Here is a 72,089-nt window from a genome sequence, read left to right on the forward strand (position 1 = left end):
GTCGTCCTCGTCTACTCTTCGTTCCTCCGATTTTGTCGAGGCTGGTATCGGTGATTGCTATTTGGCCCCATCTTTGACCATCTGATTCGGATCCTCAGATATCGAGAGCGTGGATACCGGGATCACCTCATTGACTACGGATATCTCCTTGGTGGCCGGTTCTTCCCCATAAACTGTTTGGACTCCTCCGGGTGTTGGGAATTTCAGCACCTGGTGTAGCGTTCAAGGGTACTGCTCTCATGTTGTGAATCCATGGCTTTTCAAGCAAAGCGTTGTATCTCATATCCCCTTCGATTACATATAACTTGGCTTCCTACATGGTTCCGGCGATGTTTATCAGTAATATTATTTCCCCTTTAGTGGTCTTGCATGCCATGTTGAACCCGTTCAGGACTCGGACCGCAGGTACGATCTGATCTTGTAGGCTGAGTTGTTGCATGACCCTTGATCTGACGATGTTGGCTGAGCTACCTGGATCAATTAACACACACTTAATTCAAGATTTATTTACGAGTACCAATATTACCAGTGCGTTGTTGGGGGGTTGCACGATTCCTTTAGCGTCTTCGTCGTTGAAAGACAAGGTTCCTTCTGGCACGTAATCCCGAGTCCATTTTTCCCTTGTGATGGATACTTTGGTGCGTTTCAGTATCGGACCCTGGGGAATGTCGACTCCATCTATGATCATGTTAATGACGTGTTGTGGTCCTTCCTGCTCGGTCTGCTTATAAGAATCCCTGTTCCTGAAGTGGTTCTTGGCTTGATCATTTAGGAACTCTCGGAGATACCCATTGTTGAACAACCGGGCCACCTCTTCTCTTAGTTGCCGACAGTCTTCCATTCTGTGTCTATGAGTACCGTGATATTTGCATATTAGGTTGGGATCCTTTTGGGATGGATCAGACTGTAAAGTCTAGGCCATTTGGTATCTTTGATGCATCCGATGGCAGATACAATAGCGGTGGCATCGACGTTGAAATTGTACTCCGATAATCTCGGTGCTTCTTTAGGCCCGGCGGGCCTGTCGAAGTTGTTTTTGCTCATTAGTCCCCGGTTTCTCTAACCTCGATCGCTTCTCCTTTCATTTCTCAAAGATTTCCGCCTCGGCACACTGCTTCTTCGGTCTCCATTGTACGACTGATATCGATCCCTGTTTGATCTTGGTTCGCGATCGATGTCTCTCTTAACTCTGTCGATGGTTGGTTCTGACGGGATATACGGACCTGGAAGGGTCCCCAAGCTGATCATCTTCGACCTTGATTTTCGATTGATATCGGTTATGGACATCGGCCCAAGTGACGGCTGGATATTCCACCAGGTTTTGTTTTAACAGTTGTGAAGCCAACGAGCTCCAAATGTTGAGTCCTTGGGTGAAAGCCTGAATGGCCCAATCATCAGCAACCAGTGGTAGGTCCATCTGTTCCATTTGAAAGCAGGACACAAACTCTCTGAGCATCTGGGATTTGGTCGACCCTCGAATTGTAGGTTTCAATATCGGCGGTGCTCCTGGGATTTGGTCGACCCTCGAATTGTAGGTTTCCACCTTTTCGTCATTAGCTTCGATTTTCTTCTCCCCTGATTCTACCCGTTTTGTCAGTTTCTCGAGCATCTTTATAATCTCGGGGTTAGTTCCCGATTCATTTTCATTCGACCTCTCTGCGACTGGTTCATCCCTGCAGGTGACTTCCTGGGGTGGATCGGGTTCAACTCTGCTCAGTGCGCAACTTTGGTTATGTAACTGAGCTATCGCCGCCTGTTGAGCCTGCAATATTTCGAAGATCACCCGTAAATTGATCCCGTCTCCTCCAATATTTTGTGTATTTTGAGCCGCTGATCGGGCTCTACTACAGACGCTATTCTCGGGGTCGGTAGGCAGGTTTGTGTTGATAGCCACATGCGAATGAACATCAATCGGGTCCGAGGTCGGATTTTCGATGGGATCAACGGGCAGTATCTCATCACCGGGCGATACGTTGTTATTTTCACCGTGATGACCAGACTATTGTCAACATGTAGGGGTGCTGATTGAGAGTTTGACATTTTGTGTTTTAACCTGAAATTAGAGACACTTCAAAGAACTAGAGTAAAGTAGTGTGTTATGGAGATTTGTATCAAATAATCACTATTATCCTTAGTCCCACGGTGGGCGCCAAACTGTTTACTCTCAAAATCGGATAACAATTGAATTTGTAAGTAGTTTTAAGGATACATGGATTAACTTGACACACAATGATAAATTAGATTGCAATTGAAATAAATAACGATAAAATAAATGCAAAGCACACGAATTGGACAATTTCAGCCTTGGAGGGTTAGCCACCCTCGAGCCGAATGCACTTCGATCGGTATCAAGACACAGAAGAATAAGAGCTTAAGAAAAATAATAATAATGTATTGCTTTGGAATGTATATTACAATGTGTTGAATGAATTATTAGACCCCCTTTATATAGTAGATGAGTCCTACTTTAGGTACAATTCTATAAAAGGTAAAAATCCCTTGATTTGCTGATTGCCGGTTCCTTACTGATACGCGTCGAGATTCCCTCCGTAATATCTGACCGGTCACGGATGTTTCGGTCTTCTATTGGTTATGCTAACAATGTTTCTTCGAGCTCGTTCGGGGCTAGGGTCGATTCCGGGATCACATACTCAATATTCTCGAAGGCAGGCGTTCTGACCCCGGGTTCTAGTTCGGTGGGACTTGGGGTCAATTTTTAACCCTTGATTATCATGTTCCGAGCCTAACCTACCATGTCGTAGGCGAGCTCGATTTCGACTGTATACACTTGTTTTTCTGGATGTGAAGTATAATGTGTCCTTTTAGCTGAAGAGATAATGGTAATGGCTCGTTTAACTTTAATTCATTACTAAATGGTGGCTTGATCTCTTTGGTTTCATTTTTACTTTTAATTGATTTTACATCCAACGAGAACTATTCATTTTTTAACGACGTGCAATATTCGTTTACTTGAGCTAAACACTTGTTCAGTCGTTCCATTTCTACACTATATGGGGTGTTTATGTTATAAAGTAAAGTGGGTAAAATACTTATCACTTTACATCAAATTAAATAATTTAATCTTTGCAAAAAATAAAAATAAAAAGAGAATGCATGGTTAAGTGATAAAAATGTGTGCGTAAGACACATCTGTTGTATTTATTTATTAGTTTGATTAAATGTTAGGTTAGGTGTAAATAATTTTTTACTCCTAGAGTGACTTCTATCTTGAAGCTTCTCCCCCTCCCAATGTTGATGTATACTTTTTTTTTGATACATTGAAAAAGATTTAGTAAATTATTAAAATCTTTTATAAGCTACGACTTATATCTGCTATGAGAAAAAACTCTATTTCCGTGAGTCCACCTTCCCACATTAGTATATCTTCTTTATGTTTGTGACCTTTATTTGCCAGAAATCAACACATTAGTTTGTCTCTCTCCAAATATATTTAGTAGGTGGTCTTTAATAAGCTTGACAACAATTAGGTAGTCTCCCTCTATTTCCAATTCTTTTTTCTTTTGCTAATTTTAACCCTTATTTGATGCTCCATTATTTTATAATGAGGCTCCAAAAATTAATAGCCAGTAAAATATATTTTTTTTGTATATATATATATATATATATATATATACAAAAAAATATATTTTACTGGCTATTAATTTTTGGAGCCTCATTATAAAATATATATTGTACATAATTAGTATATATTTTTTTATATATATTTGGCTAGCAAATATAATTAGTTTTCTCGACCGGCCAAATTTATAACTTGCCCAATCAAGAATCCACTTATTGTATTTTACAAATTGGATTAAGGGTGGCCCATAAAAATTGTAGTACATAATATTATGAAGTGGGCTAGTGTTAATGGGCTCGAAATAAGTTTCGCAATGTAAATTTTATCGGGAACTTTACATAACTGTCACAGTTTAAAAGAAATATTATAAATTCTTAGAATGAAATCTAATATTACAGTTCTGACAGGAAAAAATTTATATTTATAGCACACAGTTCCATTAAAATAGGAATATTAATTATTAATCCCTAAACATAAGCAATTTGAATGGAAAGTCAATAATTCTTTGTACAAAAATCATGCCTTTTTTTCTCTTTATCTATTAGCTTTCCTTCTTTTTCTTCATCTTCGTAATTTTGTTTTCTGCCGAAGTCAATATATTTTCTAAATTTGTTCCATTTGTTTTCTTTTTAATTATCTTTCTTAAGTTTTTTTCTTCCTTCTTCCTTCCTTTCTTTACATAAAGATCTTACTTCGATAATAATATATATTAATATATACAAAATACATATATAAAAAATATACATTGAATTAAAACATATAAAATATATTAAAAAATATACATAAAAAATACATCTTCAATTAAGATGACACTTGAAAATGTGAAATATACATAAAAAAATATATATCTTAAATTTAATTAAGATGGCATATAAATATACAAAAAAATATACATAAAAAATACATCCTGAATTAAAATGGCACTTGACATATAAAATATATTTGAAATATACATCTTAAAATAAGATATTACTTCACAAATAAATATACAATAATTATATACATAAAAATACATTTTTGAATTAAAGTAATACTTGATATACAAAGTATAAAAGACGTATAAATCAATACATCTTGAATTTAGGTGGCATTCACATATGCATCAGATTTTCAAAAAATGGAGTGAAGAAGATGAATGTTGGAAAGGGAGAATGAAAATAGATAAAAAAAGTACTTCCTGTGATTAGTGAGTCAGTTAACTTATTAAATGTTGACCTTAATTTTTATAATATGCTAATAATGAAAAAAATGCTCTTTATAGAATAAACAATAAATAATACTATTTTTTTTAAATAATAGTTAAAAAAGGATCAAGCATGTAAAAAAAAAAAAAGCCCCAAATTCAACTATCAAAACTGGAGTTTGAATTTCTATGACCATTAGTACCATTTCTTGTTGCGTTAGTAAATGCTTTGACTAGATAAACGGTGAAATTCAGCGACAGTCAAACATAATTTGATTTCGAAAATAATTGCGTTGAACATGATAAAGTAAGAGCTACATATAATTAATCGTAAAAACTGTCATAAATTATTGGAACATAAAGTATTATCTATAATCACATTCAACTATGAGTAAATGTGAATAAAAAATCTATGAGTTAAAGACTCAAGTGAAGAGGCATTGAGAGGATGATTCAGTTACGCCAGCCTCATTGGGAAATCCTCATTTTCCTACAAGTCTAAAAATCTAATCCCAACTAAGCCTGTATTGATTCCAAGAATTTCTAGGTCTTTCGAGACGACTTCCTATCATGCAATTTTATGTCTATTCTATCTCTTTTTAATACCTTCTCACCATAGTTTCACACTTGTCGACCGGTACATAGATAGGAAAAAAAGGGTAGCTCATACAGAGCTAGACATTCTGTTTATTAAGTAGACAACAACTAATATGCAGTGACCCCAAAACTTAATAGGTATTTGAGCTTGAAATCTGATAGCCCTTGTGACTTCTAATATGTGCCTGTGTTTCCTCTCAGCTACCCCATTATGCTGAAGAGTATATGCACAAGTTCTTTGATATATGACTCCCAAGTTTTTGAATAATTATTCACACACAGAGTTCACAAACTCTGTACCATTATCAGTTCTAATTGCCTTTACTGTTATATCAAACTAAGTTCTGACATAATTGAAGAAATGTTGAATTGAAACACATGCATCAGACTTTTGCTTTAGTAGAAACACCCAAGTCATTCTTGAAAAATCATCTACAATAGTCAAAAAATACTTGTTTTCATCCAATGTAGCAATTTTATAAGGCCCCCACAAGTCTACATATATTAGATCCAAACACATACTACTTTGAATACTGCTCGTAGGAAATGACAATCTAGCCTGTTTGGCACAAGGACACACTGTGCACTTATTTATTCTATTCTTATAGTATCACTATCTATAAGTAGTAACTTCCTAAGAGTCTGTGTAGACACATGACCACATCTTCCATGCCAGAGAATTACATCTGATTTGTCAGCTTCAATTGTGTCATTTCCTTTTGTAGTTAAAACAACCATTCTGTTCCTTTCAGCTGTGCTAGTATATAGTAGGTATAGGCCACCATGCTCTTTACCAATCCTCTTCACCTTCCCAGTGAAGAGCTCCTAAAATACACAAAAATCAGGAAAGAATATTGCTGAGCATCACAACTCTTTGGTTAGCTTAGAAACTGACAGTAGATTGTACTTGAATTGAGAAACATAAAACACAGTTGTTATTGTGTTATTCTCTAATATAGAGCTTGATCCTGTATGAGTAACAGTTGTAATGTCACCATTTGGTAATAATACTTTCTTTGGATTGCTTGTTTCAGTTACTGTTCCCTCATCAGTAAATTTTTGTCAGACATCATATTGTTTGTCGCTCCTGTTTCTATAATCCACTGACTAAGACAATTAGAAACTAATAGAGTTGTATCAATACCTGCCACATTAGCTACTAAAGTGAAATTTGGTACACTGGTTTTGTTCAACATTTGAAGAATCTGTTCATACTGTATTTTTGTGAGAGCATAGTTCTCAAGGCTTGTGTTTTCTATGTTCAGATTAGAGCTTTGAGAACTACCTCCAGTTTTGACATAATCCTGCACATTTGTATTTTGTCCATAATTGAACACATGTAGTTGCTGATGATCTTGAGTAGTAGAGTGATTATTTTCTGGCATTAAATTAACATTGTATGTTGCATTTGTGCCAGCATTCCCTCTTCTTTTGTTCTTTAAATCTGCAGGATACCCCACAATCTTATAACAATTTTCTTTGCTATGCCCCTTCATCTTGCAAAATTCACAGTACAAATTATAATTTCTTTTGAACCCTTGATTCTGATTTTGATTTCCTTCAACTTTCGAGTACATAGCAACCTCATAATTTTTCATCTGACTTGTAGGATTAGAGCCCAAGATTCCCGAGGTTGCAACAACAAATTTCTGCCCCCCATCACTTACAATTAATGCATATGCCTGATTTACTGTGGGAATAGGACTTCTCATCAAGATCTGGCTTCTAGCTTGAGAGTATGAATCGTTTAAGCCCATCAAGAATTGGTATAACTTCAACTTCTATAAATACACCACAAATTCTCTTGATTTTAGACAGTCACACCCAGGTGCAGGCACTAAAGCCTCAAATTCTTCCCATAAGTCCTTCAGCCTTGAGAAGTAAACTGATACAAAAGTTGTTCCTTGTGGCAGAGTTGCTATTTCCTTATGTAAATTATAAGTTCTTGATCCATCAACCTTGTTGAAACTCTCTAAAAGATATTCCCAAACCACCTGAGCACTCGATGCATACTTAATTCCTTCAAGAAGTCCTTTTGCCATTGAATTCATAATCCAAGATAGCACAATTGCATTGATATTTTCCCAGTGATTCCACATTGATTCTGAGAATTTCTCCTTCTTGCATGTACCATCAACCATACCCAACATATTTCTTCCTAGCAAGGCTACTCGCATAGACCTAAACCAGATGGAACAGTTCTCAATTCCAGTCAATTGAAACGAAATAATTTGAATATCACTTACATCAACTTGGGATAAGAAGGGTGGATGATTATAGTCAATCCAATTGTTGATTTCCAGCATTTTGATTCACTTGGTCACCAGTGATTTGAATTCCTGGTGTTTGGCCCAATTGTTCATCCAAAATCGCCATTTTCTTGCTGACTCAAAATTTCATGAATTTGGTAATTGCAGTTTTGACAGAAGACAGCAATGAACAAGAAGAAAGCAGAATCTGCAATTAAGATCGGGACGTAAACTAGTTTTCTGAGCTTAGAAGCTCTGATACCATGTTGTGATTTATGGAGAGTTTACAGAGAAGATGTTAGGAAGAAAAAGACATAGTCACTGAGAGAGAGAAAGAGAGAGAGACGCAGAGAGCTAAATTTCTGTATATTATCTTTTCTAGTGGAGGCTAATTACATATATTTGTATACTACTCTTGATTGTGTATATTTTACTTATTAACTAACTCTCTAACAACTATTAACGGTTAATAACCACTTTAGCTACAAAGACTAAAATACCCTCACATTATTTAACAATTTTGCATATGCAAATGAAAATATTGTAAACATTTATGATAACTAAAATTCAAGACTTTCCAAGGTGGACAAAGCGCCAAGGGGAAACCTTTGGGTCGACCCTCAAGACAGGGAGTCAGTTAGGGACCAATTCTCAAGAGAGACTTAGACACCTGTTTGATATCTTTTGTTTTTTTCGGCCTCTTCTTGATATATTATCTACAAGACCATTCCCCACTCTTTAGACCTGTAGCCTGTTTGACCAAGTATCTCCAAGCCAAAATTATTTATTTTTTCAAAACAAATATATATTTTTTTCAAAGTTGAAGTGTTTGGCTAAGCTTTTAGAGGGAAAAAAATATACTTTTGAGTAGAAGCAAAAGCAGTTTTGGAGAAGCAAAAAAAGTAGCTTCTCTCTACAAATACTTTTTTGAAAAGCACTTTCGAGAAAAATACACTTAGAAGCAGTTTTTAAAAGCTTGGTCAAACACAAATTGTTGCTCAGAAGTCCTTTTCAAATAAATTAGCCAAACACAAACTGCTTTTCACGAAAAAAGTACTTTTGAGAAAAAACACTTCTCAAAATAATCTGTTTTTTGAGCTTGGCTAAACAAGCTATAAATTTAGCAATGGCAAAAAGTGTTTCTATAGGCTATAGTGCTATACCCTATCTTTTCATCTCCCCTCCACCCAACCCAACCCCACCACCGTCTTTTCCACCTTAGTCTTTAGGCATATGATAAAGGCAGTTTGGTGCATAAAGAGTGTGCTATCTATAAGGCTCGAAAAAGGGTCGAACCTAATTAAATTAATAGTATTTACTCCGTTTTAATTTATATGATTGTACCTAATTTGATTTAGTATGAAATTTAAGAAAAAAGAAAACTTTTAAAATTTCTAGTCTTAAAGCTTAAAGGGTAATACAAGTTTAGTGGGTTTGTAACATTTGTGTGGCTATAAAAACTTCTCGTTAAGGTTAAAATGAGTAAAAAAAAAATTAAAATTAAATTACTTTCAAAAATACCATTCTTTTTAAAATGAACTAATAAGAAAAGTATATCAGATAAATTTAAACGAAAGGAGTGCTTGGTTTTATCATGTGTTTCTACTAGAGATTATGAGTTTGGTAAAAGGTTAGACCACAATAAATTCATAATGAAAAAGAAGTATTTTTATATTTCTATAAGAGATTGTTTCTGCGATTTGAAGTTGTGATCTCCTCATTATACGATAATTGTTGGGTGTATAAGAATAAAGTCCCACAAGAATAGTGAAAAAGAAATAAAAGTTACTTATAAGGAGTTGGATAGTCTTAATGGTGTGAGGCCTTTTGGGGAAAACCATGCGGACTTGACCTAAAACGGACAATATCACACCATATTAAGAGTATCTTTACACCGTTTTATCCAAATATTTTCAAAGACATTAATAATGTCTGAATCACTCCAACCTTTCTCCTAAATTATTGAGTTAGATACTTAGCAAGCATTTAGACATAGATTTAATTGAAATTTAAAAAAATAGTTTTTGAACCTTGGGCTTCGTTGACGGTAAATACTCAAGATCATGTGGGTGCTACATAGTTAATCTCTAAATTAACTATGAATGGTGATGAGTCATGTAAAATTTAGTTCATGGGGAGATTGTTAGGTGTGTGTGAACAAAGTCCTAGATGGAAAGTAGAAAATAAAAAGAATCAACTTATAATTAGGAGTTGGATACTCTTAATAATTTGAGGCCTTTTGGGAAAATCGTGTAGATTTGGACTAAACCGGACAACATCACATCATGTTAAGAATATCTTTGGTCTGTTTTAACCCAACAACAACAACTCACATTGTTCTAGCAAGATTTTTCTTCAATTTTATTTTAAAGGAGAATCAATCCTTCGAGAGAGTGCTTCTTGCATCTCTTTGTCTGCGCTCCAAGACAATATACCTTAAGTGAGATGGGACTTTCTTCTATCGTAGAATGTGTTTTCAGTTTCTCTATTGTTTAATTACCAAAGAGATAAAGTTTTCTTTGTTATCCACAGTCAACAAATGGATTGCATGATTTGTCGAACCAAAAAAAGGATTATTGAGAGCCATCAGATGGTGTACTATTACGTTGTTTCTGTTCCCAATAGTATGGGAGCATAACAATTCACATGTATCTCTAAAAAAGACGTTTGTCTTGATTAAGGAATGGTCGGAGAGTATTGGATTTAATCGAGACAAGATCGACTCAAAGATTGTATGGTAGGGTGCACATTATATTAATGGACATGGTAAGTTCACAATTTGACTAGAATTTAGGATCTAAATATGGCCATCATTTACCTTTTCAAAAATAAGTTGGAACAAAGAAAATATAGCTTCTTCAGAAAACCTCTCCTCTAAGAAACCTATTCTACCAATAATTGAAGCTTAAAAAGATTTTAGTCTATTTCAGTTAAGACAACAATGATGGGTGGTAGGGTGAACCTAATGGGGGATAGTGAAGTGATGAGGATGTAGTGTTACCGCATCAGGTTCATTTAAATCCAATATTTGAGTATAAATTTATGAGGGGAGCCTTGGAGCAACGGTAAAGTTATCTCCGTGTGACTTATAAGTCACGAGTTCGAGTTGTGAAAGCAGTCACTAATGTTTGCAATAGATTAGACTGTCCACATCACACCCTTTGTAGTGCGGCCCTTCTCCGAGCTCTGCGTGATTGTGAGATACCTTATGTACTGGTTTCCCTTACTTGAGTATAAATTTATATGAAAAGATCTATAAAAATTGCAAGAAAATAACAAGTTTGAAATTAAACCATAATTTTAAACTACGATAAGTCTAATACTAAAATCTTAATAATTGTATCCATAGAACTTAAATCATGAATCTGATTTAAGTAATGTTTCAAAGTGTCCATCTTTCCACGTCCAAAAGAACATATGTTCTCAAAGCTTTGGAAGCATGTTATAGTGTCCCCTATTTAGAAATCCATGTGTTTTCTTCAAATTAAAAATTAAAGACTACTCCCTTTTAAGTGGATTCCAATTCCTCATGTAAAGCATAGATTCCATACATCCTTGGGGTGAGTTTCCCTTTCACAAACCTAACGAAGAAAGAAAAAAAATATTCTATTAATGCTTACAACGTCTATCACTATGCCTTAATTCCAATCAAATTGGGTTCATTTTTGTGAATCTTTATAGTGTGGATGTCGTTTCATTTAAGCTTGTTACAATCCCGTGTGCCATTGTGTTAGGATCAAGCACTTACTATCATGTCAAAAGCTATAGTTGATAGCAGAAGCGTAATTTTATTTCTTAACCAAGCCCATCAATCAAGCGCCATGTTCAACCATGACTTCGACCAAGGCCATCCTAGCCCCCTCGTGGGCCTTACCATAGGCAGGATTTTGGCGTTACCCAACAATTTTCACTCCCAACACCTGCCTCATGCATCATGTTGCTATTGGAAATCTAACCCGTGATTTTGGCCATGATACCACTTGTTAGGATCAAGTACTTATCATCATGCCAAAAGCTATAGCTGATAGCAAGGGCACAACTTTATTTTTAACCAAGTCTACCAAGCAAGCGCCATATTCAACTATGACTCCGACCCGGGCTACCTCAGCTCCGTTGTGGGCCTTGCCATAAGTGGAATGTTGGCATTAACCAACACATTGTAACATGTGCGTAAATGGGTACGTCTTAACATATTTTTATTGTATTAATTAATAAGGATTTATCATAAATTGATTAGTTTTACGTTGGCTATTAACCTACTACAACCCTCCACATTTATTTGATTCCTCTAATATAAGCATGCTAGGCTGAATTATTTTAATATTTACAAAGGTTCATAATTCAACCAGTTAAAATCTCTACCAAAGCAATGGGCTATGCTTCCTCAAACATAGCTTGTTTTAAAATTACTATTTTCTGCTTACCAACATTCAACGGCAAATTAATAGATGTTAGACTAGTTAATTAGAAGATGTTTCTTGTTTTCTTATGTGCGTGAAGATATCTTTCTATAGATAATGGTTACACCATATTGTTTTTCTCTCTCTCTCTCTTAAAAGAACTCTCTCTACAACGTTTCTCTAACGACTCTCTCTGCTGCGCGTCCTGACCCTGCTCCACTAGATGGAGCCACCAGGAGGCCTCCGACCGGCGCATATGGAAGAACAAAATCAACCTAAGGGTGAGACTACTCATATGAATGAGAATTCCTAGGGAAATATTACTATGCTAAGATGATTACATCTCCGTCAAGTTCTTCTCCGAATACCTTCCGTCAAGAGAAAGAGAATGTGATAGCAAGACAGAGAACCCATAACGGTATGCCTGATGTTATTTTCAAAGCTTTAGATTACTATGGTATTACGGCAGAATTATGTAAGTACTCTATTGTGGGAAAGTTTCTTAGACCTTGCCCCCAAATTGACCAAATTAGGTCTAGATTCAAAGAAATAATCTCTCTAAAGGGTTTAGTTAGAATTGGAGTTTTTGATAACCACCATATTTTTATTGATTTGTTTAACGAGGATGATCTGTTTGGTTCTGATGGGTTATTAAAATCGATGGAATGCAGATGTGGTTGCAAAAATGGTCTCTGGACTTCAAACAAGAGGAGATTTTACCTGTTGCACCTGCATTGGTGCTCCTGCCAGGTTTACCCTTCAATATGCATGATTGACACTACATTAAGTAACTACTAAGCTCTGTAGGTACTCCTTTAACTCTAGATGCTGCTATAATTGGGAGAACACGACCTAGCATGACCAAAATTCGAGTTGAAGTTGATCTACTTAAACCTCTGCCACAAAGTGTTTTTGTTGGTCAAGAGTATGAGAAATCTCCACTCAAGAGTTACACTCAAATATTGGAGTACGAGGGGGTTACTAAATATTGTAAGCACTGTAGAAAGATAGGCCACTATATGATCAGTTGCAGGGTTCTTGAAAAGAAAAAAGCTAAACACAAGGAGGAAGGTGAACGATTAGAGTTGGAAAAGGAAACACAATTGGACAATGGGATGGAAGCTAGCAAACAATCTCCTACTGATGACAGGAAGAAACAAAACTCTCCAAGCTTGGAGAGTTCTTAAAACCAGCATAAGGAGAATAGTGAGGAAACAAAAACTGTTAATACCAATGAAAAGAAAGTTATCAAGAAGAAGAAGACTAAACAAATGCCAAAAAAGAAAAGCAAAGTGCTCTTCAAACATATTCAAAGAAGTTGCAAAAAGAAACCAATAACTACCTCTATTGCAAAGCAGAATGAACACTCTAAGCATGATATAGGAAAAAATATTCTTAGCCCTGTTAATGATGGCAGAGAACATCACCTTGATCAAAGCAATGAGATTGAACTCAATAATGATAGCATAACCAAGGAGAAGGCTTCTAATCTAAACAAGGAGCATCCAGACCAGATTAACTCCAGACATGATACCAATCAGGAAGGCAAGATCACGGAGAAAAATAATATTAAACAATACTGTTGTGATTCAAACTCATTAATTGTTCCTACTAAAATAAGGAATCAGCCTGGATTGCAGTTGGTTATGGACCTATACAGGAGCAAGGAGAATGGAGACAACAATAATATTGTAGAAGACAATAATGACAATCTTCTGATGGTTGAACATACTGACAGTCAAAATGAGGTGAGATATGAGAAGACTGACTAGCAAAATCAAAATGAAAAATACCAACACATGACAAAAAGAGGAAGAAGTGAAACCAGAAAAAGTGGTAGAAGGCATAGAAACAAAACCCAACCTTTTCTGAGAAGGAGCCAAAAGGAGGATACCACCCCAAAATGTTCTAATGATTAGTGATATTTTCTGGAATATTAGGGGGGTTAGATCCAAAATATCCATTCACATGCTGAAGAAATTGATCGACATTAACAATACTCAATTTGTGGCTATCTTCGAACCTTTTAGTACTAAGGTAAAGGTTGATGGCTACAGAAAATTCCTTGGTTACCAACATTGTTGTTTCAACAGAAATGATCAAATTTGGTATTTTGGAATGCTTACAATTCCACAAAGATCATTACTGATAGTGATCAACATATTACTATCAAGATGTATAAAGCTATTGGCAATTAAGACATTTGCATTACTCTAGTATATGCTAAATGCAAGTCTTATGATAGAAAGGACCTTTGGTCTGCTCTAGAATACTAAAAGACAAATCAGATCTCCCATGGTGTATTGGGGGTGATTTTAATGATATGCTTGATTACAAAACTTGGGGTAAGCCTCACAGAATGTATAGAAGCTTGGAGTTTCAAACATGTATGACAACTGTGGGGTTACTGATATTGGGTATAGTGGTTCTAACTATACTTGGTGTAACAACAGAAAGCCAGGCAAAAGAATCTGGAAAAGGCTAGACAGAGTTTTAGTTAATAACTTGTGTGATCAACCTTTTCAAAAATGCTCCATTAGGCACCTAGCTAGGACTGATTCTGATCGTAGGCCTCTACATATGAAGAATCTGAATGGCAACCAACATCATATTAAGTACTTCTGATTTCTTAACTGTTGGGTGAACCAAGAATGTTTCTTTGACATTGTCAAGTAAGTTTGAGGTATGAATGTGATGGGAAATCCTATGTGGATCCTTCAATCTAAGCTTAAGGCACTCAGTAAGAGATTGAGTCAATGGTCTCGGAATGATGTATGGGATATAATTGAAGCACTCATTAGTTGGGAAGAAAGACTCCAAGATTTGGAGGACATTGATATTGAGAATAACTCTGAAAAGAGTAGAGAGGATGTCAACAAAGCTCATGCTCAGTATATCAGATGGCTAAGTTTTCAAGATTATCTACTCAAACAAAAATCTCAGAAAAAATGGTTGAAGAGGGAGATAATAATACCAAATATTTCCACTCCATTTTAAGGGAAAGAAGGAGAAGGAAACAGATTGTAGAATCAAAACTAAACAATGGTAAATGGATCAAGGGGATGAAGAGATAGCCAGAAAAGTTGTTAACTACTTTCAATCCTTATTCAACCTTACTCTTCCGGCCATCAATCTTTCTACTCTGGATTGCATCCCATTTTATATCTCTGAGAAAAAAAATGCTACGCTAAGCAGAATGTCAGATGATAAAGAAATCAAAGAAGCGGTCTTTAGCTTGAGTGCACATAGTATTGTAGGTCCGGATGGCTTCAATGGTACATTTTTCAGAGTTGTTGGGACATCATCCATAAGGAGGTAACTGCCTTTGTGATGGAATTCTTCAGGGGAAATATTTGACTAAATTCTACTCTCATACATGTCTTGTTTTAATTCCTAAAGTTGATAACCCAGTACATTTGCTGACTTTAGACCAATTAGTCTTTCCAACTTTACTAGTAAGATTATTTCTAAAACTATTTCTATTAGATTAAATACCCTTATATACAAATTAGTTTTACCTAATCAAAGTGGATTTGTTAAGGATAGATTGATTTCTGAGAATGTCTTGCTTGCTCAGGAAATTATTCATAATATTGTAGATATTAACAGAGGTGGTAATGTTGTGATTAAGCTTGATATGGCTAAAGCATATGATAAAATATCCTGGAATTTCATCTATCACTACTAGAAATTCAGCCAAAATCGATCGTACTCGATCGACCGACTTCGATAGGTCAAAACACCGTCCGAAAAACCGACTGAAGTCGGTCGATTTTTTAAAATATTTTATTTTTCAATTTTTTTACGAAACCGACCAACTTTGGTTGGTTTGTTTTGGCACATAAATGTGAAAAACTATTTTTGTGTCCCGCAAAATTATTTTTCAATAAACTGATCAACTTTGGTCGGTCTTTTATAGTTTGTCATTTTTTTGGCGCAAAAATACAAAAAACTATTTTTGCGTCCCGTAAAATTTATTTTTCAATAAATCGACCAGCTTTGGTCGGTTTTTTATTTAAAATAAATTAAAATTAATATTCAAAAAACTGACCGAAGTCGGTCGGTTATTTAGGCCAGTCATTTTAAAAAACCAATCAATTTCGATCGGTAATTTTACTTTTTAATAAAACCGACCGACATCGGTCGGTTATTTTCGCGCGAAAATATAATGAAAGAGTATAAATAAAATAAAAGACATTCTTAAAATAAAATACATCAATGGTCTAGTAGTAGAATAGTATCATGCCATAGTACTGATCCCGATTCGATTTTCAGATGGTGTATTTTTTTAATTACATAATTAAAAATACCGCCCGACTTCGGTCGTAAAATACTGACCAACTTTAGTCGGTTTTTCGGTAATTGTTTCGTTTTTGGAATTTAATTGACCGATCGAAATCGGTCAGAAAATACCGACCAACTTAAGTACCGAGCGAAATCGGTTGGTTGGCTCTACCGACCATACGATTACCTACCGCCATGAATCGGTCAATTTTCAGTCAATTTTTGCCAATTACCGACCAATATGGTCGGTTTTGATAGTATGTTTTCCCCCGTTTTTAGTAGTGTATGCTTTTTTAAGGAAGTTTGGTTTCTCTGATATATGGATTTATATGATTCACAATCTTATCTCTAATATATGGTACTCTATCATTTTTAAGGGTACTAAACATGGTTTCTTTTCATCTTCTCAAGGCCTCAAATAAGGGGATTCCCTATCTCATTCTTTATTCATAATAGTTGCTGAGGTCTTGTTTAGATCTCTTAATTCTTTGTATATGTATCCTAATTACACCCCCTTCTCCATGCCTGCTAATATCCTAAAGATTAAACATTTAGCCTATGCTGATGATATAGTTATTTTTTGTAGTGATAATTCTACCTCTATTAAACTAATCGTGAAATCAATCTCTCAATATGAGAGGAGTTTTGGTCTACTAGTAAATAGAGACAAAAGTTTTTTCTTAACTGCCCCTAACATTGTTGCTATCAGAATCAACATGATTAGAAATCGCTCTAGTTTTATGGATAAATTTTTTTCTCTTACCTATCTAGGGTCCCCTCTTTACGTGGGGAGGAAAAAGATAGAATATTTTGACAATATGCTTACCAAAATTGTTAAAAGGCTCAATGACTGGCAGGATAAGTTTTTATCTCATGGTGGCAAAGTTGTATTGATCAAAAGCCTAGAGATGTTACCTTAACCTAGGTGTTCACCTAATGGGTTAAATACATTAATATTATTTTATTGATCGGGGTGTATTATAGCTCTCAACTCTAAGTTACCCACTCAAGCCCAAATGGGTATCAAGCTAAATAGTTGATATGAGTTTAAGTTGGGTTCTCACTATCTCTAGTTCAAACCCTTTAATTAGACTAATTAAACTCTTAATTAGCCCAATTTCTTGTTAGCCAAGTTTTCCTAGACTAGGTACCTCTTTCTCAAGTAAGAACCAAGTCAAATAGGCATGAATCAATGTTTGCAACCATCAATTCTAAAATTAAAGCATAAACAAGGCTAAATAATCAACACCCAATCATAAACAAGCATTAAATTAAATACCCATAAGGTTTACACACTAGGGTTGGGTTACAACCCTAGTAAGAGTCTAGCTACTCATAGTGAAAAATGAAGAAAACAAAGAAGAAATACTAATTAAACACATAATCTAAGATTAAAATGATAAAATATGATGTTTAAATCCCAAATTAGTCACAAACTTCCTAAAATAACAAAATACAACAGCTACATCAGCTCAAACTTCGAAACTTGACCTAAAAATGTGATTCTCGTCTATTTATAGTGACCCAAAATTCGCTGACGAAAATGCCCATCGGGAGGTTCTGCGGCCGTATAATCCCATGTGCGGTCCATAGATTGCTTCAACTTGCAAGGACTTGGATTCTGCAGCCGCACAATTTTGTCTGCGGCTGCAATGCATCTTCTGCGGCCGCGTAATTCTTGTGCGGTCCGCACTTCAGGCAAGGCTTCAAGTCTTGATCATTTGCACACTCTCTGAACTTTGAATCCTTTATCAGTGCAGACCTTGTTCTGCGGCCGCACAATTCATGTGCGATCCGCACATCAGCTAAAACTCTGCTGGGCTTCTTCACTTGTTCGGTCGTCGCAGATGGAATTCTGCGATCCGCACTTTCTTTTATGGCCGCAGAAATACCTCTGCAGACCGCACATCTTATGTTATGCGACCCTTCTTGCCTTGTGAGTCTGAACACTCCTTTTTTGAGTCGGATTTCATCATGGGAGCCCAAATTTCCAACATTCCTGCAATTTGCACACTTTCATTAGTTTTGGGAACATAAGTCAATACTTTCGGATGAAAACAGAAGCAAAAATATGCTAATAAGTGGTCAAAATCCACACTTATCAACTCCCGCAAACTTAAGTCTTTGCTTGTCCTAGAGCAAATAAATTAGTTCCCACCTCCTCATTGTTTAAGGTCATTTCAGCGAGTCAATGGTGAGCCATACATACATTAGTTGGGACCAACAATTACCCACACTACTCATGCATTATCAACAAGGCGACAAGTCATATATTCATGCACATATAATTCTAATGTGACATTTGAGCTTCAAGAATTGACTTTACTCATCAAGGACTCTTGTTCTATCATGTAGGTCATAGTGGGCTTCAAACTCTTACTCTTCTACCTTCCATTTGCCAGGCTCACTTAAAAAGTTAGCACCAGTTAGCACCCAATCTTAAGATTCATGAAAGGTTCACTCTTCTCTCATAAGAGAATATCACAAGTACGACTTCAAGTACTATAGGCTTGCCCTCATGTAGATCACCACTAATGTAAGTTCACTCAGTTTGAAATCAAGTAGGACTTCTTTTGAGTTATAATGAAGGCTTTTAGATTAGGCTAGGATACCATATGGGTAAGTGGTTACACATTTCCTTAAGCACTCCACATTTTCATTTTTCGGCTCACAATTTCCAATTCTTAGAGGCATTTTCTTTTCATTGAGGGTTAGAGAAACTTGACATCACTCTTTCTTGTTCATTTCATTCTTTTTCTCCCTTTTTCAATGCTCATTTTAGGGATCATTACCTCTTTTTTAATCCATCAACCCTTCCACTTATTCTCTTTGTTTTTTGAATTTTTCCTTTTGTTCTTTTCTTTTCTTGCCTTCTCTTTTCATAAAGATAATTTCTTTTCTCTTTTTGTGCCTTGATACCTTTTTCAAATTCCTCATATATCCCCCAAACTTATGCGTTAAGCCACTTATTTTACTAGAGTGTTAAGGAAAATCGGGGTGCCAAGAGAGGGTCACAACAAAACGGGTAAAGGCTTATAACATGGTTATCAAATGAGAAAGGCCAGAGGCTAAAAGGGGGTTGACTTGGGATAACGACATTGGTTGGCAATAGAAAGCTCAAACGGGCCAAGGAAAGCCTACAATCTCTTCTCAAATCAAGCAAAACTTAGGATTTTGCCTTGAAACACATTCGGGGTAAGTTCTAGACCATTCACACGGATACTTGGACTAGCAACAATTCATCTCACCCCTCACGCAACTAGATTGTAAAAGAGTATAGAGTCGAGAGCCCACAATGACCACATTCAAGTTTAAAGATCACATGGTCCAATAAACCACTCGATGATCACTAAAGTCAACTCAAGAGTCACAAAGTCACTAACTAGAGTTATTTATTTCAAAAACCTTATCTCTAATAATAAGCACGTAGTTAAGTGTGTTGGTACCAAATGAAGCATGATTAACTCTTTGAGAATGACTTGATTAGGTCTTTTTATTCATTACTACTGCTACTATTATTACCTAAATACAAAAATAGACTCATTCCCTTAAGAAGATTGTCACGTCATCCATCGTTGGGATGAGTCACCCGGTTCACACACAAACTACCTTCGGAAAGAAGCGTGGCGTTAAGAAAACCAAAGGCTTAAAAGAAGCTAATTAACAAAACAAGAACTAATATGGAAAAATATAAAGAAGCTAAAGACACTAATGAGCAATAACTACTAAAGATAGATAGATAAATACAAATAAGAAAAGAAAGAGTATCAACAAATTATTACAGACAAAATATATCCAAAGTGTACCAATGTAAAAGAAGAGAGAGTGAAGAAAACTCCCTAAGCATCCTTGGACATCTCAGTATCCCCGACAATATCATCTCCCTCACGGTCAGCCAAATGTATCTCATCAACATTTTCGTGTCCCCAACAATATCATCTCTCTCAGGGTCAGCCAACTGAATCTCATCATCATCAAATCTAGGTGTGGCTGGGTTATCGAACATTGCACGCACTGCCTCAGCAGTGTTGGCAACAAGGTCTGGCTTGTCAGATTGGCCAGCTGGTGCTACCGATGCAGATGGTTCTGAAGGATCTGGGACGGACTGGTGCGGGTCAAGCAGCATATCAAAAGGCAGGTCTCCATCTGCGGCAAGTCTAATCACCTCCTTTTGGAGCTTGTCCATTGATTTCTTACTTGCATGGGACTTCCTCATCTTCTTCACTTCCTTTCCTAGCTCCTCAATAACAGACTCGTATTGTACCAAGATGTCCATGATCGTCTTCTGATTCTCTAGAATCTTCTTCAGTATCTCATCAATGTCAGAAGGAGCCTGTGGTGCCTGAGAAGTGGACTGCACTGCAACAGTACTAGACAAGTCAGACAACTTAGAAGTAGCTATTTGCATCCAGTTATTGAGACTCGCCAATGTCTGGGAGACTCGTAGAGCAGATAATGGAACTGTGGGCATGGGCACTGGCTTCAGAGCTGCTCTAGAGGTTGTGGTAGGAGTTGAGGATGATGGCGGAGGCATAGAAGCGACACAGGTACAAGGCTCAGCAGAGGTGGATGGAAGATCAATGGTCTCAGAAGCTACCACTGTTGGCTCATCAGACTGACCTGTGGTGGTAGAAGGCTGCACTTTCTTCTTTGGGTTGCTCGCATCCATCAGTGAATACCGGTCAAATAGATTCTCCGGCTTCACATTGGTGTCAAAATCTCTCGGCTCTACCTTTGCATCAATGAGGTACTCTGTGATAGTATTGGGATAAGGGTAGGCCGAGCTATCCTGCCGTGCAATTACTGAAATATTGGCCGATATTACAACACCCATATTGATTGGGTACCCGACCATGATAGAAGCCACAAGAACTTCCCGAGGAATAGGAAGGTGAGTCTTGTTCTGGCATGGTTCCAATCTCCTACAATCAAAGGTCTACCACCCCTTTGCCTCAAAACTCAAAGTGCTCCGCTGAATGGGAACCCCAATGGTAATCCATAGTGGTGGTAGCCCTGGTGATGCTAAGATCTCAGCCAGCCAAGTTCGTACTTCTTCCTTCATTGCGCACTTCTCCAGATACTCCTTTGGCTAACATCCTCGAAGCCCAAGTATGCTGATCAAACCTCACCTTGAGGTTGCGCACTTTGATCACCTTTGTCCCTTTCTTTATATGAGCAACATTGGCATAGAACTCCCGGAAGAGGTATTCTTTGGAATCCTCCACTCTCTCGGTGAACCACATCCAACCCTTTCGTGCTCTGAATTGCCTCAAGATTACCGGGTTGTATGTTTCCAAATCCTTCAATAAGAACTGTTGCTCAAGAGTCAACGACCTCACTGGCTACCACATACGAAAGCTAGTGAAAGAATACAAGCTGACAAATTGATCCTCCCAGACCTTCTTCTTTTTTGATCTCTCTAGACCTGTAGCAATACCATCTCCCACTCTACCATCATCGGGGATCTCATGTATAGGTTGTGCCTCTAGGACTGGTGTAGCTGATGGCTCAGAAGCCTGACTAGCTCTCTCCGACCCCTCGTATGTGCTGTGAGATGAAGAAGGCTCATCCCTGAGCTGGTATCTCCCTTGTAGACTTGACTGTCTAGCCGTCTGCCCCTCCTGAACAGAGGATGAGTTGCCTTTTGACACCTCCCTAGATGGGGCATAGGAGCTAGATTCGGAGAGGTCTGTACCTCTCCCTCTGCCGGCTGTGGTTTTCTTCCTGATTATCTTAGGCTGGCCAAGGGTCAAGGTACCTCTACCTCGACCCCGAGAAAATTCACCTCTTCTCTTTGAAGTGTCACTGCGGCCTCTTGATCGAACCATTGTCTGTATCAAAGCAGAAAAGATTGTTAGTTGCAATTCATTGGTCAACACATTCAGGACTCATGTAGGTATGTGAGAAATAATTGGACACAATGGGGTGATGCGGTCCCGAACTATCTGGTGTGCGGCCGTAGAATAGAAGTGCGGTCCGCACATTTTCACTTGCGACTGCACTTTAAACTCTTGAAAATAGTGAGTTTCTGATGACAGAGAAATGACCTAACTGCGGCCGCATAGGGAAATCTGCGGACCACATATTTTACTTTGCGGTCGCAGATTCCTTCTTCACTGCGTTGCCCAATTTCAAAATCTGTGGACTGCACATATTCAAGTACGACATCAGATTTCAAAAATTTACAAGCAGACTATTTTGTCTACTTAGGTTTTTCAATTTCTTGCACAAATAGGCATGGCAACATGGTAAAAATATAAAATTACACTAACCCAACCCCATTAGAGCATGTATCAAGTTTACCCAGTTCAGATTTACCCCACATGGACACATAATTGAACTCTAATAACATATGGCCTAAAAAAGAACTAAAAATCTAAAAATTAAACTAACACAAAAAATTTAACATGAAATTGAAGCATAGCAGATAAAGTGAGTGCAATGAGTTGAAAATCTCCAACAAAATCCAATAGAGCATTAGTGTTTTGTTCAGAGAGGGAAAAGTGTTCAATGAGACCTATTGTTCTATTTATACAAACTATTTTGAGAAGGGAAAATAGGCGAGTGCGGTCCACACTCTTTTACCTGGGTGGACATTTTCAGAATTTCAATGTGCGGTATGCACATTTTCAGGTAAGGCCGCAGATTTTCTATGCGGTCGCAAATCGACCTCCGCACCGACAAACTCAAACCTCAAAGAGTTGGTATTTTTGACATTTCCAATGTGCGGTCCACAAGAGAAATGTGCAGCCGCAATGCTCTTCTGCTATGGCACATAGAAATGTGCGGTCTACACAATTTTGAGCACTTAGCCATATTTTTGTCCACTGTTCTTGTAAGTCACACTCATCCCTGTAGCAAACTTCAAATCAAGTTAGAACACAAATAAAATCTAACTACAAAAGAAAAAGAAAAAGAACATGGGTTGCCTCCCAAGAATCGCTTGATTTAACACCACGACACGACACAAAATACCCTTAAGTGAAATGAATGACCGCTACCACGTGGCTATCTCCAACCTTTCCCAAATAATGCTTCACCAGGTGACCATTGCCTCAGAATACTTCATTGTTTTTGGTCTTCAAGTCTAATGCACCAAATCTTGAGTTAAAGAACAATACAAGATCGCCCACCTTGAACTCTTTGTTCCAAATGTATTTGTCATGAAGATATTTCATCTTTTATTTGACAAGAGGGGTTGCTCTGATGGTAAGCAACCTCCACTTCCAACCAAGAGGTTGTGAGTTCGAGTCACCCCAAGATCAAGGTGGGGAGTTCTTGAAGGGAAGGATGCCGATGGTCTATTGGAAACAGCCTCTATACCTCATGGTAGGGGTAAGGTCTGCGTACACACTACCCTCCCCAGACCCCACTAGTGAGATTATACTGGGTTGTTGTTGTTGTTGTTTGTACAAGGACTAACCCGCATAAGCATGGTACCAGAACTCATCCAATTCATTCAAATGTGCAATCCTTAAGTTAGCGGCTATATCCCAATCAAGATTCAACTTCTTTAGAGCCTGCATTCCCTTGTGCTCTAGTTCCACCGGAAGATGACAAGCTTTTCTGAACACCAACCGATATGGTGACATTCCAATAGGTGTTTTGTAAGCCGTCCGATAAGCACATAATGTATCATCAAGCTTCTTGGACCAATCCGTCTGATTATCATTCATCATTTTAGACAAGATACTCTTTATCTCCCGATTGGAGACTTTCACTTGCCCACTAGCTTGTGGGGGAAAGGGAGTTGTGACTTTGTGAGTAACATCATACTTGCTAAGTAAAGTGTCAAATCCTTGTTACAAAAATGTGACCCCCCATCGCTTATAATTGCACGTGGAGTACCAAACCTTATGAAAATATTCTTCTTCAGGAAAGCCACTATGCTTCTCGCCTCATTGTTGGGTAAAGCAACGTCCTCCACATTTGGACACATAATCCACTGCGACCAGGATGTAGGTGTTTCCACAAGAATTCACAAAAGGGCCCATGAAATCAATGCCCCACATATCGAAAATATCAATCTCCAAAATGGTTGTAAGAGGCATTTCATTTTTCTTTGAGATTTCACCGGCCCGTTGACATTCATCACATATTTTCACTAACTCACTAGTATCTTTGTAAAGAGTAGGCCAATAAAAACCATAACTAAGCACTTTGGTCGGCGTTCTTGCTCCACCATGATAACCACCATATGGCGAAGAATGACAAGCCCCAAGAATATCACCTTGCTTTTCTTTCGGTACACACCTCTTAATCACCCCATCCGTACAAATCCGGAAAAGGTATGGTTTATTCCAATAATAATCTTGACAATCCCTTTTTAGATTCTTCCTTTGGCTTGAAGAGAACTCATCCGGAATGATTCCACACACAAGAAAATGTTCTAAGTCTGCGAACCATGGCACTTCTTTCATTGAAATTGCCAAAAGTTTCTCATTGGGGAAAGAGTCATTGATTTCAAGGCCATCATATGGCCTCCCCTCCTCCTCCAAACAAGATAAATGGTCTGCTACTTGGTTTTCACTAAGTTTCCTATCTTGGATGTCAATATCAAATTCTTGTAATAAGAGTACCTATCTCATCAACTGAGCTTTGGAGTTCTTTTGCTCATACGATAATGAAGCGCCGCATGATCCGTGTGGACAATAACTTTTGCACCCATCAAGTACGAGCGAAACTTCTCAATTGCAAATACAATAGTAAGGAGCTCTTTCTATGTGATAGTATAGTTGACTTGGGAACTATTCATGGTCTTGCTAGCATAGTAAACTGGATGGAAAATATTGTTGATACGTTGTCCCAAAACAGCCCCAACCGCTACGTCACTTGCATCACACATGAGTTCAAAAGGCACACTCCAATTTGGAGCGGTGATGATGGGAGTAGTTGTGAACTTAAGCTTCAACAATTCAAAAACTCTCATGCAATCATCATTGAAATTAAACTTGGCATCCTTCTCAAGAAGCTTGCACAACGGGTTCACCACCTTAGAGAAATCTTTGATAAAGTGCAGGTAAAAACTCGCATGGCCTAAGAAACTCCGCACACCCTTCACTGAAGTTGGGGGTGGAAGCTTAGAAATCACCTCAATATTTGCCTTGTCAACTTCAATTCCATTCCTTGAGATTTTATGGCCAAGGACAATACCTTTCTCGACCATGAAATGACATTTCTGTCAATTGAGCACCAAATTGGTTGCTTCATATCTAGCTAACACTTTGTCCAAGTTTGCAAGACAATCATCAAAAGAATTTCCAATCACCGAGAAGTCATACATGAAAACTTCAAGGTAGTCCTCCACCATGTCCGTGAAAATAGCCATCATACACCTTGGAAAAATTGCCGGTGCATTGCACAAACCAAATGGCATCCGTATGAAAGAAAATGTACCTTAGGGACATGTAAATATTGTTTTCTCTTGATCTTCCGGAGCAATTAGAATTTGGTTGTAGCCCGAGTACCCATCAAGAAAGCAATAGAAAGCACGACCGGTCAATCTATCGAGCATTTGATCTAAGAATGGAAGTAGAAAGTGATCATTCCTTGTGATTTTATTGATATTGTGATAGTCCATACACACCCTTCAATCGACCACCGTTCTTGTAGGAATCAACTCTTTCTTGTCATTGGTGACCACCGTCATGCCCCCTTCTTTGGGATACATTGAACTGGAGAAGTCCATGAACTATCGGAAATGGGGTAGACAACCCCAGCATCCAACCACTTGATAATCTCTTTCTTGACAACTTCTTGCATAGCCTCTTTGAGTCTCCTTTGATATTTAATAGATGGTTTTGTGCCATCCTCCAACTTGATTTTATGTATGAAAAAGGCAAAGCTTATACCCTGAATATCCGCCAAGGTTCATCCAATAGCCTTATTCCTCTTTTGTAGCACCGCCAATGTGGAATCTAGATGCACGTTAGTCAAACAAGAGGAAAGAATAACCAGTAAAGTTGAACAAGAGCCAAGAAATTCTTACCGAAGATTTGAAGGCAATGGCTTCAACTCCAAGATAGGAGGATTTGTCCTATTTTTAAGATCCAAGGACAATTTCCGGGGTGCATAGCTGTACAACCCCATTCCTTGCAAAGAGTTCACACATTCCATGAAGCCATCCATCTCGTCATCATCAAAGTTGAGCAAGACGACCTCTAACATATCACCAACATTGATTGTAGCTCTTGTATCATCAATAATGACATAGGTCACTAAGTCCACAAAAGAACACACCTTATTGCTATTTGGTTGCCGCATGGACTTACACACATGGAATACCACCTTTTCATCACTAACCTAGAAAGTGAGTTCTCCGGCTTCAACATCACAAAGAGCCTTAACCGTAGCAAGGAAAGGTCTCCCAAGAATAATTGGCACTTCATAATCAACTTCACAATCTATAATGATAAAATCCTCCGGAAGAATGAATTTATCAACACGAACCAAAACATCTTTAATCACACCCAACGGCCTTTTCATGGTACGATCGGCCATTTGCAATCTCAAAGAGGTAGGTCTTGGTTTTCCAATTCCCAAAGTATTGAAAACCAAATAGGGCATCAAATTTATACTTTTCCCAAGATCACAAAGAGCTTTAGCAAACTCGACACTTCCAATTGTAAAAGGAATCGTGAAAGCACCGGGATCCTCCAACTTAGGAGCCATTGAATGCACAATTGCACTCACTTGATGAGTGACTTTGATGGTCTCAGAATTCATTGACCATTTCTTTTTTATAAGATCCTTCATAAACTTCGTATAACCGGGCATTTGTTCCAAAGTTTCGACCAATGGCACATTGATTGAAAGACTCTTTATCATTTGAATGAACTTCTTGAATTGATTCTCACCATTATTCTTGGCAAGTCTTTGAGGGTATGGAGGTGGAGTCTTAGGCAATGGTGCCTTAGTATTTTGCACTACCGGCTCCGGTATGTCAATAATATATTCCCTAGACGGGTTCACCTCCTCTTGAGTCTCTACCACACTCTCATCAATATCAATCCAAACTTCCTCATTGGGTTGAATAACATTGTTTGGTATCTCTTCTTCTTGCATCACTTGATCATCATCAACAAGTCGCCTTCAACTTGAGGTGGGTGCATTACCTCATCTTCTACTTCTTGTGATAACCGCCATGGCATGCCTCGTATTGTTACCGCCCTTTGGATTTACCACTGTGTCACTTGGTAGTGCCCCCTTAGGACGAGAATTTAGAGCTTGAGAGATTTGCCCTATTTGAATTTCTAAGTTGCAGATTGATGTGTTGTGTGAGGAAAGTTGGGCATCCAAATCGGCATTCTTTTCCATCATTTCCTTGAACATACTTTCAATACATCTCATCTCATTGTTTGAAGAACTTGAACTATGGGAAGGATAAGGATGTGGGTTTCTCGGTTGTTGGTATATCGGGGGCCTTTGAAAACCCGACCCCCATTGCCTTGATTGTTACTCCATCTACCTTGATTGTTGCCTCCCCAATTTCCTTGGTTGTTTTCACTCCAATTTTCTTGATTGTTGTTGTTATGCCAATTTCTTTGATTGTTAGAATTCCAATTGACATGATTGTTCTGTTGTCACCATTGTTGATGGTTTGGGCCTTGGAAGTTATTTCTTTTACCTTGAAAATTATTCTTATATTGCACTTCCTCTTCTTGTTCATTATAGGAATCATCTTGCTCAAAACCACCACCATTGCACCTAGTTCTCCACTCGAGTTTGCACTTATGGACCCTTGGTCCTCCTCTTGTTCACCATCATATTCACTCTCTCCATAGCATTGACTTGCTTAGGAGCTTGCACTTGATTTAGTTGGGCCTTAGCTAGTTGAGTCATGGTAGTGGTCAGTTTGACAATGGCTTGCCCATGGTATTGCAATTCTTTGTGAAGGTGGATCATATTCTGATCACCTTGTGGAATATTGGCCCGAGATTGCCAAGCCGACTACATTTCCGCCATCTCATACAAGATTTCACACGCCTCCGCATAAGGCATAGTCATAAAGTTCCCACCGGCTAGTTGATTCACTACACATTGGTTGGTTGTGTTAATCCCTCGATAGAAGGTTTGTTTAATCACGTTTTCCGTCATATCGTTGTTGGGACATTCCTTAATTATTTTTATATAGCGCTCCCATATTTCATGTAGTGGTTCATTCGGCTCTTGCTTGAATGCCAAGTTCTCATCTCGAAGTGTAGCGATGTGCCCGGGAGAGAAAAACTTAGCAATGAACTTTTCCGCCAACTCATCCGAAGTGTGAATTGAATGGTTCGACAATCGTTCCAACCAATCTAAAGCTTTCCCCCGTAGATAGAAGGGAAAAATCCTTAACCTTAATGCATCCTCGGAAACATTAGTTTGCTTGCTCCCCCAACATGTATCTACAAAGCCCTTCAAATGCTTATAAGCAGTTTGAGTTGGAGAACCGGTGAAGAAACCCCGTTGCTCAAGAAAAGTGAGCATCACATTGGTGATTCGGAAGTTGCCCGCCCTAATACGGGGAGAGACTATTGCACTAGAGTAACCTTCATTTGGGAAATATGTGGTGTGGAGGTGGGGGTGGAACGGGCACATTGTCATGAGGAACTCGGCCTCTCCGGTTGGCTTGAGGCTCAAGAGGTACCTCCTCTACTTATTCTTCCTCGGCATCCAATTCCCCCAAAGGCAAATTTTCAAGCTCATTGTTCGCCATGGTTGTACCTAAAATTTCTCACATAAGTTAGTAACACGGAAGGGAAAGAAGATATTCCAAAAACAAACTCAAATATATAGCCAACACTCCATGTCCAATTCGCACTCAATAATGAGTGAAAACGGTCGTTGGAAGAATAGTACCCAACAAAAGTCGGGGTCGATTTTCACAGGGAGTTTAATATGGGTGTTTGGGGGGATACACTTGACGAAAGAAAAAGGAACAACTAGATTGCACTTCCAAACACAGGGTTTTGATTTATAATTCTAATTTTAACTCTAACAATTATAAGCTAAAGAGAAGAAACTAGAAAGCGAATGATTGTTTTTGTTATTTTTTCCAAATAGTTAAAAAACCTAGGGATGTGACCTTAACCTAGGTGTTTACCTAATGGGTTAAATACGTTAATATTATTTTATTGATCGGGGTGTATTATTGCTCTCAACTCTAAGTTACCCACTCAATACCTATTGGTCATAGAGTGATTTTGCCCAATTTGGCTTTCTCAAGCCCAAATGGGTGTCAAGCTAAATAGTTGATATGAGTTTAAGTTGGGTTCTCACTATATCTAGTTCAAACCCTTTAATTAGGCTAATTAAACTCTTAATTATCTCAATTTCTTGTTAGCCAAGTTTTCCTAGACTAGGTACCTCTTTCTCAAGTAAGAACCAAGTCAAATAGGCATAAATCAATGTTTGCAACCATTAATTCTAAAATTAAAGCATAAACAAAGCTAAATAATCAACACACAATCATAAACAGGCATTAAATTAAATACCCATAAGGTTTACACACTAGGGTTGGGTCACAACCCTAGTAAGAGTCTAGCTACTCATAGTGAAAAATGAAGAAAACAAAGAAGAAATACTAATTAAACTCATAATCTAAGATTAAAATGATAAAATATGATGTTTAAATCCCAAAATAGTCACAAACTTCCTAAAACAGCAAAATACAACGGCTATAGCAGCTCAAACTTCGAAACTTGACCTAAACATGTGATTCTTGTCTATTTATAGTGACCCAAAATTCGCTGACGAAAATGCCCCTCGGGAGGTTTTGCGGCCGCACAATTCCATGTGCGATCCGCAGATTGCTTCAGCTTGCAAGGACTTGGATTCTGCAGCCGCACAACTTGGTCTGCGACTGCAATGTATCTTTTGCGGCCGCATAATTCTTGTGTGGTCCGCACTTCAGGCAAGGCTTCAAGTCTTGGTCATTTGCACACTCTTTGAACTTTGAATCCTTTATGAGTGCAGACCTTGTTCTACGGCCGCACATCAACTAAAACTCTGTCGGGCTTCTTCACTTGTTTTGCGGCCACAAAGAGAATTCTGTGGTCCACATTTTCTTCTGCGGCCGCAGAAATACCTCTGCGAACTGCACATCTTATGTTCTGTGCCCCTTCTTGCCTTGTGAGTAGGAACACTCCTTTTTGAGTCAGATTTCATCATGGGATCCCAAACTTCCAATATTCCTGTAATTTTTACACTTTATTTGCTTTGGGAACATAAGTCAATACTTTCGGACTTAAAACAAAAGCAAAAAGTTGCTAATAAGTGGTCAAAATCCATACTTATCAAGGTATGAAGATCAAAAAAAGTTCAACATGTATAGATTGAACCATCAAATCTCTTGGAGTGTGAAGCAACAATCAACAAGGCATGTCCTAAATGAAATCTCAGAATGCCTTGGATTAGCTTCTGTGACATATTGATAAGATTACAACCTGTTCACAAATGCATTGTGGTTCATTGGATTAAACCAGACATGGACAATGTCAAGATTAACACTGATGGAAGCTATCTCAAAGTTGAAGGAAAGGCAGGGCTAGGAGGAGCTCTTAGAGATGAGAATGAAGACAGCATCATGGCTTTCTCACTACCCTACAGTTGCGAAAATCACAACCTTGCTGAAGCATATGCAGCATGGACTGGTATCAATTGGTGTGTGCAAAATGGCTTCACAATAGTCACTCTAGAGTTGGACTCTCTTTATATTGTAGATATCCTTCGTCACGAGAATACAACTAACTACAGGCTTAGTCAGATCACAGACATGATATGATAAATCCTAAACATCTCAAAAATCCAGATTACGCACTGTTACAAGGAGGCTAACCAACTTGCAGATTGCTTAGCAAAAATGGCAGCAAAATCTCAAAAGGCTGCTTTCGTCTATTCTAACCATCAACTGCCCAAGGAAGCTAAGGGCCCCTTTCACCTGGATAAAAACCAGATTCCAAACATCATGAACAAATATGATAAGGCCAATTTTTTTGTTAGCTAGGCTCTTTTGTATTAGGAGGCGGGTGAACTAGTTATAATCGCCTATGCCTCATCTTTTGAAGGGTACGCTCTACCCTTGTGTTGTGATAATGAAACTCTGTTTTGATTAATACAACACCCCCAGAATATACTGGGAAAATTTATATTAAAAAAAATAGATCATGGTTACACTTAATTTCCACACTTGGGGAATCTTATATAAAGATAGTTGATGTTCATATTGTGCAAGCTAGTGTCATATTGTCAATAAGTCTTTTACTTTGCTTTAGCTTTTACCAAGTAGAAAAAGGGTTTCCAAAGTTACATTAGAAAGTTTGTTTCTGTTAGAAGAAAAGGATGGTTGCAGATCTGCAGTATGCAACAGATGAGGCAACAATGAGGACTGACTAAAAGTTAATAGCTAATAAAACCATTGGTATAGAAGAGCTAAAACAAGGAGATTCTTCTGATCTTGATACCCAAGGCCAATGGTTAGCCTAATCTTCTGCTTAATTCATTGGAAATTTGGAATAATAAAATATTTTAGTTATGTATTGTCACTCTATAAAAGTTAATATTTGTATTTATCGCGTGTTCTAGTGAGGGTTAGGGTATTCCCTATTATGAACCTACTCAAATTAGAACTAAGTTAGTTGATTCTCTTTGACCGGCCGGCCTTAAACAACCTTCACATATCTTGGTGAGATCCCAAGCATCCAAGAGGGGCCACTATTGATGCGAGTTGTAAGGAGTTTTGATCTCGAGTTAAGTTGGGATATCATTTCATACTTATAGATAGAAAGAGATCCACTGCATGAGTAACTCGGTTGTGCCTTAATTACATGTGCTCTACAGGCCACACTCCAAATTTTTTGCCAACGAGCCCTTTTTTAATTTGGAAGTAATAATTAACAAGTTAACTTGATACCATTAATATTTCTTTTTCTAAATTTTCAGTGCGTATAAGTTCTACCCATATGAAAAAAGTTCAAATATGTTGATCGTCCTCTTAGACAATAACAAGTTTCTATCAATTACCCAAAAAAAAGTTAAAATTTTGCTGTCCGATAAGACAAATGCAATTCAAAAAGTCAACTCGAATAATGCCTTTTGTCAAGATAAGCCAGAACCATAATATGAAGCAAACAATTATGGCGGATTTCCATTATATGCATTTAGCCAAGATACAAAAGCTAGTTACAAATTAAAGATGTACGAGGCCTTAAAGCTAATGAGAAAAGACGCACCTCTTTTCTATCCCATCTATTTTTCTTCTTCTAACCTTTTTAGTTATTTATAAACAAAACAAAAAAGGCATATTATGTGTACTACTAATTCGACAATTCTCAGTTCTTTAGAGATGCTTTTATCTCCTCAAGTTGCTTTTGAATCTTAGACTGTCTCCTTAAAGACAACCTTTTCCACTCTACTAACCGTCGTAGAAAAATCATAACCTGCCAAAGCAATTTTAACAAAAAAGTCACTGAATTTCTACAATATAAACACAACAAATGGAAATAAGTGAGAAAATAACAAAACATGTCTGATCTAACACGTTTTTTATTCGCAAGAAAATACAATTTTATGGTCAAATGAGAGCTTAATATTATAAGATTCTGACCTCGGATGGTTCTAGTAAAGAATACGATGCATATGTATCTTTTGGAGTTTTGGAGACAAGAATGCCAAAACCTTGCCCTCTTTCTCTTAATACCTATCACAACAGATAATCATATAATTAGTAATAAAAACAGTATTTAATTTTTACATATGACAGTATAAAATACTCTTTTTGTTCCACCTTATGCGACAACTTTCTAACTTTGAAAATATTTTAACTATAAACTTCTCATTTTACCCTTAATAAAATGATTATAGCCACACAAATATCTATGACTTGTTTTAGACCACAAGTTTTAATAGTATTTCTTTCTTTCATAAGTTTCGTGTTAATCCAAACTTTACCACATAAAGTGAAACAAAGGGAGTAATTTTTACGCTATCAAGTCACTTAAAGGACGATTTGCAAGTAATAATTCAAAAAAGTAGTATCATAACCTAGAAAATAAGGTAGATAACCATCTAAAATAAGTTAAAATACACTGTATTTTTATAAATTAAAAAAAAATAAGGAAGGAGAACATAGGAAACCTTGAAAGCATCTTCATCAGTTCGATCATCTCCAATATATACAGGAAAGACATCAGTACAATTAGCGTAACCTGTTGAAGAAAGAATAATTCTCAAAATAATTAGCATTAAATAGTTGATTTTTTCAATATTTTATTTTGGTGATAATAAAAAATAAAAATAGTTATTATTCGAAAAATAGATACTTACCAAGGGATTCAAGCAAAAATTCAAGAGCTTTTCCTTTGTCCCATTTAATAGTTGGCCGAATCTCTAATACTTTTCTCCCTTGGCTTAATCGAAGCTTTGGATATTCTTTTAGCACTGACTTTACTTGTTGTGCTAGTTCACCCCATTTCTGTAACATATATAAAATCAGATATTTTCTTAAACTTTTTTAAAGTTGGGAGTCTTTAATAAATTACCTTAACATTATTTGTGCTTTTAACACATGCTTTGTCTAACTTAAAAAGATGCTTCTCTTTTTCTTCTTTTATTTCAACTTTCAAATGGGTCATGTATATGGATAATGTATAATACTTCCTTCATCCACAAAAGAGGTAGCCGGTTACACGAAACATCTCACATTCTAGGAAAGGGCCGCATGTGTGATGTAGACAGTCTACCCTGATGTAACTATAAATAGTTGATTCCACGACTCGAACCTACGACCCATAGGCCACACAAAGACAACTCTACCGTTTGCTCTAAGGCTTCATTTGTGTTCTAAAATATGCTATAAATATTTTTATAGTTAAAAAATAATGTTATTAAGGATAAAATGAGCTAAAGGCCGGTAAATTACTTCTGAATAAAAAAATTATCATTCCTTTTTAAAAAACAAAAAGGTAAAATATGTCACATTATTTTATGGGATGGAAGAGTAGCATGCATTCAATCTTGTCAAAATTGAAAGAGGAATAAGTATGTGGAACTTTTACATACCTTTTCATCAACACAGCGGAAATGTACAGAGACACAAAACTTGTTATTCTCCACTCTAACACCATTAATAGAATTTGTTTTATCCAACAGTTCTTTGTAAACCTATAATTTCCATATCAGGTAAACTATCAAATAAACATTGTTATTTTATTTATCAACAGTAATTTACTTTCTACTTTATTTATGAATATGATGGATAATGACCTCAACAATCATTGGAAGAAATTCACTTGCTGGTTGGAAAAGAGCAGCTTGAGCTCCCTGGAATTTTAAGAATGGAAATGGTAATGTTAACGAGAGTTTAATAGGCACTGATAGCGTTAAAAAAATGTATACTATTGAGTAATCGCTTATTATAAGTGAGATTAAGAACCTGAACAAATAAGACAACTAATATGCTACCACACACTAAAATACACTGATACTATAAAGTTTTATTTATTGTATAAAAGTTAGATCATTTAAGATTTAACAAAAAGAGAAAAGGAAAAGAATATAAACTCAAGTTCACTTACTTTCTTGTATTTGGAATCTTTTGAAGGCCCTTCTATATCCATGCCATGGCTTCCAGCATAGTACAACTCTGCCAATTGTACAAAACTATATACCTATAATTATGCAAACCCAAAAAGATAAAATAAATAAAAATCAGTTTATAAACCTCAAAAACAAAAAAAACAAAAAAAAAACAGAAAAAGAAGAAATCTTGAAAAAACACAAACTTAAAAGGACTTAAGAAGAAGACAGAAAAATAAATAGATGTACCTTATCTCTGCACCTCCCACTAACAATAGCAGTTGGGAAATATCTAGCAAGCTTTCTCACTGTTCCTCTCATCTGATACACAGAAAGAAAGGGTTGACGACGTTGGAATAAATAGTAAAAACACTTTGAAAATATATGAAGACTTTCAAAATGTGTGCAGCAATCTATGACAAATAACTATATAAAAAGAGGCAGCAGCCCGTGCACAAGACACCCCGCTTTCATGTAAGATTTTGAAAAGGATCGCACCCTAAGTGGTCTAGTGCAGGGGCGGCTCCAGGGCATTTGAGGCCTAAGGCTAAAATGTGAGACCTAAGTATTTAAATTTTTTTTAAAAACTTAAATGATATGTATGGAGTAAAATTAATGAAATACCAAATACCAAAAAAAATAATACTAGAAAGATATTACCCGATTACTGATTTAGGAAGTTTGAAGAATGAAAATTTTGAGTCCAAAATATCTAGTTGTTTCTTGTCTACTTCAAAATTCTTGGTGTAAATCTTGAAAACTATACTATATTTTTTATAAAGTAATAGAAGTATAAAACTATTGGAATCTTAAAAATATTATAGGTGAACAAGAATAAAGAGAAAAGAAGAAGATATGTAGGTTCTGGAATATGAAGAGTAAGATTGAAACATTAGAAAAGAAGGAGTAAAAAATAAAATTATTAAATCAACTCAAATTGAAAATTATTCATCTATGTCAAATTTTTATTTTATTTACTCAAAAAGGTTTTTTTTCCCATTTATATGAAAAACACAAAAGTACTACTACATATTATTTTTAAAATATCTATAAAATATAAGTATATTATTTCAAAAAAATGGGGCCCCTCAAAATTGGGGGCCTAAGGCACATGCCTTACCCACCATACTGTTAGAGCCGGCCTTGGTCTAGTGTAAACAATTTATCCTAATGCAAATATTAGTGACTGCTTCCATAGCTCGAATCCGTGACCGTGATCTATAGGTGACGCGGAAATAACTTTATTGTTGTTTCAAGGCTCTCTCTCGAATAAAAGGCTCTCCGTTGTTAAACTGCACTGATGATGTACAAAATTTTACCTATATATATATATATAAAAACTGTAATTCAAAGAAGGAGTTTGAAGTGTTGAAAACACTTACAGCATCAGACATGAAAGCTTGATCAGGGTCATCAACAATGGGGGAAAGGGTGCCATCATAGTCTAAAAACATCACCATTTTCTTTCCTTTAGAAGCACTGATTATCTGCTCAAACATGTCTAGTGCTGATGGATGGTGCACCTGTTTCATTAAGCAACATAAGAATTTTTTTCATCTTTTTTTGTTCCTGATCTCAAATGGTGTCATCTATATTACGTAACTATAAAAAAAACAAAAATAATTATCTGTTTGTTCCATTTTACGTGACAATTTCCTTATTAGTTCGTTCTAAGAAATAACATATTTTTATCTATAAAAATAATTTAACTTTAAACTTTTTTTAAAACGATAAACTTTTATAACCACACAAATGTTATGAGTTACTACATGTCTTAATTACTTCCTTATTACGTGCAGGCTCCATGCAAGAAGGGCTAATAATGAGGAAGTTTTCAGCTTTTATTCTTTTCTTCTTGTTATTTTTTTCCTCTTATTATTGGTGAGAGTAAGTTTGTTAAGATTGAACTCACCATCCAAGAAGTATTGTCTTCAGAAAGAGAAGTACACTTGTGATGAGTTGGAGATGAAGCTCTCATTGAATCAACCCAAGAATTGATTCTTGGACCACTATTTATTTCAACAAGTGTCTTTCTTGAAATGTTGATGCAACTTCCCGGCGCCGGTGGCGGTTTCTGCACCGCTGCCGCCGTGAACGTGGCGGTGTTGATACCGGAATTAGGATCGGAAACCACCACATTCTGTTTAGTCATTTTAGCTACCTAGATTGAAAAACACACTTCTAGTGCCCAAAAAAACAAAGAGTTGAGAGAAAGTGTGTTTAACTTGGGGTGCTTTGGTTATTTTATACAGTTATAAGTAGACACTAGTGGACAAGGGCAAAAGGCAACGCACCTTTCAATGGACCCCTCGTTTGGCCCCAACCCCACAAAAATGCTCTGGGCCCCGCAGTAGGGTCTGTTAGCTGTGACCCACGGCTTAATATCGAGGAGAGGGTCCCACTACTAATAGTTAAGTGGTCCCACCAAACCAAAGTGGAAACTGGTCCAATCTCTTCCCTCTCCGCCGTCTTCGCCGTCGCCCATAACAGACTATTCCAGCTTGGATCCTACGTGGAAGATTATATGCCACGTCGGAAAATATGAATTTCTTTCTATCAGTAATTATATTTGTACCGGTACACTGGACCACCAGATTAGTAGCGTGTTTGGCCAAACTAGAAAAATCAACTTATTTTGAGAAGTGATTTTGAAAAAAAATACTTTTGGAGAGAATCAATTTGTGTTTGGCTAATCACTCTGAAAAATACTTTTGAGCAATAATTTGTGTTTGGCCAAGCTTTTCAGAAAGTGCTTTTAAGTATCAAATTACGAATAAGGACATGAATAGATTTACTTAATAGTTAATATTGTAAGTAAATAAATAATCTTGAAAATTTGTTATTACAAGCAATAATTAATTTTTTTCATTTTATTTAAGTAAAATATGAAAATAAAATTTAAAAGTACTTAATTATTTTAATATAAGTTAATTATATTAAAAATTATTCAACAAATATAAAAGCATTCACCCCTAAAGTCACTATATATTAGAAAGTTATCATAAAAATAATAAGAAATATTTATACATTAATATCCCAAGTATTAGATTTAACGGTTATTTTGGTATATACTATATTTTGTTAAGGGTATTTTTGATAAGAAGAAAAGTCAAAACTGCTTCTGCTTAACGGAAGAAGCTACTTTTTTCTGCTTTTCAGAAACTGCTTTTGCTTTTTCCCAAAAGTATTTTTTTTCCCCAAAATAACTTGGCCAAACACCTCAAATTAGTAAAAAAAAAGTGTTTTTGAGAAAAAAAATACTTTTGACCTATTGAGAAGCTTGGCCAAACAGGCTATAGAACAGGCAGATTTTTGCACAAGTACAAACTGATTTATTGAAAAACAAACAATATTATTTTCCAAAATGAATAACAATATAAGGAATAGAATTTTGAAATATCCTGGTTATGTAAAAAAAAATTAAAAATAATATTACTGTAAAAAACTTAAACTGTTAATTGATATAGAAACTTATGAATCCAATTTTCTATGACCAAACTTAGGGAAAGGCTATGATTTATCCTTTATTTTTATGATCCATTAGATAATATAACCAACTCCTAATGCAGTTAACGGATTCTTTTTTTTTTTTTTTTTTTTTTTCAGAATCAAGCAATAGGAAATTGTCTAAGGTCAAATGCTCTTTGTATACAGTATATATATATATATATATATATATATATATATATATATATATATATATATATTATACATTTAATATATATATTATATATCCGCAAGCTATTTTAAGTTTAAAAGATTAGGTAGCGACTATTTATATTAATTCTTTTTCTTTTTCAACTTTAGCGTCCTTTTTAAATTTTATGAAGACATGCGCAAAGACTTAAACATTTATACATATTCAATGCCTAATGAAATCATCATCGGCCTTAAAAAGACTGTGCCTTAGGGCATTGCAAAGAAGCCATCTGGCCTACTTGGTACAGTACTGTTGTAATTTCATCTTAGAGAATAAAATGAGAAAAAGGAGAGCAAATTCTAAACACCATATATAGTTAGGCCATTGTTCAATAATTCTTTGGAGAGAGTACAATTCGTCTTTATGGTGAGGGTCTCTGCATTTGGCTTTACAATGTTGTTATTGTGACTTGACTGTGTACTGCAAATAATTCCTACTATCTCCAATTTTGTTCTATTCTATGTACGCATTTATGCATGCCGAGATACTATCTCCAAGGCGCGCCGAAGCTGCCGTTACCGGCTCGTACCATCAACATGATTATCGACGGCAGCGGCGATGCCTCCATCAACGACGTTAAGCTAGCTGTCACTCACAAGCTCAAAGGATCTATCACCCACGAGAGGTATGACGAACTCGAAGAAAATATCGTCCTCGACAGATGTCGACGGTTTGACTTTCCCTCACAACGATGCTATCATCATTACTTTACGAATTTTAGATACTGATGTCAAACGTATCATAGTAGACGACGGGAGTGGAGGTGCATTATCCATCCCCGAGTTCTCGCTCAGATGAGACTCGAGAACAAGATAGTGCCACGCTGCATCATACTAACTGGTTTTAATAATACAGTTGAACGGGATCGAGTGAAATTACAGTCCCCGTCTTGGCCGACGGCATAACTTTGGAGACAACGTTCCATATCATGGACCAGGCCACCGCATACAGTGCCATAGTAGGACGACCATGGATACATTCCATGAGAGCCGTCCCATCCAGCTTATACCAAGTGATCAAGTTTCTGACACCTTGGGGAATATTCAGAATACGGGGAGAACAACGCACGTCCCGGTAATGCTACCGCATCGCCTTGGACAGCACAACAACCCAACAGAAGAAAAATAAGAAAAAAGAGGCATAGCAATCAACAGGGTCGAGGTCGACGCAAGAAGAGACCGGGGACGTCATCATGGAACACGAAACGGTCAAAGCCGCAGACTCAACTATAGAGTACCTCGACCCCGTTCAATTATATCCCGGCAACCCCAGCAAAAAGGCCTACATCGGATGCAAACTCCGAGAACAAGGTAAATTTAGCTAGTTTTTAATAATTAACGTAGATTTATTTTTCTTTAGCCATGCATATATGACCGGCATCCCCAAGGAGATCACTACACACTGATTGAGCGTCGACCCATTCTATCCCCGGTAAGGCAGGTCAAACAAATATTCAACCCTGCCATTAATGATGCCGTCCACGAGGTAGAAAAGCTATTAGAAAATGGCTCCATCAGGGAGTCAAAATAGCCGAAGTGGATCGCCGATATAGTGATGGTCAAAAAGAAAAAAAGGGAAATGGAGAATGTGTGTAGACTTCACAAACTTAAACAAAGCATTCCTGAAGGATTCATTTCCATTACCACATATCGACCAACTCATCAGTGCGACAGCCGGGCACGAGCTGCTGAGTTTCCTGGATGCGTACTCGGGCAATAACCAGATACTTATGGAAGAAGATGACCAGGAGAAAATCACGTTCATCACCCACCGAGGAACATATTGTTATAGGGTCATGCCGTTCGGGTTGAAGAACATAGGAGCCACCTATCAAAGATTGGTTACAAGAATGTTCAAAGACTAGCTCGGCAAGACCATGGAAGTATATATCGACGACATGTTGGTCAAATCCGTAAGGGCGGAGGACCATAACGAGCATTTGAAGGAAGCCTTCAACATACTGAGACGATACGGAATGAAACTAAACCCAGAGGTCTGGCGTAGCCTCGGGGAAGTTTTTGGGTTTCTTAGTGTCATAACGAGGGATCGAAGTCGACCTGGACCAAATCAAAACTATCGAAGGGATATCGAAGCAACTGACTACTAAGAAGCAAGTCCAAAGGTTGACCAGACGAATCGCCACCCTATCGAGATTGCGTACAAGCTCTGCGAGAACTAAAGGAGTATCTGTCGTCACCACCTCTTCTCTCGAAGCCTGAACCCGGGGAACACCTCCTCGTCTATGTCGTGGTCTCTGAAGTGGCAGTAAGTGCAGTCCTCATCTAAGAAAGTAAAGGTACGTAATCTCCTATTTATTACATTAGCAAAACACTCATCGACGCCGATACGAGGTACCCACACTTTGAGAAACTGGCCCTGGCCCTGGTCGTAGCTTCACGAAAGCTTAGACCCTATTTCCAGTGTCACCCTATCTTGGTCGTTACCACATTTTCTCTAAGAAGCATTTTACATAGACCCAAATTGTCAGGGATGTTGTCCAAGTGGGACATCGAGATAAGCGAGCACGATATCACATATCAGCCGCAAACAACAATAAAGTCGCAAGTGCTCACTGACTTCGTCGCATACTTCAGCTCAAAGAAAATGTCTGAGCTCGAGAAGTTAGTCGTCCAAGCTTCTCTCCAAACACAAAACCTCTGGGTCCGATACACCGATGACGCATCCAATGCTTCTTGATTCGGACTGGGACTCGTACTCGAGGTCCCTACTGGTGAAGTAATGTTCCAGTCTATAAGATGCCCATATATGACTAACAACGAGGCCGAGTATGAGGCCGTAATTGCAGGATTGAGGCTAACACTCAAATATGGGGCGAATTGTGATTCACAGCTAGTAGTCAACTAAGTCGCAGGGACTTTCCAAATCAAAGAACAAAGGTTGTAAAAATATCAAACCGAGATCTGTAAGATGCTGCCCAAGTTCGACGAATGCCAGCTCAACCAGATCCCGCTTGCCCAGAACATTGAAACGGACGACCTCGCCAAATTGGTCGTAGCCATCAAACATATCACGAGCGGGGAAATAATGCAGTCCACCTCCTTAACTCACCGTTGGACCAAATTTAGGTAAGATCTATAAGTTTAACTTGATATTGGAGCAATTTTATTATCACCTACTTGCAGGATGACACACTCCCAAACGACAAAAGGAAGCCAAAAAACTAAGAATGCAAGCATATCGATATAACCTCCTTCATAGCGACTTATACAAGAGAACATACGGCGGCCCTATGGCGAAGTGCTTGGGTCAAAACCAAACCTAGCGCGTCCTCGAAGAAGTCCATGAAGGCTATTGCGGCGCTCATTTAGGCGATCGAGCACTTGTTAGGTGTGTCATACGGGCGAGATACTACTGGCCCACCATGAAAAAAGATGCCTCAGAATTTGTGAAGAAATGTGAACAACGTCAGAAATACGCCCCAATCATTCATCAAGCAGGCGAGCATCTTCACTCAGTCACCTCTCCATGGCCGTTCATCAAGTGGGGAATGGACATCGTGGGACCCTTCCAAGTAGGGCGAGGTAATGTATGATTATTTTAGTTTTAACTGACTATTTCTCTAAATGGGTGAAAGCGGGAGCGTTCACCCAAATACGCGAACAAGAGGTAATTGCCTTTATATGGAAAAACATTATCTGCCGATTCGACCTACCCAAAGAGATCAATTGCGACAACGGACCCCGGATCACCTGAAAGAAAATCGCAAAATTCCTCGAGAAATGGCATATTAAGAGGACACTTTCAATTTCTTATCACCCAGCGAGTAATGGGCAGGTAGAATCCTCCAACAAGTCCATATTAAACATCATGAAGAAAAACTCGAAGACGCCAAGAGACTGTGGCCGAAATACTCCCAGAAGTATTGTGGGCGTATAGAACCACCCCGAAGACAAGCACAAGAGAGATGCCCTATTCTCTGGTCTACGAAACCAAAGCAGTTATACCATTCGAGGTCGGAGAATCGATCCTAAGGTACTCCCATGAAAGCGGCACTAGAAATAACAAGAGCAAAAGGCAAGAGCTCGATGAGATCAACGAACGAAGAGACATGGCGTACATAAGAATGGTCGCCCTAAAGCAGCAAGCGGAACATTACTACAACAACAAGGCAAAGTTCCGGTCGCGCAAAGTCAGAGACTACGTACTCAAGGCCAAAACACAAGCAAGTGGAGATCCACGAGAAGGCAAACTTGGAATGAACTGGGACGGTCCATACAAAATTATAGCCAAAGAAAACAAGGGTTCATTCCAACTAGAGACAATGGAAGGAAAATAATTACCGAACAATTGGAACATCAGCCACCTCAAATACTTCAACTTCTAAAAGGAAGAAGCGCCCCCCCCAAGTCGTACTCTTTTTCCATCACTTGAGTTTTGTCCCGTTGGGGTTTTCTCAAGGAGGTTATTAATGTGGCGGCAAAAGGGACACTTCGAGTCGAAGTATGCGAAGAAGGGACTGGTTTCTCTTTCATTGCCCGATTCCTCAATACTCTCCAAGTCGAACAATGATGGGACTAGATAGACAGGACTGGGACGCCAACCAATGCCCAAAATTTATAACTTTTTCCAATTATGTAATCAGAGCAACAATGTGAAAGTAATAGAAGCTTACGTTTATCAAAACCGCCTTAGCAAAAGGTTAAGTTCGACCAAGTTCGAATAACACCTATCGGCCATCAGCCGCACCTTAACAAAAGGTTAAGTTCGACCAACTTTGAACAACACTTATCAGCCCTCGGCCGCGCCTTAACAAAAAGTTAAGTTTGACCCAGCACGAACAAATACCTATCGGCCCTCGGCCGCGCCTTAATAAATGTTAAGTTCGACCCAGTTCGAATAACGCCTATCGGCCCTTGACCCACAATTTAAGGTAAAGTTAAGTTTGACCCAGCTCGAACAAACACCTACCGGCCCTCGGCCACAACTTGACAAAAGATCAAAATCAACCAAGTTCAATCAACACCTATAAGTCAAATCCAAACGAAGAAACATACTCGACCCATCCGAACAAATGGCTGATATGGCCCATAAATATTTGTCCCCAAGGTTGTGACCAGCTAGAAGACGACGACAATAAAAAGAGAAGAAAGCATAACAAGCAAACAACAAAAGCAAAAATATACAAGTACAGAAACAAATCACAAGAAAGGAAGAAGGTGCAAAAATCATCTTTAATATTCCACATGTGAATAAAGAATTTTTTACAAAGGCTCTTGAATACGCCAACAAAAATATACAAAAATGTCTAAAAGAAAAACTATTGGCCATTGCCATCACGACCCTCTGCGTCCTCATCAATCCGGTCTATGCCCTCTTCCCCATCCTCCTCGTCGGGACGAGGCATGGCAGGATCATACCCACAAGCGACCCGAGCTTCGCGAGCCTTAACCCGGTCATCCTCAAATCCCACCTCAGAAATAGAGCTCGCTTATTGCAAGTCTCGAAACACATCTAGTCGGGCCTCGGCGTGGATTTACTCTTCGTACAACTCCCGAGGGACACTGGGAAATTAGAAAAATTAAAAGAAGACGATCGCATAAGTAGTTGAGCCCTCTCAGCCTCTAGGACGGTAACTCGGTCATAAAGGTGTGAGCTCTTATTTTCTAGTTCCCCGATCCTCTCTTCGAGTCGGTCCTCCTTAGATTTCGATGTTGATTGATCATTTTCCCGCTCAGCCTAAATAGTCTTATTCGCCAACTAGATGATTGCCGCCTTCCTCCGAGCGTTAACTGGGAGGAATCCGCCTTCTCAAGTACCTTCTGTTTCTCGGCAATCTCGCTACTGAGGGACTCCGCCTTGAACTGGCACTCTGCAAGTTGTCCTCGCAGCTGGACCACTTGGGCTTGAAGGTCACTGCATTGGGCCTCTATGCCCCAACTAACCTCAAACTCCTCTTCTTTGCTCCTCAATGTCCCTTCGAGGATGCTACACTTCTCTATGGCCTGCACCAACTCCTCATCCATCATCTTCAAGTCTTCCCTCAATGTCTGCACATCGCGCCCTCGTGAAGCCGACTTCGGAGATCCCAGTATTTATCGTGGTAACTAGTATACTTTGCTTTCAGTTTCACAAAGATCACTTTACGCCTTTTCTCCCTCCGGGTGCTCTCAGTTTCCAAAATCACCGTCTGCAAATCAAAGGAAAAAGTCAGAATTTAGAATGTTCTACAACCTTCGAAAAGGCTCGTACAACATCACTTACCCTAAGAGCAAGACCGGCAATGCTCTTCGATAGAGCACTATTATTTATCTCTTTGAGAGTCTTACCCTCGACGTTGGAACAGAGAGGGCCGAGGGCAGGGACTACCTCCTCGAACTCCCCTCCAACCTCACCTCAAGCTGGGTGAACCCTTCGTCGTTCATTCTTAATTAATCTATATCGGAGCCTAACTCATCGTTATCTTCAGCAACAGTCTTTGCCTTATCATCTGTAGCCTCCTCTTGTCGCGGGGGGTTGAAGCCTCTTCTTGTCGCGAAAGTGCATGGCTACCGCCAACATCTACCTCCTCGATCTCTCTCCCCTCGAAATGTAAGGGAACGCTTTCATCAACTTCTACCGACCTTGGGGCTTCATGACTCAGGTCAACATAATCATTTACAAAAATTATCTTTGTTGCACTTGAAGTGAAACCTTCTTTCGCGACGTCAATGGCTGAAGGGACTCCGCTACCCATATCCACGGACCTCCTTTTTTAAGGTTGAAAATCCCCCACCATTGGACGAGTATTCATCGTCCTCGTAACAAGTAAAAATGGGGAAGGAGCAAAAGTTGCGACGGCCGAAACAGGAATGGGGGCGAAAGCGGCGACATCTGGAATTGGGATGAAGACAGGATGGGCAATGGCTGAAACATGGGCAAAAATTGAATGCGCGCTGGCCCTCCTCTTCCGGAATGAGGGTACGTGGGCTCTCGACCTTCTTGCAGCCCCTCTGACCGATCCTAGAAAAGAATTAAGAAGAAAGGGATCAGCCTAAAAGACAGACATAGACGGAAGAGCAACAACGTCGATAATAGGGAAGGGATTACCTGTCAAGCGAAGAGACGGTCTGAATTTCTGAGAAAAACTCGACCAACCACATATCGCGCCATATGAGGTAGGGCTTGTCTGACCCAATCTGCAATATGGCCACCAACTAGAGAGGTCATATGGTATCTGCAGAAAATAAAAGGCTGATTAGCTAACCTACATCAAGAAAAATGTTAAAAAGGCACAAACGATACGAGCATTTTTGAGTGGGGTTCCAGACCTCAAGAAAGTCGGCGGCAGCGGACGCTACGGACTTAGTCCTGACAAAGAAATAATCAATGCAGAAGTGCAAACTAGACTTGTCATCCATCTTCATCACCAAATAATTTCCCCCACGGTGGCGAAGATTCAGCAATGTCCCTCAATAGAAATGGGGGCGAAAAGGTTAATCAGGTGTTGTATCGTAATATCGACGTCGGCCAATACAGTGAATTTCGCTAACATTTCGACCACCTTGAAGACGTAAGGGGCAAGCTGCACTAACGTTATAGTAGCGGCATAATATTTCTATCAACGACGGTAAAGGGAACAAATAGCTGATTATGAACGGATATGTTTAAAAGGCGCAGAATCCGGGATGATGGCACGCACATCGTCGTCATCCATGGGGACCAACTCCACATGACCAGGAAGGCCGAGCCTACCCTTAAATTTGGCTAAACACTCAGCCATCATTGTAGATCGGAACCTCTAAGTCACCACATCTAGTGCCTTGTAGAAGTTGGGTTTGGCGTTAGGGTACCGAGGTACAATCTCCTCTACTGTAGTAAGGGTTTTTTCCTCAACAACAACTGCACCGTCTTCCCCCTGATTAGGGAAAATGACATCTAAAGGGATAGAATGATCTTCCATATGGATATCATATGAGAGGTTTGACATTGTTGTAGAGAAAGACGAAGAAGTAGAGAAAGTCATAAAGAAGCGGTGAAGTCCTACGAAGGAGAAGAAGGATTTCTGCTTATGAAATAGAAGGAGTGTGGAAAAACTTCAAAATCAACGAACCCTCCCCTATTTATAATGTTTGGGGGCACTAGAATCAAAATGGCTGGTCATGATTAGCACAAAGATTGAAACGACAGAACTAATCAAGGACCGCACGAGAATCGACGCTATGCGTCGGGAAACAACGTCGTCATGACGCATGACGTCATGACATCATTCCTTCTCATGGACCAGATGGTTGCATCAAATTACCCAGGAAATTCAAGGAATTTGAAATACGTGGCCTACAGAGAGCCACGTTGCCTAATCGCCACCACGACCACGACCCGTATAGTCTGCTTGAATAAGCTCGACCATAAACGACATTATCCGCTCATCGAACTCGCCCGCGAGGATAACCTCAACAAGATGAGGGACTAACTGTATGGGCCAAAAATTATCTTTGATACAAACGAGTCATGTCAGCATCAAAAGAACCTCCGTAGGTTGCCACATGTTATAAGGACGACTTCAACAAAGGCATGCCATAGGTCGAAGAGTTCCCTTAAGAGATGAAGGGTGGGGTCGAAGAGTCAGTGAAAACCAAGATCGGTGAGTTATCATAGATCAAGGTCGAGGTCGAGCATCTTAGTGGCTAGTTTTAGGATACGACACAAAAAGGAATATTCTAGTGGATATTCTCTGTACTTGTACTATTAGGGTTTTTGGATATATGTTCCCTATAAATAGAAAGGAACACAATGATAGGGGACATAAGATATTCACTTGTAAGAAAACACATTGACTTTATAGAGAGAATCTGGCCTTATTGCAAGCATACGGAAAATACTTTTTTACTAAGATTCTTTCCTAACCTTTCCACTTGGTCGAAGAACTACCTGAATGTTCGGAGGCTCATCAATTATTCATCATTGACAGAAGGAATATTCACAGATCTCACTCTTTTTCGGGTGACTCATATGCTCTTATTCACTTAAATGCCATTCATTGCTATTTATTGTTAGTTAATGCTATCCTCCTCCTCGTAAGTCATTAAATATTGTTAGTATTGTCCACATTTATTGTCATTTGATCAAACACACATATTATTTTATTACAAAATCAATTAACATATCTTTTGGATATTAATATTGGCTAAGAATGACTCTATTTTACTTTAATTTAATTGGTTGAATCCGGATCTAAATTTTGGGTCAAACACCTCTTTTCTTTACACATGAGAGATTTACTTTTACACGCACGTGATCTGTCATTTACACATAAAAGATTTAAAATGTCATTTTCTTAATTTTAAAATTGTAAAGGAGTATAATGTACAAATAGCACTATTATTATTACTAAGGTGATGTGAGATGGTTGAAATTACTTAAACTTAATTAGAGGTACGGTTTTATAGTACTCAAGTACAAGTTGGCGCGGGCTATTGGCAAGTATGTGTTGCGCATTGCATGCATAAGATATGGTACTGATGGGACGACATAGGCATAGTCAAGTCTGCCACATATCCACTGCACTAGGCATCGGTACTTCGGAGGGACGCCATGACAAGGCAACCAGCAAATTAGGGGTCAAATGATTTAGTGAGTTTTTATAAATTTCTTTTTAGTTTTATGATCGTATTTTTTTTATATATAAAAAATTTATTTTTATATATAAACGATCTATCTTTTACATATAAAAGATCTAAAAAAAGATAGTTTCTTAATTTCAATATTGTAAACGGTCATAACGGCCCATTTCCTCAAATGATGTTGATATATCAAGATCGAGTCTTCTACAAATGGAGACATGGTAACAATAACATTGGCCAATTTTTATACGTTAATAATCGATAGTTAAGACTTACTAGCGTTATTAGTCTTGGGATGTGGAAAAGTTGATTTTTTACAAAATTATTAATCTGAAAATGAGATATAATCTGGTTGTGTACAAGGAAAATCAAATAGGAATTCAAACTTGGCTATATAAAACAGTGTGAAAAGAAAGATCCTTGAAGCTACGATAGAGAGAGTGAAAGAACATATCGACTTAGAATAATCAGATGAGGATCAATGGATCATCTTTAAAAGGAGATTTGAATTCCCTTTACTTATTCTTTACCATAATTCGCCACACACCACCACTAAGTATGAGATTCTTGCCTGAACATCGAGTCATCATATCTGGAATTTCTCACATGCCTGTGTAGACTTAGTTTATGTTGTAATAAGAGGCGGAGCATAATTTGAACTTTATATATTCTAAATTTTTGAATAACATTAGATGTTAATAATTATGTTCTGAATTTTTATTTTTATACTTGATTAGTGAATTTTTGAATATAAAAAAAAACTTTACCAAGTATTAATAAACAGAAAGGAACTCATTTCTTTCTCGTTAGGTTGGAAATTTGGAATCATGTGAGGTTCTCCATTTCTCCGATATGGTGTCAAGCGGGTTCAGTTGAACCCGCTTCGCTGAGATATTACACTGTGTATATTGGTAAATTATATTTGAAACAGCAAAAATATGTATAGAAATAAAAATTTGAACCCACTTTAAACCAAATGTGGTATCTGTTGAGGTGGTAAAGAGGGTTCAAAATATAAGGAAGGTGTTGTGTTCGAATCCCACTTTGTTTTGTAATCTCTAGCGTGCCAGAATTATTCGCGTAGTCCCTTATGAATTTATTATTCTTACTTTTATATATTTTTTATTTCACTTTATTTTTTTATTGAAATCAATAAAAATTAGTCTACAGTTTTACCTACTTCAAAAATTAACCTATCTACGGAGTGAATTTTGGTTGTTTCTTTCTTAAATTTTGATAAAACGTGAAAGTACATTTGTTTAAATCATTTAAGAACAAAAAAAGTGTTCAAACCCTAGTTGTCTTACTCGACACTACTTATATGAATAGCCACTCATCTTTTACTGAACCCGCTTGTATAAAATCTTGGGTCCGCCACTGAAATAAAGTATGTAATCTCATATTTGGTCCAACAAGTTAAAATATACCGATAATACGATCATAATACATGAGTTAGAAATATTACTTTATTAATGATAAGTAATTTTAAAATTTATATATCCACATTGTCTAATTCTTAATATATGTAAATTACTATTGTGTTGCGTCACATTTTGATCTCATGGCTCGCGCAATTCATTGTCATTTGTTGTACTAAATCAAAGTTTTAGTGGAAAGGAATATATCCGATAATTATATTAATTTGAATGAAGAGGGAGAAACAAAAAAGGTAGCTACGTACGTGTGAAGCATAAAATCTCAAATTGATACTCGAAAAGTGTGGTAGTCAAGCCTCCACTCCCAAAAATAACTAAGTAATCAATTATGCATGTTTCATTGTTTGCGCAGAATTGAATATAACTCCTTGGAATATTCTCTAAAATTAAAAATTCTATGTAGCGGTGAACATAATTCTAATTTATAAATATACAATCCAATAGTTTCATCAAGAAAACGATATATCATCAATATTTTTCGTCAAGAATTTGCACAAGTGGAAAATTAGATAAGATTAAATTAGTCTAGGGAAAAGGTCTGAATTTATCTTTGTATTATATGAAATTGCTCAATTTCGCTCAATGTTATACTTCTAGTCCATTGAACCCTTTATCGTCGACAAATTATGTCGTATTCGTACTTAATATTTTAAATTTAAGTATACGACCGCAGGAGAATATATTACTAAGGGGATCTTAACCTAATAAAATCATATTTTCTGAAACCCTAGTATCCCTAGTTGTTAGGATCGGTAATGTAACGACCTGACCGGTCGTTTTGAGTATTACAACCCTGATTCTCCCTTTTTCTGCTCAAATTGTACTTTACAGTTATTGTGTGAATTGCCGGGATAAATGGTTCGGGTTCGATGAGGTTTTGGAATGAATTGGAACACTTATTTTCAAGGTTTAAAGCTTAAGTTAAAATAGTGACCGGATGTCGACTTATGTGTAAACGACCCCGGAATGGAGTTTTGATAATTTCAATAGCTCTGTATGGTAATTTTGGACTTAGGAGCGTGTCCGAAAAATTATTTGGAGGTCCATAGTGGAATTTGGCTTGAATTGCCGAAAGTTAAATTTTTGGGAAGTTTGACCCGGGAGGGGGGGGGGGTGACTTTTTGATATCGGTGTCGGAATCCGATTCTGGAAATTTGAATAGGCCTGTAATGTGAAATGTGACTTGTGTGCAAAATTTGAGGTCAATCGGACGCGATTTGATGTGTTTCGGCGCAAGCTATAGAATTTGAAGTTTCTAGGTTCAATGATTTCGAATTGAGGTGTAATTTATCGTTTCGATGTTGTTAGGAGAGATTTGAGGCCTCGATTAAGTCCGTGTTATATTATGGGACTTGTTGTTATAATTGGTAGAGGTCCCGGGGGCCTCAGATGAATTTCGGATGGCTAACGGATCAATTCAGACTTAGGAGAAAAAGCTGAAGTTTCTGCCATCTGATGCAATCGCACCTGCGGAAATTCCATCGCAGGTGCGAGCTCGCAGAAGCGATCCTGGCAAGCGCAGATGCGGGCAGGGACTGTGAGACATTGGTCGCAGGTGCGAGGGAAATTCCGCACCTGCGTGAGTGCAGATGCGGAAGATTGCGCGCAGAAGCGAGAGGACTGGAAGCTGAGGAGCTTCGCATCTGCGATATCTTTCCCACATATCGCATCTGTGATATCTTTCCCGCAGATGCGGCCTCGCAAATGCGATGGTTTCCTTGCAGATGCGCAAACGGGTCAGGCGAGTAGAGTCTGCAAATGCGACATTTTGCTCGCACAAGCGGATGCGCAGGTACGCAAATATTGTCCGCAGATGCGGAAATCGCTGGGGCAGAACCTTAAATTCGAGGGTTCAACATTTTCACCCATTTTCGGATTTTGGAGCTCGGGTTAGGCGATTTTGGAGAGAAAATTTTCTACACAACTTGGGGTAAGTGTTCTTAACTCCCTTGTGATTATATTCCATGAATTAATATTCATTTTTGGTGTAAGATTATTGAATTTTCAAGAGAAATAGAAGGAATTTTCTATAATGTCACAAAACGAACTTTTCAAGTTTGAATACCGATTTGAAGTATTTGAGTGAAATTAGTATGGTTGAACTTGTAATTGGATGGGTTGTCCTATTTTGTAAGTTTCGTCGGATTTCGAGACGTGGGCCCTACGGTGATGTTTGGGGCGTAATTTTGGATTTTGGTGAAAATATTAGCATTTTGATATGGAATTAATTTCTATGAATTTTATGGACTGAATCAAATTAATTGTGGTAGATTCAAGCCGTTCGGGAGTTGATACGCACATAATGGGATTTATGGAGCATTGTTTAGCTTGCTCGACATTGGATTCGGCTTGTTCGAGGTAAGTAACTTTTCTAATCTTGGAGTTGAGGGTATGAACCCTGAATATATGTATTTTGTGAATTGTTGGGAGGTGACGCACATGCTAGGTGACGGGCGTGTGGGCGTGCACTATAAAAATTGTGACATAATTAGTTCTGTGAAATTTTATAGTTAAATAGTCTTGGCATTTTCCATGCAGTTTTATGTGTTAAAGAAATTGAGCTGAAAAACATATTAAAAAATTATGTTAAGGCTATGTGCCAGTATTATTGGGACCCACAGAGGTCATATTGCTGTGAATTATTATGTTAAATTAAAAATTCATACTCGGTCATATTCATTTCATTGCATATCATAACTCAGTTTTATGACTCTATTTTGATGCATATAAATATTTTGGGCTGAATGCTCTGTTTTACTGAAATACCCGAGTGGCTTGAGAGGTTTATGACTGAGTGAGGCCGAGGGCCTGATTTATATTGCATATTTATGGGATCGGGCTGCACGCTGCAGCATGTTGCATGTTTATGGGATTAGGTTGCACGCCGCAACATGTTTGATATCGGTCGAGGGCCTGATTGTGAGGATGCGTGTGGATCGGGGCTGCCCGCCTGCAACATACTTTATTATTATAGCACGTGAGTTGTCCGTGAAGCACGTGAGTTGTCCGTGCAGATTATAGCGCTTGGGCTGTAGGAGCCCCTCCGGAGTCTGTAGACACCCCCAGTGAGTGCAGGTACCTACTGAGTACGGGTGCCGAGTGCTGAGTGACTGGGAGGCATGAGTGATTGTGATGTATGCCCGAGTGGAAAGAGTGATTGTGAGGTATGCCCGAGTGACAACAGTGATTGTGAGGTATGCCCGAGTGGCACGAGTGACTGTGAGGTTTACCCGAGGGGCTGTATATGAGTGATGTTCTGCCCGAAGGGCTGTTTATAATTTTATCACTGAGTTGAATCGCATTGGCATGTACACATGACATACATGCATAGAGATGTATTTCCTCGTGCTGTACTGCATCACATCATTCATGATTTATCACACATTTTTGACAGATGAGCATAGTGATGCATTTGGTTTTACACGGGTTATCCAGAAGAAAAATGAAACATCTTATTTATTATTGACAAGATTTTGGGAGAAATTTATTGTTTTCAAACTATTCATATTTTTGGCATTTCCGGCAAAAGATTTGAGTTTTCACTGATGGATTTGAAAGGAAGAACTATTATTTTGAAATCATGATTTGGCTGAGCATTTTATCTCTGAGTTACTTCTGGTATTATTTTCTTATTATTGTTATGGAATGTTGTGGACTATTGGTTTTGGACCCGACCTTGGTGGAAGATCGTCACTACTTTCAACGTACGATTAGGTTTGCTACTTACTCAGTACATGGGGTCGGTTGTACTGAAACTACACTTCTGCACATTTGGCTGTTGTTGTTGTTGTGCTCGATGGTTGCGGGACTTGAAGATATACCTACGTTCCTGTTGTAGCTGCCTCTTGTTTAGGGTAGCCTTAGATTTATAAAAGCTCTGTTTATGTATTATTCAAACAGACTATGTATTTATTTTATTTTCGCTTTGTATACTCTATTCTTAGAAGCTCATGATTTGTACTACCAGTTCTTGGGGAATGTATAAGAGTAAGATGTTTATTAACTTAGATTGCTTTAATAATTATTATTAAAATTGAATAGTTGGTAATTGTCTTACCTAACGGGATGAGTTAGGTGCCATCACGACTAGTTGGAGTTTGGGTCGTGACAGGTTAATCGGGTAGTGTGAAATTTAGCCAAACAATGTTTTAATGACAATAACAAAGACAATGCAAGTTGATAATAATGGCAATTAAAGAAGATGAAAAAGACACAAATTTAACGTGGTTTGGTCAAGGTGACCTACGTCCACAAGCGGAGAGGAGCAATTTCGCTATACCAACAAGAGTACAAAATCTAAGTCATTTTGAATTAGGACAGTTTGCATCTTTAATTGCCACATTTTGAAGTTTGCACTTCGGTCAAATTTCTCAACATAAAGACTTTGTTAGAGTCATTTTGGCTATTTAAACTAACCCAGTTAGATCTGGCTCTAATACCAATTTGTTAAGATCGGTAAACCGGGTAGTGCAGAATTTAGCCAAACAATGTTATAATGACAATATTAAAGACAATGCAAGTTGATAACAACGACAATTAAAGAAGATAAAGAAGACACAAATTTAACGTGGTTCGGTCAAGGTGACCTATATCCACAAGCGGAGAGGAGCAATTTCAATATACCAATAAGAGTACAAAATTAGAGTAAATACTCTAATTATTCCCAAATATCCAAGAGAATAACCTCACAAGATTACTCCAAAAAAATGGTTCACACAAGTGTTTCCCAACACTCACTCTCTTACAAAATGCTCTATAATGAAATAAAGGAGGAGAAAGAAAGGCAAGAGTGAAAAGCTCTTGAATTGGTGTGTTTACAAATGGGGAGAAGCTCCTCTATTTGTAGCAAACAATCCTTAACTTAATAGTAGATATTATACATGGCAAATGTCATTATCCATAAATTTTGTTATAATGGATATTATGTCATGGCAAATGTCATAAGAATTTGGCCTCACTTGACAAGAAGCCAAATTAATGACATGTGATTACCCAAAAGGTCATCTTATATTTTAGAACTTGAATCTACACTCTTAAGCCTTAAAAATCTCATTTTTACCCTCCTCAATTTGCGTGCGCAGTCCGGACAGGTTTCCAAAAAGCTTTTATGTTGAAAACTAATGAAAATAAAAAATTTTGCCTTAAAAGTTGATTTTAGTTGACTTCGGTCAATATTTTTGGTAAACGGGCCCGGATCCGTGCTTTGATGGTCCCGGTAGGTTCGTTTCGAATTATGGGACCTGGGGTATGCCCGGAATCGAATTCGGAGGTCCCTAGCTTGAGTTATGAATTTTTGATGAAAATTAAAAGTTTGGAAATTATTTATTTTTAAGAATTGATTGATATTTGACATTATTAGTATCGGGTCCGTATTTTAGTTTCGGAGCCCGGTACAGGTTCGTAATGATATTTAAGACATGTCTGTGAAATTCAGTGAGAAACGGAGCTGATTTGATATGATTCAGACGTCCAGTTGAGAAAATAGAAATTTTAAAGTGTTCTTAAGAGTTTCATTTGATTTGGTGCTAAATTCGTAGTTCTATGTGTTATTTTGGCTATTTGATCGCGTGATCAAGTTCGTATGATATTTTTAGACTTGTGTTCATGTTCGGTTTGGAGCCCCGAGGGATCGAGCCCCGAGGGATCGTGTGAGTTTCGGATAGGCCACGGGATATTTTGGACTTTGGAAATCTGGTTTTTCTGCAGAGTCTGTGTTCTGGCATGTCCTTCTTCACGTTCGCGAAGGTACTCTCGCGAACGTGAAGAGTAAACTGGGCAGCTGAAGTTTTCTTCTTCGCGAACGCAAAGGCTTGGTCGCGAACGAGAAGCGATGGGGGTGTTACCATTCACGAACGCGACAAGCCCATCACGAACGCGTAGTGTTAGGCATTAGGGTGGGGGAGTCAGCCTTTTCTTCATAGCGAACGCGAGCATTGTATCACGAATGCGAAGACTAGGGAAGGGTAGCCTACGCGAACACGAGCACTGCCTTGCGAACGTGAAGGCTTGACAGCCTATACTCTTCGCGAACGCGACAGTGCTCTCGCGAACGCGATGAACACTGTCGCCCAACACTTAACAGAATCCAAAAATGGGATTTTAGCTTAAATTCATTTTTCTCAAAAACAAAACGGTGAGAGGAGATTTTTGAAGAGCCATTTCTTCCCCAAATTGTTGGTAAGTGATTCTAAACCATTTTCTTTCAATTACCTATTACATTTCTTGAATTGTCAACCTAAAATCTAGAGTTTTCATGGTAGAATTAGGGGTTAGGGTAGAAACTAGGGATTTCGGAAATTTGGGGATTTAGACCTCTATTTGAGGTCGGATTCCAAAACTAATTACATATTCGGGCTCGGGGGTGAATGGGTAAAAGAATTTTGGTCCGAACCTCGGGTTTAGACCAAGCGTGTCCGGGGTCGATTTTTTGACTTTTTGGAGGAAAATTTGGGAAATTTAATTTATGAAATATAATTGATTCCTTTAGCAATATTTGATATTATTGAGTCATTTTTGAATAGATATAAGTGGTTTGGAGGTGAATTCCAAAGGAAAAGCTCTGGTTGAGAATTAAGTGGCCTTCAGAGCGAGGTAAGTGTCGTGTCTAACTTTTGCTTGAGAGAATAGGTATTATGTGTTCATTTGCTACGTGTTGATTTGTTAAATACGATGTATAGGTGAGGTGACGATCATCTATGTGTCGTTGTCGAGTCATAGCATGCGAGTGAAATTCTATTCTTGTCGATTTTGTAGCCTTAAATTCTACTATCCATTCTTAGCGGTTTATTTGAAATGTTGGGTGACTCATATCTAATTTTGCTGAGATTTGGTAACTTTCGAATATTGATTCAAGGTTGAAGTTACATTGTGCTATTGATTATGGGTAAAATACTGGTTTCTTTATGATACTCTTATCTATCCGTTGTTATTGATTCTGTGATTGGTGAGGAGGAGTGTAAAGCAAGAAGGGTGATGCCGTGCATGCATTATTTATATTGTGAGGAAGAGTGTAAAGCAAGAAGGGTGATGTCGTGCATGCATTATTTATATTGTGAGGAAGAGTGTAAAGCAGGAAGGGTGATGTCGTATATATTATGAGAGGTTTAAAGCACAAAGAGTGATGCTGTGTATATTATGAGAGGTTTAATGCACGAAGGGTGATGTCGTGTCGTTCTATTATTTATTTGGTGAGGTTGAGAATAAATGCACGAAGGATGATGCCGTGCCGTTCTATTATTTATTTGGTGAGGTTGAGAGTAAATGCACGAAGGGTGATGCCGTGCCGTTCTATTTATTTATTTATTTATTTGGTGAGGTTGAGAGTAAAAGCACGAAGGGTGATGTCGTGCAAATTTTCCTTACTGTTTTTAATTGCTCAATTCGTCTAAGAATTTTTGGTTTAATTATGTCTTTTCATCATTCATACTCTTTATGTTGTATTCCCCCACTGTATGTCCCCTTCCTATTATTTTTGCATTATTTCTTTATGTACAGTTGTTGCCACTAGCATGATTATACTGTTCAGGTTATATGTGGGTGTCTTGTCCTAGCCTCGTCACTATTTCGCCGAGGTTAGGCTCGACACTTATCAGTACATGGGGTCGGTTGTACTGATGCTGCACTTTGCACTTTCTGTGCAAATTTTGATGCCGGCTCAGGTTGATCGATTTTTTGTTATTGGTCCGCTATCCGGAGACTTAAGGTAGATCTGTCGGCGTTCACAGACCTTGAAGTCCCCGTCTAGCTTTTATGCCCTACTGTTTTCTTTCATTCAGACAGTTATATTTCTTTCAGACTATTACTTGTAGTAAATTCTAGAATGCTTGTGAATTATGACTCCAGATCCGGGTGGTAGTGATTAATACAGTTTTATGATATTCCGCACTTATTATATTTCATCTTAGTGAATTATTGTTAATTACTTAATGGGAATAAGGAATTGGTTTAATGATTCTCTAACATTGGCTTGCCTAGCAAGTGAAATGTTAGGCGCCATCACGGTCCCGTCGGTGGGAAATTTTGGGTCGTGACAGTTAGTATCAGAGCACTAGGTTACGTAGGTTTCACGAGTCACGAGCAAGCTTAGTAGAGTCTGAAGGATCGGTACGGAGACGTCTGTACTTATCTCTTAGAGGCTATGAAGTTTAGGAACAATATCACCTCTTTCATTCCTTATCGTGCAGCATTGATTTTACTTGAAACCTATATCTCACATTCCTTTGTATCTACTCGTGTATGACATTGCACACTCGGTATCAGTTGTGCGTCGACGGTTTGTGATAATGCAGATGAACTACGTGGGATCTAGAGATGCTCAAACATGCCTCAACGTGTGATTCCGACTGAAGATGCGGACGTATAAAGAGATCACCTAGTGAATAATGGGGGGGAGGGTGCAACGTACCTTGGCATATAGTTATTTTATACGAGTTGCAAACCATCGAACATGGTGAACTATGACTTCGCGCCGAGTGGGGGAGTCCACTATCAATGAATGGATTGCGAGTCATGTGTTATATCAGTTTTGGCCTGCAATGTATATATGTGATACTGAAAGGTTCTCCCAAAATTTACATGTGTTTAAGGCCTGAGATTTTGTAGAGGATAAGGTTGGGACTTGCGGTATTTCCGCCTCCGTAATAATCTTATACTTCAGTACCAAAGGAGTTAGAGAAACAATATTAAATTTACAGAAGGTCTACTCAGTGTGGACGTCACTATTGTGGATTTTGGGGTGCTTCGGAGGAAGTACAGTGGTTGACGAGATTCTGGACTAAGCATTGTCTGTATGGAGCTCTACTTTTGTGATCATTGTGTATAAATAGGGGTAAAGTTTACCCCAAAGAAGAATCAAAGAGTATGTTAAGAAATGGGTTAGCTCAACAGTGTTGAGTCAGCATAACAAAAGAAGAAATTCGCCTTGGGAGAGATAATTCTCCACAGGTGTCTGTGGCAAGACTTTGAAGAGGGCAGACCAGCCAATACAACACCGCCCACATGGCTCGGTTCTCAGAAATACTTTTGAAAGAGTTTGTTTCCCGGACTCTCCGTAATGCATGGCGCATAGGGTTTGAGCGATTGCGTCAGGTCACCATGACAGTATCATAATATGCCATCAGGTTCAATAAGTTAGCCCGTCATATTCCTACTTTACTTCCTACAGCCAGAGAGCAAGTCCACAGACTCATTAAAGGACTTAATTATGATCGTACAATTTTGTATGACTCGGGAGCTACAGACTGATACTTTATTTCTACTAGTGGTAGAAATTGCCAAGATATTAGAACGTGTTCGGGGTGAGGAAAAAGGAAACTAAGGAGACCAAGACATCTCGAGGTTCTGGGGGATTCAGTGGATTCTACTCTGCGAGTATAAATCATTATGGCGGGACTCGGGTAGTCAGCCAGCCCAGTTCGCACATCGGATTAATCGAGGTAATCCAGTAAGTTCATTTAATGCACCACTGGCATGAGTTTCCTATAATGGTTATTCCAGTTATCTGGCACAGACTCAATATGAGCAGCCAAACCCGCAAAGGGGTTGTTATGAATACGGCGATAATAGGCACATCATGAGAAAATTGTTCCAAACTTGGGAGAGGCATATTTCATTAAAGCACTCAGGCTACGTGCCCCGTTGCAGTTACTACACACCCACACGATCAATTAAGGGTGGAGGACAGGCGGGTAGAAGGCTAGGTGGAGACCCAGTCGTTGTTATATTTGTTTTATGGTATGGTGGAGGTCATTACATCAGATGGTGTAGTTATAGGTACGACCTCAATTTAAAATAAAGGAATAATTTCCTTAACTTGATTCGGTTCTGAGTATCAAGACGATACCTCCTATTGTGCTTCACTTATGAGTAAGCTTCGTAATTCTATAATCTACTTATGTGTTTACTTCTTTTGGGAGTTTTTATGGAGATAACTACCCCTACCTTCCATGATGGACTCTAATAAGATCTGTGAGGTTAAAGGTGCCTTTCTGGTACTTATTTCGGTATGTTTTGATGTATTTCCGGATAATTAATTACAAATTGTGAATTAGATGCCCTACCGGTGTGGGGTTCATTATGTGTTGTGATTTTGTTTAACTAAAGTTATTTAAAAGGAGAAAATGGAAAGTTTCGATTGGCAAGATGTGCATATTACTTGTGATTCAGAACTGAGGCCGAGGTCCTCGTATTTTAAAATAAATTGATTTGTTTAAACCGGGCTATGAGCTGCGGTGGAAGTTATATAAAGACGAAATCCTTGTGATAAAAATTCTTGTGTTTAGATTCTCCCTTGTGAAATTAAATTTGTACTATAGTACTAATAGGGAGTCATGCCTGCTAGGCTTATTTGAAACATTTTTGTATGAAATTCTCTGTTCATACTTGCCAAATTCGTGTTGTAATATTGAGTTGTAACCTACGAGGTAGGTACCCGCCCAGGTGGCATTAAATGTGACTTGTTAATTTAGGTAAATAATTATGAGGTCTCCATGCCTCGCATCTCGTTATTAGTATTGTGAAGGTTTGAAACATGATTTTTGTTAACATGAAGTTAATTGACGATTCTGTAATTGATTATGAACAACTATTAAGACCAGATTGACCCAGAAGGGTGCCCCATTTAGATGGTCACACGAGTGAGAGTTGAGATTTCAGAAGCTCAAGACCGCTTTGACTACAATGCTGGTGTTGGTATTACCCACAGGTTCAGGATCGCATACGGTATATTGTGACGCCTCTCATATTGGGCTTGGTGCAGTATTAATGCAAGATGGCAAGGTAATTGCATATGCGTCGCGGCAATTGGAAGTTCACGAGAAGAATTATCCTGTTCATGACTTAGAATTGGCAGCCATTGTTCATGCGCTAATAATTTGGAGGCATTGCCTCTACGATGTCTCGTGTGAGGTATTTCCTGATCATCGTAGCCTTCAGTATCTGTTCAAATAAAAGGATCTTAATTTGAGGCAGAGAAGATGGTTGGAGTTGTTGAAAGGCTATGATATCACCATTTTGTATCACCCCGGAAAGGCCAATGTGGTGGTCGATGCTTTGAGTAGAAAGACTATGAGTATGGGCAGTCTTGCATATATTCCGGTTGGTGAGAGGCCACTAGCTGCAGATGTTCAGACTTTGGCTAATCAGTTCGTGAGGTTAGATATTTCAGAACCCAATCGGGTTCTAGCTTGCACTGTCGTTCGGTCTTCTTTATATGAGCGCATCAGAGTGAGGCAGTATGATGATCCTCATTTACTTGTCCTTAAGGACACGGTGCGGCATGGTGATGCCAAACAAGTTGCTGTGGGGGAAGATGGGGTTCTACGAATGCAGGGTCGTATTTGTGTGCCTAATGTGGATGGGCTTCGTGAATTAATTCTTGAAAACGCACACAGTTCCAAGTATTCTATTCATCCAGGTACCGCCAAAATGTATCAAGATTTGCGGGAATATTATTGGTGGAGGAGAATGAAAAAGGATATAGTTACATATGTAGCTCGGTGTCTAAATTGTCAGCAAGTTAAGTACGAGCATCAGAGACCTGGTGGTTTGCTTCAGAAGTTTGAAATTCCAGAGTGGAAGTGGGAGCGTATCATTATGGATTTTGTTGTTAGGCTCCCATGGACTCAGAGAAAATTTGACGCAGTTTGGGTCGTTGTGGACAGGTTGACCAAGTCAGCACATTTCATTCTAGTGGCAGTTACCTATTCTTCAGAGAGGTTAGCTGAAATTTATATTCGTGAGATTGTCCGCCTTCATGGGGTGCCCGTGTCCATTATTTCAAATCGAGGTACGCAGTTTACCTCATATTTCTGGAGGGCTGTACAACGTGAGTTAGGCACGCAGGTGGAGTTGAGTACAACATTTCATCCACAGATAGACGGACAGTCAGAGCGCACTATTCAGATATTGGAAGATATGCTCCGCGCTTGTGTTATAGACTTTGGAGGTTCTTAGGATCATTTCTTGTCACTTACGGAGTTTGCTTATAATAATAGCTACCAGTCGAGCATTCAGATCGCTCCATATGAGGCATTATACAGAAGGCGATGCCGATCGCCAGTTGGTTGGTTTGAACCGGGAGAGGCTTGGTTGTTGGGCACAGACTTAGTACAGGATGCCTTGGATAAGGTCAAGATTATTCAGGATCGACTTCACACAGCTCAGTCCAGGCAGAAGCGTTATGCTGACCGTAGAGTTCGTGATGTTGTATTCATGGTCGGAGAGAGAGTGTTACTTCGGGTATCACCCATGAAGGGTGTAATAAGGTTCAGAAAGAAGGGAAAGTTGAACCCTAGGTATATCGGACCTTTTGAGATTCTGGAGAGAATGGGAGAGATGGCTTACAGGCTTGCGTTGCCACCTAGTTTAGCAGTTGTTCATCCGGTATTCCATGTGTCCATGCTCCGAAAGTATCACGGCGATCCGTCCCATGTGTTAGATTTCGGCCCTGTCCAGTTGGACCAGGATTTGACTTACGAGGAGGAGCCGGTGGTAATCCTAGCCCGGCAAGTTCGCCAGTTGAGATCAAAGAGTTACCCTTCAGTTCGAGTACAGTGGAGCGATCAGCCTATTGAGGCAGCTACTTGGGAGTCCGAGTTCGATATGCGGAGTAGATATCCCCGCCTTTTCACCAGCCCAGGTACTTTTATATGTCCGTTCGAGGATGAACGGTTGTTTTAGAGGTGGAGAATGTGATTAACCAAAAGGTTATCTTATGTTTTAGAACTCGAATTTACGCTCTTAAGCCTTAAAAATCTCATTTTTAGCCTCCTCAATTTGCGTGCGTAGTTCGGACAGGTTTCCGGAAAGCTTTTATGTTAAAAACTAATGAAAATACGATTTTTTGCCTTAAAAGTTGATTTTAGTTGACTTCGATCAACATTTTTGGTAAACAGGCCCAAATACGTGCTTTGAAGATCTCGGTAGGTCCGTGTCAAATTATGGGACCTGGGCGTATGCCCGAAATCGAATTTGGAGGTGCCTAGCTTGAGTTATGAATTTTTGAAGAAAATTAAAAGTTTGAAAATTATTTATTTTTAAGAATTGATTGATATTTGGCATTGTTAGTATCGGGTCTGTGTTTTGGTTTCGGAGCCCGGTACAGGTTTGTTATGATATTTAAGACCTGTCTATGAAATTTGGTGAGAAACGGAGCTGTTTTGACATGATTCGGACGTCCAATTGAGAAAATAGAAATTTTAAAGTATGCTTGAGAGTTTCATTTAATTTGGGGCTAAATTCGTAGTTCTAGGTGTTATTTTGGCTATTTGATCGCGCGAGCAAGTTCGTATGATGTTTTTAGACTTGTGTTCATGTTTGGTTTGGAGCCCCGAGGGCTCGGGTGAGTTTCGGATAAGCCACGAGATGATTTGGACTTTGAAAATCTGGTTTTTCTGCAGAGTATGTGTTCTGGCATGTCCTTCTTCGCGTTCGCGAAGGTACTCTCGCGAACATGAAAAGTAAACTGGGCAGCTGAAATTTTCTTCTTCGCGAACGCGAAGGCTTGGTCGCGAACGTGAAGCGATGGGGGTGTTACCCTTTGCGAACGCAACAAGCCCATCGCGAACGCGTGTCAGACATTGGGGAGGGGGAGTTAGTCTTTTCTACAAAGCGAACACGAGCACTGTCTCGCAAACGCGAAGACCAGGGAAGGGTAGCCTACGCGAACCCGAGCACTGCCTCGCAAACGTGAAGGCTTGGCAGCCTATACTCTTCGCGAACGCGACAGTGCTCTTAACGCGATGAACACTGTCGCCCAGCACTTAACAGAATTCAAAAACGGGATTTTTGCCAAAATTCATTTTTCTCAAAAACAAAACGGTGAGAGGCGATTTTGCAAGAGCCATTTCTTCCCCAAATTATTGGTAAGTGATTCTAAACCATTTTCTTTCAATTACCCATTACATTTCTAGAATTTTCAACCTAAAATCTAGAGTTTTCATGGTAGAATTAGGGGTTAGGGTAGAAATTAGGGATTTCAGAAATTTGGGAATTTAGACCTCAATTTGAGGTCGAATTCCAAAACTAATTAAATATTTAGGCTCGAGGGTGAATGGGTAAAAGAAATTTGGTCCAAACCTCGGGTTTTGACCAAGCGGGCCCGGGGTCATTTTTCGACTTTTTGGAGAAAAATTTGGGAAATTTAATATATGAAATATAATTGATTCCTTTAGCAATATTTGATATTATTGAGTCATTTTTGAATAAATACGAGTGGTTTGGAGGTGAATTCTAAAGAAAAAGCTGTGATTGAGAATTAAGTGGCCTTCGGAGCGAGATAAGTGTCGTGTCTAACTTTGTCTTGAGGGAATAGGTATTATGTGTTCATTTGCTACGTGTTGAGTTATTAAATACGATGTATAGGTGAGGTGACGAGCATCTATGCATCGTTGTCGAGTCATAGCATGCGAGTGAAATTATATTCTTGTCTATTTTGTAGCCTTAAATTCTACTATCCATTGTTAGCGGGTTATTTAAAATGTTGGGTGACTCATATCTGATTTCGCTGAGATTTGGTAACTTTCGAATATTGATTTAAGGTTGAGGTTACATTGTGCTATTGATTATGGGTAAAATATTGGTTTCTTTGTGATACTCTTATCTATCCATTGTTATTGATTCTATGATTGGTGAGGAGGAGTGTAAAGTACGAAGGGTGATGCCGTGCATGCATTATTTATATTGTGAGGAAGAGTGTAAAGCACGAAGTGTGATGTCGTGTATATTATGAGAGGTTTAAAGCACGAAGGGTGATGTCGTATATATTATGAGAGGTTTAATGCACGAATGGTGATGTCGTGCCGTTCTATTATTTATTTGGTGAGGTTGAGAGTAAATGCACGAAGGATGATGCCGTGCCGTTCTATTACTTATTTGGTGAGGTTGAGAGTAAATGCACGAAGGGTGTTGCCGTACAAATTTTTCTTGCTGTTTTTAATTGCTCAATTCGTCTAAGGATTTTCAGTTTAATTATATCTTTTCATTATTCTCACTCTTTATGTTGTATTCCCCCACTGTATGTCCCTTTCTCATTATTTTTGTGTTATTTCTTTATGTACAGTTGTTGCCACTAGCATGATTATACTGTTCGGGTTATATGTGAGTGTCTTGTCCTAGCCTCGTCACTACTTCACCGAGGTTAGGCTCGACACTTACTAGTATATGGGGTCGATTTTACTGATGCTGCACTCTGCACTTTCTGTGCAGATTTTGATATCGGCTCAGGTTGATCGAGATTTTGTTATTGGTCCGCTGTCCGGAGACTCAAGGTAGATCTGTCGGCGTTCATAGACCTTGAAGTCCCCATCTATCTTTTATGCCCTACTGTTTTCTTTCATTCAAACAGTTGTATTTCTTTCAGACTATTACTTGTAGTAAATTCTAGAATGCTTGTGAATTGTGACTCCAGATCCGGGTGGTAGTGATTAATATAATTTTATGATATTCCGCACTTATTATATTTCATCTTAGTTAATTATTGTTAATTACTGAATGTGAATAAGGAATTGATTTAATGATTCTCTAACGTTGATTTGCCTAGTAAGTGAAATGTTAGTCGTCATCACAGTCCTATCGGTAGGAAATTTCGGATCGCGACATGACCATATTACACTAGTTATCAAATATTATTAATTATTTCCGCCGCCAATTTCAAAATAGAAATTGAGTACATCTTTCGTCATCTCTTCTTTCCACTAACTTTCACTCTCGTGATTTATTTTATTTCAAAGTTTTGAGTGCTGAAACTTTAATTTGTTATGATTTAGAGTATATAGGATGATGTAGCTCGAAATGATTATGAAAAAAAAACTGAGATAGTGTGATGATAACTAACTATGCCCGAGTATATGTTTATATGATATCTTTAAAAATAATAAAGGAATTAATTTGAAAATTTTATTGGATATGATGATGATGAGAACTAAGATAGGCTGAGCAAAAAGATGATTATTAAGTTCACACTAAAAAGACCACATATCTTTCTATATTGAGAAAGTGACCCCGACCTCCTTAGCAATCTATTTTTCTTGGTCCGATTTAAGAAAGTAATTAACTAATTATATTGCTTAATTGAATAGACTGGCAATGTTTATCAGTCATTATCTCAAAGACTCCCACAAAAATAATATAATGTAATTATCCAGATGTATGAGCAATATGAGTTAACCGTTTTTTATTTATTTATTTTGTGGTCAATATATTGATACCAGCGTCAAAGTTCTCATCATTTTTAATCAACATTTTAATATATGAAGAATCAGAACAATCTTTCCCGAGAAAAGCTGCTAATTTAAATAGTTATACCTTATAAATAAATGAATGATCGCTCACCAAAAAATGAAGCTTATAAGGGAGATATTTTATTTTACACTGGTTAGGTTGCAACTTTTTTCATACTCCTATCTTTCTCTCTTTCTATTAATTTCTTAAGACGCCCAAAATGTTTAAACATTGCTCCTTGTTATATAGCTTTTACAGTTTCACGAACTTGGTTAATTAAATTGCTAAAAAATTAAAATTTTATGTAATTGTCTTGTCCATTAAACTAAATTTTCAACACGCTTATATACCATTACATAAGTTAGATCAATTTTATATATAATATATTATAATTTCTTGATGAGTTGGGATGTAGCTCAATTGGTAGAGCACTCGCTTTGTATGTGAGAGGTACGGGGATTGAAACACTGTATCTCCATTAATTTAGTATTACTCATTTTGGGTTTTCCGAGCTGTGGGTAAAAGTGAAAACTAAATCTGATTCAGAACATTACTAAAAAGATACTCGTCCGTTCACTTTTCCTTAGCAGGTATACTAAAAATAGATTTTCATTTTTACTTATCACTTTACGCATATCAAGAAATAATAATTTTTTTTTCTGTTTTACCCTTATTTCATTAACCAATATTTCTTGATTAAATAACGGTCAATTGTATCTTTCCAATGCTCAATATTGGAATTCACATAGAACTCTTCATTATCAACCTTCTTTAAACACAAAAGTCCACTAAAGTCATCTTTTATTCTCTTGTTCTTTGGAGTATTTTTTTCTTCAGAAGTTATTTGGGAATTCGGGTTCAATAATTGAATATCAATTAATAGGGTTATTGTGGTAAAATTATCATGTCAATTATTATTTTTTAAGGGCGTGAAAAGTCAAAACGTGTCAAGTAAAAGTGAACGGAGGGAGTAGGAATTAGTGATAGATTATCAGTCAGCTATGGATTAGCGATAAATTATCAAGAAAATATCTAAGCTACGAGCGATTTAGCGATAAATTAATAATGAAATTCGTAAATAATTCTAATTTTTTTTAGTGGAAGGACATAGAATATGAGAAAGATAAGAATCTATCTTTCCACGAAAGGACAAAAAATGTCGACAAGTAACCAACATAACTATCATTTGGCAATACCTTGAAACTTTTGGTTATTGATGTGAGCTAAAATCAACTTGGTTTTGGTCTCTTTCTTCTTTTAATTTGTTATCAACTTTGGGTTCCATCACACTATCACTTGTACATCACGATTGGTTACCCGAAAAAATGGATAGAGTTGAATTTATACGTAGTTCTAATGATACGTGGTATAACTTGGTACAAATTAAAAAAATAAGTAAAGATATATCGAATATTAATTATAAAAATAATGAATACAAACCCAAATTGAATAGTGAGTGATTGATAAGAGAACAGAATAAATCAATATCAAAGCCTAAAAAGAATAATATTTGCTAGATGTTATGTAAATCTCAATCAATCTGAATGTGTGAATGAATGAATGTCTCCCTCTTTACAAATGATAACCAATCTTAATATAGTGGAGGAATCCTACTTTGGATATAATTAAAAATACATAGTGAGGATCCCATGATAGATTAATTAATTACTTTTTCTTGATTCAAGCCGTGATTTCGCCGAGATTCTCTCCCCACTTGTGGCTATAACGGCTTTTTTGTTTCTTGGCTCGGTCTCGATCTTGGCCGATCTCAATCTTGATCAGTCTCTGGGTCTCGAGCTCCATCTTAGCTGATCTCGATATTGATCGGCCTCTGGGTCTCGTGCTCGATCTTGGCTGATCTCGATATTAATCGGTCTCTGGATCTCGAGCTCGATCTTGGTCGAACTCGATATCGATTGGTCTTTGGGGCTCGAGCTCGACAACCTAACTTCGCATCATGGCTTCGATATTACAATGATGAACCTCGGACCATTATGTTCCAATCTCGATTTATCATAAGAAGGGCAGACTCGGTTTTGACCATATACAGATAGTCCCCTCGTTTCTCTGAAAGAAGATGACGAGAAACAATATGAATTTTCGATCTTCGACTAAGTGGATGATGATGTCAGTAATGAGCCCGATTATGACGTATGTTACAAACGTCTCGTCGGTCCAGTTACCAAGGCATTAAATGTCTGTTAGTCGTTGGTCGGTCACTGCCGGTTCTGAATCGTCATCACCAAGCTATAAATATTTAAACTCTTATCTTCATCCAAACTTTTCACTCAAAAGCTTCTTCTCTATTCTTGCACCTTCTTCAGAAAATCCCTCTACTTCATACACTTCATCTTCTTTAGAAAATCCCTCTGCTTCATATACTTTACATCGCATACAACCCTAATTTCCTTTTTTTTTTTCTTCATAAATGGCAAAAACCTCAAAAATGGTGCCGCAAAAAGAGGCCGCTTCTTCATAACGACCTGCCAGCGGGGAGGATGTAGCGGAGCCTCGCCCCGAGGAGTTCGTGACTGTAGGGTGCTCAACTGTCATCGATTTTAAGATTGAAAAACCTTCTTCGGTACCAGGCCGATGTGAGCTGATCTCGAGGTACCAGTGTTCAATCAACGAGAAAATTATCGACAAAGTAAAATAGGAATGCAACTGGGGCGATAAGCACGTGGTAGTCCCATCGCCTGAGGAATCAATTACCACCCACGTGGAAGGGTTCTTAAGCGTTTATACTTATCCATTCACGTTGGGCCCGTTTGCAAAAGGTACGACGTGACCCTAGGCCAGATCCACCCTTATTTTTGGAGAATAGTGATTCTCCTCCGATTCTTCTCAAGCAAAATCGAGGGGTGTTTATTCACCCTCGATCACCTAATGCGCCTTTATAGTCCCCGACTCTATCGAGGAGGGTTAATCAAGCTTGCTCCTCGAGCAACCAAAGCGTCGTTCTTGAGTATAGACGAGACTCGCGATCGAGGTTGGATGGGCCGATTTGTTTGAGTCAAAACCTCGGACCTGATCCCTGCCGATGACATGCCATTTCCAAAAAAATGGAATATGAACCGTGAGTACTTATTTTCCTTCGAGCGTTTTAATTTGTGATTGCCTTTCATTTCCTTGATCCAATTTTTCTTTCCTGTTACAGCTGTGTCTCGGATGCCGGAACCAATTCTGGACCTTAAACAATGGGTTGAAGGTCTGGTGCTGCAGAGACCGTATTCTGAGCGAGCTTGGGTGGAATTAGTCAAAGGTCGATGGGAGGCCCGTAGTCATGGTAAGTTTCTTTCTTATTTTGTTTGTCGTTCGATCTTCTTCACTTGCTTACCCCTCTTTTTTCCTTTGTAGGACTTGGGAAGGATGTTTTCATGAGGCCCCCATCTGTTGATGAAGAGTTCCCTGCCCAGAAGAAGGTTAAAGAGAAGAAGAGAAAAGATGCACCGAGTTCCCCGGTCTCGGAAAAGAAAAAACCATCAAAGAGAACTCGCAAGCCCAAGGGGGGCTACGGTATCAATGCCTCCGGACTCGATCCGCCGATTAAGGGATGAGCCCAAAGAAGGAGAAGAGGAATTAGCCTGTGTACGTCGCTAATGTTATGATACAACAGTCCTCCGAATCGGCGGAGGTAGATAAGGGAGCTTTGGCCATAATTCCTGAACAAGGAAAAATCGATACTATTCCGTCTCGAGCTAAGATGGTTGAAGGAGAGACCGAGGGCAGGACTTCTCGGGCAGCAGATGATATTTCGAGAGACGAGCTCGGGATAGTCGATATTACGGGATCCCCTCAGTTTTTGAATGCTATGATCCGCGAGGCCAATATGTTGGAAGGTCGGTCTTACGAGGGCATTCAGGAGTCGATCGATATCCGTGGATTTTTGGATGGGCTCGAGTCCGCTGCTTCGGAGGATATTACTGGGTTCGGTGGATTATCGGTACCAAAGAAAACATCATGGTTGGGTGCTGCCGAATCTTCATCGGGCCTAAAATTAGTGGACCGATTCCCAGCCCCGAGTGTTGATCCCGACCGCAGGCGGAAAATAGTACTCTTCATCCCGGATGATGCCCTGATGTTTGCTCCCCCCCTCCCCCGTGGGGATTGCTAGTTACCTTCGGTCCTTGGTGACCGGAGAGGATCAAATCGTGATGAATGCGGTAGGACCCGCCTGCCTTTTCAACGAGGCCCAACATGCTCTGAATCGGGTAACTTCGATGGCATCTCTGCTGTTTCTTTTTACACTTAGAGTTGTGGATAATTCTAACATTTTTTCCCATGTTTGTAGGCTTCGGTGTTGCATCACGAGGCTTTCCTCCGAATCCGAGAGGAGCATGAGGCTCAGGTTTGGAACCTCACTGAAAAGAGTGACTCCTACAAATTTCTTAGTAAACAACTTCTAGCAGATTTGGCAGCGGCTCGGGATGAGCACCAGGAGATGGCTGAGCAGGTATTCTGAATTCTTCACGATAGTTTAGATGAGTTGGAGATAACCACTAATGATCCGATTCTACAGGTTCGACAGAGGCTTGAACAGATCGGACGGCTCAATTCGTAGGTAGATGAGCTAATGGCCGAGGGGGAAATATTCAAAAAGAATATGGATATCCTTGCCTCGAAAAAGAAGGTCTTTCAAGCACAATTACAGTTGGTTGAAGCCCAGCTTCGGGCTGCAAAAAAAAAACGCTTCGGTGCAGATTGAGAGGGTTAAGGAGCTTCAGCATCGGTTAGATTTGGTCACTTCTGACAAGGTAGGCTTGGCTAATGAACTCGAGGTGGCCATGTCTGAGGCGGTCTTAGCCAGGTCTGAAGTGGCCGTAGCCAGATCTGAAGTGACCGAGTCTAATAAAAGAGCTGATGCTAAAGTGGCCCAGTTCAGGATTGATGTTGAGGTCAACCAGGCCAAGGCCAAAAGCATGGTCGAACATGCTAAATTGTAGGCTCGGAGTGAAGCTCTCGAGGAGGTCAGTGCTCAGGGCTTCAATGTAGAGGCCGAAATTGAAAATGCCAAGACGGAGGAAACCAGGGCTCGAAGGCTGGCCTTCCCTGAGGAAGACTTCGATAGCTCGAGCGAATTTGAAGACGGGGAAAATCCCGAGGATGAGGCCTCCGATGAAGACCAAGCCACTTAGGATATTTAAGTTTCTTGTTTTTATTTTGTATTTATTCTGGGGCCGATTTGGTCTTTTGTAAAATCCTTTGAATATAAACATAAGGCTTTTCTTGCCTTTTTGGTTTTTGTTTTTTACTTTGCTTTTCTGCACTTTACAAAGGTCAAAAATGCCTTAGCATAAAATTGTGTTCGAGGGTTCGGGCAAACCTTTCCTTTGTTTCCCTTCTGCCTTATATATTTATGAAGTTGTATTCTGAGGTCGGGGTTCAGATAATTTGATCAAAACCAAACTAGTATAGCCCTTAGGCCTTTTGATCGAGTGAGTGCTTGCTCGAACTCAAAGTAAAGTAACCCTTAGGTTTTTAGTTGAGCGAGCACGGTCTCTCGAACTCAAAGCAGAAAACAGCCCTTAAGCTTTATGGTCGAGTGATATCTTGCTCGAACTTGAAGTAAAGTAACCCTTAGGTTTTTAGTTGAGCTAGGATGGTCTCTCGAACTCAAAGCAGAAAACAGCCCTTAGGCTTATGGTCGAGTGAGTGCTTGCTCGAACTCGAAGTAAAGTAACCCTTAGGCTTTTGTAAAAAGGATTGTTTATGGCTTTGTCCTTTTTACGGCTTGAAAGAGTTTCTTATCATTCGTATTTGCAAAATTGTAATGCCTTAGGCTTTTTGTTTATGGATTTGTACTCATTAGAGTTTTCGAGGCTTGATATTATCGAAGCCTTTTATGATTTTGTCGGGAGTAGCCTTTTTAACCGATTTATGAGTGATTTCGAATGCCTGTTTTGTTTCGGAATCCGGACGTCTCCGATTCGTGTTAATTCGGTCGTAGCCTCTTTAGTCCGGGATTTGCGTCTTGGGCCTATTTTCCCATTTTACTTTCGAGCTTGCCCAAAGTATCAGTCCCCGAGTGGGGTGGTCGTGGCCTATAGAAATCCCTCTTTAGTTCGGGATTTGCCTCTTGGGCTTATGATCTTCGGAGTTTATATAATTTGATCTCGTTGATTTTTTGGACGGCAGTCCCCGATTTGTGGGGGTAATCATTCGAACTCCGGTCATGGTCGGCCCTTAAGCCTGTTTGCATAATAGATCGAGAATATGAAGTAGAAGAACCTTTTTGAGGTATGAGATATCGGTAAAGAAGAAATTTCTCTTTATAAGTCATTATACATGCGTACATGTTTGTGCCAAGGCTCAAGCACACTACGCGGG

At 38.5% G+C, this 72,089-nt stretch overlaps 3 protein-coding genes across 3 annotated transcripts; 1 reads left to right on the forward strand and 2 right to left on the reverse strand.

Annotated features, from left to right (window-relative positions):
* Window positions 1–7,141: 7,141 nt before the first annotated feature.
* LOC142167984 (uncharacterized) lies at window positions 7,142–7,666 on the reverse strand. The gene has a single exon (XM_075228628.1). It carries the CDS (start codon window positions 7,664–7,666, stop codon window positions 7,142–7,144), a length of 525 nt encoding a protein of 174 aa, XP_075084729.1.
* A 23,010-nt stretch (window positions 7,667–30,676) lies between these two features.
* Window positions 30,677–31,057, forward strand: LOC142167985 (uncharacterized). Its single transcript, XM_075228629.1, has one exon. The coding sequence runs from the start codon at window positions 30,677–30,679 to the stop codon at window positions 31,055–31,057; it is 381 nt and encodes a 126-aa protein (XP_075084730.1).
* Window positions 31,058–32,394: 1,337 nt separating this feature from the next.
* Window positions 32,395–37,075, reverse strand: LOC107764344 (putative trehalose-phosphate phosphatase J). Its single transcript, XM_016582898.2, has 10 exons — window positions 36,761–37,075; window positions 36,231–36,371; window positions 35,098–35,169; window positions 34,848–34,940; window positions 34,537–34,593; window positions 34,333–34,434; window positions 33,598–33,745; window positions 33,409–33,479; window positions 32,879–32,971; window positions 32,395–32,711 (listed from the first exon to the last, which is right to left on the reverse strand). Exons 1-10 carry the CDS (start codon window positions 36,998–37,000, stop codon window positions 32,604–32,606), a joined length of 1,125 nt encoding a protein of 374 aa, XP_016438384.1. The 5' UTR covers window positions 37,001–37,075; the 3' UTR covers window positions 32,395–32,603.
* Between the last annotated feature and the right edge of the window lie 35,014 nt (window positions 37,076–72,089).

The sequence above is a fragment of the Nicotiana tabacum genome, chromosome 13 (genome assembly GCF_000715075.1).
Source record: "Nicotiana tabacum cultivar K326 chromosome 13, ASM71507v2, whole genome shotgun sequence".
In the NCBI taxonomy this organism is placed as follows: Eukaryota; Viridiplantae; Streptophyta; class Magnoliopsida; order Solanales; family Solanaceae; genus Nicotiana; species Nicotiana tabacum.

Bases quoted from the DNA above. Each gene is read 5' to 3' on its own strand.
- LOC142167984 (XM_075228628.1), bottom strand. From the start codon at position 7,666: ATGCTGGAAATCAACAATTGGATTGACTATAATCATCCACCCTTCTTA.
- LOC142167985 (XM_075228629.1), top strand. From the start codon at position 30,677: ATGCCTTGGATTAGCTTCTGTGACATATTGATAAGATTACAACCTGTT.
- LOC107764344 (XM_016582898.2), bottom strand. From the start codon at position 37,000: ATGACTAAACAGAATGTGGTGGTTTCCGATCCTAATTCCGGTATCAAC. The intron at 33,480-33,597 runs GTAAGTATCTAT...TTTCTTCAACAG, and splicing joins ATTTTTGCTTGAATCCCTTG to GTTACGCTAATTGTACTGAT. The intron at 32,712-32,878 runs GTCAGAATCTTA...TTGCTTTGGCAG, and splicing joins CTTTACTAGAACCATCCGAG to GTTATGATTTTTCTACGACG.